Consider the following 72,089-nt stretch of genomic DNA (forward strand, 5'->3'; position numbering starts at 1 on the left):
GAAGTTTTCTGCACGCACTCAAGAAAAGGCTCAGTTTTATGCTGTGCGACCACTGTTCTACAGGTCGGTGAAAAGTTACTGTAGAAATTGCATCGTATGCTTGTGCGCAGAGACATTGGGAGTTTCAGAATCATCCTTGGTTCCTGTTTATGCAAAATCGTCACTAGGAAGTGACTGTGTGGTCAAATACCACTTTCGCTAGTTTTGCAGATTTGCCCTTGTGAGGGTGAAGCTGTGTTTTTTGCAGTGACAGAATTTCTTGCAGTATTCTGTAATGGCGTCTGATTCTCTTTCACAGATTGTCACTGAAAAGCTTGACAAGAACAACTTCCAGGCATGGAAGTTTAGAATGACGAATTTCCTTATGGGAAAAGGATATTGGGAATTTGTTGCAGGAAATGAAGAAGAACCAGTTCTTCCTGATGTTCCCAATCAACAACAAATGCAGGCATGAGAGAGCCAGGAAAGTTATGTACTGGCTGTCTATCAGCATTTCAGACTCTATGATTGTGCATATTCAGGATGCAAGTACGCCAAAGGAGGCATGGGATACTCTGTCAAAGATGTATAGCACAAATACGCAAGCCAGGAAAATGCAGCTCAAGCAAGAGTTGCACAATGTGCAAAGAGAAAATATGAGCATCAATGACTACCACATGAAGGTGAAGAAGATTGCAGATGCACTTGCTTCCATTGGGTCGCCAGTGGAAGATGATGATTTAGTTTCCGTGACCTTGAATGGTCTAGGAAAGGATTATGCACAGTTTCGAACATCCATTTCCGTTCGTGAAAGATTTCCTGACTTTGAGGAGTTAATTGCTCTTCTAATTTCTGAGGAGCAGAGAAATGGTGGTGCATCTTCTTCAGGAGGAACTTCAAAAGAAGCTGTCTTCTACTCAAATGCTGGAAGAGGTAGAGGCAGAGGTAGAGGAGGCCGATTTGGAGGCCATGGCAGAAATCAGAATATGCAGCAAACTCAAGAAAACCAGTCCTATGGAGGAGGACGTGGTAACTCTAGAGGCAGGGGGAGCCAAAGAGGTCGTGGTGGATGGCAAAGAGGCCAAAATGCAAACAGTAATGTTGAATGCTACTACTGTGGTAAAATGGGTCATATGGCTAAAGACTGCTATAAAAAGCAGAATGACATCATGAATGGAAAACTGCAACAAGGAAATTATGCATCCTCTAGTAGACAGGGTGATGACAGAAATGAGCATTTGTTCATGGTGCAGCACATGAACAATTCTATGACAAGTGCAGAAGAAAGCAATGATGTATGGTATGTTGACTCAGGTGCATCAAACCACATGACAGGTCATGCAGAATGGATGGAGGATGCAAGGAAAATGGAAAAACCAGGATTTGTGGAGACTGGTGATGATACTGCACATCCTATTGTGCAGATTGGAAAAATTCCATTGTCTATGCAGGATGGGAAAAAGAAATACCTGTCCGATGTATTTCATGTCCCGAATATCACCAAGAATCTGGTTTCTGTTGGTCAAATGGTTGAACAGGGCTTGCAGGTCAGATTTAATCCTCATGGATGCTTTGTTGAGGATATGAAAAATAAAGGTCGCTTGATAGCAAAAGGAAAGAAGAAGGGCAGAATGTTTACATTGGATGCAGACATGTCTGAATTGAGTGCAGCAATGTTTGCACATGGGACCGGTGTAGTTGCAGATATTGATATCTGGCATAAACGCATTGGTCATGTTAATGTACAGCGACTTAAATCAATGCAAGCCCAAAATATTATTGCAGGATTGCCCAAATTCAAGGTTGCAGAAATGCATAAGGTATGTGAAGCATGTCAGTTTGGAAAACAGGCAAGGAAACCATTTCCTAGACATGTTCAAGAGAGTAAGAAGCCATTGGAATTAATCCACTCTGATGTGTGGACTACTAAAGCTGCATCTCTTGGAGGCTGTCATTATTTTGTCAGTTTTATTGATGACTATAGCAGAAAAGTTTGGGTGTATTTTATGAAAAAGAAAAGTGAAGTTTTTGGGCATTTCAAAACTCTTAAAGCTATGGTTGAAAAAGAAACAGGCTTGCAGATAAAATGCCTAAGGTCAGATGGAGGGGGAGAGTACCTCTCAAATGAGTTTGCAAAGTTCTTGCAGGAGCATGGCATAAAGCAGCAATATTCATGCAGTTATACCCCACAACAAAATGGAATTGCAGAAAGGAAAAACAGGCATATTGGAGAGGTATCTCGTGCCATGCTCAATGAAAAAGACTTGCCAGATTTTTATTGGGCTGAAGCAGTTGCTACAGCAGTCTACATAATGAACAGGACGCCCACTGCAGCAATACATGGAATGACTCCAGAGGAGAGGTATACTGGTAGGAAACCAGATATTTCTCATTTGAAAATTTTTGGTTGCATTGCCTATGTACATGTGCCAGATGAGCTGAGATCCAAGTTGGATCCAAAAGCTGAGAAGTGCATCTTTATTGGTTACTCTCTGCAGCAAAAAGGGTATAGATGCTATAACCCTTCTACTCGTAAGTTTACAGTGAGCAGAGATGTTGTTTTTGATGAGATGAGTAGCTGGTATAAACCAGTAAATGTGATTGATGATGAAGATGCACAAAATGGTAATGCTACACAGAATTCTCAGCAGCAGTCACAAAATATTAGTGGACCTGGAGCGTCCTCTAGCAGTAGTTCACATTCTTCGCCATGGACAGGCAGATTGAGATCAGGAGAATATTCTCAAAGCAATGCAGATAGTGGTATGCAGGTATCACGAAAAGGAAAAGAGAAGGTTGATCAGCCCATGTTTGATGTGAATGCAGGGCACTCTTATGTGGATGGTGAATCCAGTGGCTCAGAACAGAGCATTGATGATGAGTTGGGTATTCCTTCTATTGTTACACCTGGAGTAAGGAAGACCAGGGATGTTTTGAGAGCACCTGGGAGTGAACCTACTTTGCGCAGGTCTACAAGAGCTAGGTATCCTGTGGATAGGCTGAAATATGATGGATTTACAGCCATTCACTATGCATATATGGTCAAAGTGATACAGGAACCAGAACCCACATCTTTTGAGCAAGCCATGGGAAAAGAAAAATGGGAGAAAGCCATGGATGAAGAAATGGATGCCTTGGAAGCAAATGCTACATGGGAGTTAGTACCTTTGCCTAAAGGTAAGAATGCAATTGGCTGTAAGTGGGTTTATAAGGTAAAGCACAATGCTGATGGTTCTGTGAACAGATACAAGGCAAGATTAGTAGTCAAGGGGTATGCACAAACATATGGCATTGACTATGAAGAAACATTTAGTCCGGTTGCAAGGATGGCAACCGTAAGAGCAGTCATTGCTATGGCTGCATCAAAGGGATGGTCTTTACATCAGATGGATGTAAAGAATGCCTTCTTGCATGGTGATTTACAAGAAGAGGTCTATATGGAGCAGCCACCAGGTTATGTGCATGCTTTTCATCCTGAGTATGTTTGCAGGTTGAAGAAAGCCTTGTATGGCTTGAAGCAAGCACCTAGAGCATGGTCTGACAAGATAGGACAGTATCTTGTCACTATTGGCTTTCAGATTTCCAAGGCAGATTTCTCACTTTATGTGAGAAAAACAAAGAAAGGTATTATGCTGCTTGTCATTTATGTTGATGATTTGATTATGACAGGTGACAGTGATGAAGATATCCTTCATGTGAAAATGCTATTGAAGCAGAAGTTTGAGATGAAGGATTTGGGAGAGCTGCGTTATTTCTTGGGCATTGAGGTGATTAGATCACCAAGTGGGATACAGCTCTTGCAGAGGCAGTATGGATTGGACATGCTGTCCAAATATGGGATGACAGGCTGTAAGCCTATTTCAGTTCCTTTGGAGCAAAATGTGAAGCTGAGCACAGATGCAGGTGAGCTTCTAGAAGACCCTACTATGTACAGACGCATAGTAGGAAGTTTGATTTATATGACTATTACCAGGCCAGATTTGAGCTATGCTGTTGGATTGGTAAGTCAGTTTATGCAGGCTCCAAGGAAACCACATTTGGATGCGGCTAGACGCATACTTAGGTATGTGAAGTCCACATTGCAGTATGGACTATTTTATGAGACTGGGGTTCAGATACAGTTGCATGGATACACTGATGCTGATTGGGCTGGTAGTATTTCTGATAGACGATCTACCAGTGGATATGTATTCTCTTTTGGGAGTGCTGCAGTCACTTGGAGCAGCAAGAAACAGCCTACAGTTGCCTTGTCGAGCACAGAGGCTCAGTACAGGGGTGCAGCAATGGCTGCATGTGAGGTAGCTTGGTTGCATAAGCTACTTTATGATATGCATCAGTCTACAGATAGGCCAGTTGTCATTCATTGTGACAACATGAGTAGTATACACTTGGCAAATAACCCAGTCTATCATGCTAGAACAAAGCACATTGAGGTGCATTATCACTATGTGCGAGAGAGGGTTTTACTAGGTCTTATTGATCTAGTTTATGTCAGCACAGAGGATCAGGTAGCTGACATATTCACGAAGGCATTGGGCGCAGAGAAGCTGCGCAAGTTCAGAGACCTGCTTGGTGTGCAGGAATTGGGATTGAGCTCGAGGGGGAGTGTTGAGATATCGAGCTCCACTCGTGATACGCCAGGGTGACCGTTGTATATTTATGTCACCGACTTGTCAGTTGCAGACGCGGTTGGTACACCGCCCATGAATAATAGCTACATGATAGCTATCCTTATCTATTCTAGTTCGTGGCTCAGTTAGTATGCCACCTTAGTTAGTTGAGTTTGGTTGAGACCCATATATAGGGTTCTTCTATTTCTTTGTACTTGAGTTCTTTTGGCTTACACAACTAAGAAGAGGAAAACTGTTTTCAGCCTCCACCCTTGTGTGTCTTCCCCCATTGTGCAAGCAAGAAAGCTTCAAGCGAGACTCCTTCCTTCTCTCCCACAATCTTGACACCATTTTGTCTAGTATTGTGTGATGGTTTAGATTTTAGATTCTCCTCCCTTACAATTAGACACTTAGGTCAGAATTGTCTAAGGGTGTCGTCCTTAGCTAGAACATAACCCAATCAATGATGGATCATATAACTATGACTAAAGGAAGGGTCAGATGACCCCCTCCTTAAGACAAATGGTATCCTTTGGAAATAGAAAACAATTATCTTCACAATAGGAAAAACCAATCATTAATACTCTCAAAACGACCATTCTCCAAGAGACTCTCAACTCTTAGATGGTTTGATTGAACAAGTCAAAGGCTTGTTAGGTATCGCATTAAGAAATGAACTTATATTGGACCGAACACTAAAGGAATAATGTAAGAGTAGATCATCTATCCTAGGAGGATCAATCTTAAGCAAAGATCAAATAGTAATAACAATCTTAAGGGGGGTTGAAGACTCGCACCCAAAGTGGTAACATACCAGACTCAGTTCATAGTTGAAACCTTGAATTATCTCTAAGGATAAGAGCAACCCAAGATTGTTCAAGATTGTCTTCTAGGGTAAATCAACTTTTGGAAAAAGTACTCGATGTGATTTTGATTATGCATACAATTGACGATTGATGTACCAAGAATGAATTGCTTGTGATTGTAAGGCATATTTTGACTGAATCTAATCTGAATCAAGTTAAATATAAGAAGGATGCACTAGCCCTCCCCCAAGGCTAGTTGTAGGACCCTATTCTATACGGGGGTCAAAATCACCGCTTTGAGAAGCTCAAATCGAGCCTATTGTGAGAGATTGCTTTGTGGGGAGTTTAATTAGATAAGAGTAGGTAGGTGTGCCAAGGGGGCTCTAGCTAGTAAGGTCGTTAACTCCTAGGATCTTCCTAACTCTCTAGCTGACCTAGAATGGTCTTTTTGGGGCCTTGATACTAGTTAACGGGGTAAAATCTTAAAGGATATTAGACCTTTGGGTTAATGTTGCTTCCACATGGGTGGAAGAGAAATTGTAACAAGAAACCTTCAAAGCAATAAACAAGTTGTTTGACAATGATTGTTTGATCTTGCTTTTGTGTTGGGCTCTAAGTTATGTGAATGAATCTTGTGCTATAAAAGGCTAATTAAGAAAGCTAATTTCAAGTGTCCAAATATAACTATGGTAGGTAATTAGGCAAGTAAAGTGGCCCATGGAGGAAAGTAGGAGGGCATGACCCATGACGGGTTCTTCGTCCTATGGCAAGGTGGTCCCAGTTAGTTGGGAGCTTGTTACATGAGTCATGCTAGCTAGGAAATTACATTGATCCAAAAACTACTAACTGAGAATATTGTCTTCATGTCACTTTAGGGGATTGGAGTGAGATGCCTTATGGATAGATGGGTCAATGTGTTGCTATTCCCCTCATTTCTCACTCTCTTTGGACCTGGATTTAGGTTGATCCTAGTGGGGTTTGGCCATAACATTTTTGCCACAATGTAGATTCAAGAAAATCTAAGCAATTAATCCCATATCATTCCAAGTAGTGTTGGGAGTCATTGCTCAGAATCATGTCCCTAAAAGCAGTTTCAAGTGGCATGTCACATGTGGTATCAGAGCCTAAACCAAATTAGGATTGTTTTGGAGAAATTTGTGAAGGATTGTTAACTTAAAATTGAAGTTAAAGAATTGTGTATTACCAATGATAAATGAACCTATGGCAAAGTATGGGAGCTTGGGATCTTTTCCTAGTATTCTAAGCCATGTACATGTCAACGATGCACTCCTGTGATTATGGATGAAGGAGAGAGCTGATGCACATCCTAGACCAATTGTATGATCCATCCCCATTGTACCAACAAAGAATATGGGTTTGGGATGAGTGTTACTATTACATAGATGTTGATCATTTCCATTACATCTAGACAAACTTAAAGAGAATTCAATGGATGGAGAATTTGAGGGTTGTAATTGCCTTTATATTCCCCCCATCTAGGAGAAATCCCACCTTGTACACCCACCATTAAGCAATTTGCATGGACAGTTATGTTTATGATGAAGTGGAAAGAGTGATCTGGCTAATAGAGTGTTATTATATAGGATCGATCATTCTTGCTGTCATCGTGGGTTCCATATAGAAGGTTTTCCTGACCTCCTTCATAGTATAGGCTTTTGGATATCCACCACAAACCACCACGCTATTACCCTATTGATCTAGCTTATTATCATCCTTGGGGTCTTATCAAGGAGTTGTAATTCCCTCAAGCTATAAATAAAAGAGCTTATCTTTTCTTCTTCATATAGAAATTCTCTATTCAATGTAAACCTTGGCTTATACTGCTTATAATGAAATGAGCCTCCATTTACTTTCATGATTTGTGTAATTATTGTATTGAACTTTGATTCTTAATAAAAATTTATTGAAGTTTAGTAATGTGAGCACTAAGTAAGAAGTGTAGTTCTCAGTATTATGAGCATGAAAATTAATCATGGAAATCCTTGTTTAAAACAAGGGTACCGTGTCTACCTCGAGTCTTGCAGAGGCTCAAGAGAATAAATTCCCTCCCCCCACGCAAGTCAAACCGCTTGAGTTTGATGGCAAAGAAAAGGATGTTGTAGCGGAGGTAGAGATATGGATAGAGTCCATGGAAGATTACTTCACCAGTGCTAAATTTGCTTCCTCAAATCTAGCAATGATCGCCAAGTTGAAACTAACAAGAGAAGCCCATTTGTGGTGGAAGAAGTGGTGTAAAGACTAGAGTGTCTCAAAAACAACTATCACTTAGGGGAAGATAAAGGAAGTTGTGCAAGGAAGATACCTCCCATGGGCTTACAACACTTTGAAAATGAATGAAATTTTTACCTTGAAGTAGTTAGGGATGAGCTTGGAAGCATATTATTTGAAATTTGTATTGCTTCTAAAGTATGCACCTCCCATGGACATGTCAGAATAGGTATCCAAGTTTTTCCATGGTAGAGGCAGTGCATTCGTATGATCTCCAAGTTGCCCTAATTCGAGTAAGACCAATCACCCAAGAGCTATAGTCTAAGCCCAAAAGTGACAAATTTTGAGACCATAATTACCAAAACAAAGGTGGATCATGGGGCTATGCCAAGAGAGCCCAAGGACAACACCAAATTGGCCAAAGGAAGAAGGAAGAAATTAACACAATCAAGAACTTTATACCTATGTGGGGAAACAAGGAAGCTCCTAGCTATTTCCATTGCAACAAGCCAAGCCACTTCAAGAGGCAAACAAAGGTGGATCATGGGGCTATGCCAAGAGAGCCCAAGGACAACACCAAATTGGCCAAAGGAAGAAGGAAGAAATTAACACAATCAAGAACTTTATACCTATGTGGGGAAACAAGGAAGCTCCTAGCTATTTCCATTCCAACAAGCCAAGCCACTTCAAGAGGCAGTGTTCGAAGATTAACCGAAATTTTCTCCAAGGCTAGTATCGCGGCTAGAATCAAGCAATTATGGTTGGAGGAAGAGCTAGTGGTGTGACCCTTAAAGAAATAGAAGAGGGTGAATATCCAACCTTGGAAGCAGATATATGGAGAGGCCAACAATGTATCTACCCTCCATAAGAAAGGGCCGAATTGCTAGTTTTCGGTGATTCAAATGCCAACATCCTATCAAGGTAAAACTTTTAAGATTCTAATTGATTGTGGAAGCACCCACTCATTTATCTCATTGAAGTGTGCTAGAAGGTCAGGAATAGACATTGTGCATGCATCAAAGTTGCTTGTGGAATTGGAAAATGGAAAATAAGTCATTTCTACATAGCAAACTAGCAAAGTGGAATTTAAACTAGGAGACAATATTTGCAACATGGGTTTTAGAGTAATGAACTTAGGAGGCTATGAATGCTTGCTAGGAATGGACTGGCTGATCACCAATAATGCTCAAATCCATTGTGGGAAGGGCCAAGTTACATTTCAAGATCAAAACATCAAACATGTACCTATTGAGGGGGAAGTAGGGAAGCCAAAAGTCTAGCTTGCAAAATCTTATCACATAGTGAAAGGATCGAGAAAAGGGTTACTTGTCCACTTAATCAAACTTAGTAAAATTAAATAGGGTAGTGAGACCAAGGAATAGCCATCTTGGCTAAAGGAATATGCAAACATATTTCTTAGAAGAGATAATTGAACTTCCACCTCAGAAGGAAGTTGATCATTAAGTCAAGCTTGTGCTAGGAGCCTCTCCAATTGCCAAGAGAACCTATCAAATGTCTATCCCAGAAGCTATTTAGTTGAAGGAGCAACTCAAACAGCTATTGGTTCAAGGTTATATTAGACCACGTAATTCATCGTGGGGAGCCCTAATGTGATTTCAAAAGAAGAATGATGGAACTCTCCATCTTCGCATTGACTATCATAGGTCGACGAAGTGGGTGATAGTAAAGAATAAGTACACGATTTCGAGGATAGATGAGCTACTTGAACAACTCAAGGGGCAAAGATATTCTTCAAAATCGATCTCAGATTAGATTACTATCAAATAAGGATCAAGGATGAAGACATACCAAAGACTGTGTACAACATGAGATATGGCCATTTCAAGTTCATTGTGATGTCTTTCAAATTGACCAAATGCTCCTGCCACCTTCAACAAGTTAATGCAAGTTAATGCAACAATCATGCTACATCCAATGGTATCTCGTAAGCATCACATCATCTCACGGGTGTTATTTAGTTGCACGCTTTTTTATAAAAAGAATTAACAAGCTCACTCTAAAGCTTATCATAAGCTTAAAGCTTACACAAGCTTATTTTACTCCTTTGGCCAAGTGGACATCTTCTTATCAATAGGGGGAAAATACATGAAACCTTAACAACACCCTATCACGACACAATATAAACCTCAAACCGGCCAAGAGAGGCTGCAAGTATGCTTGCTGGCTATGAAAACTTGCAAGAAAACCTTTCTTCTTCACCAAGAACACAAGATATTGAAAATTCCAAACCATCCTCACCCTCTTCCCCTTCCTCACTCTCCATTAGATTAGGCAATGAAGCACAACAGAAAGAAGCAAGAACAAGAAGGCAAGTGTTGTGCCAAAATGGAAGAGAGAGAAATGAAGTGTGAGATGAGGAGATAAAGGAAGAGAGAGGTTGTAACCACCTCAACCTCCCACCTCCTCAAATCCCATGACTGCAACCACCTCCTTTTCCTTTCTTGAATTGAAAAATTGCATACATTTTGATAATGTCTAAAAGAACCTTCATTTTGAGAATAGGACAAAGGTATTTGACCTTGCTTTTCATTTCCATATTTTAAGATGTGAGCCTAAGGACCCACATTGTTACATTGCTTCATATTTGAATTTTTTTGCCAAGAGTTACAAAAGCAAAATGCTATTTCACAGAAGATGTTCCCATGTTGAGCACATTTTGGTGCCTTTGTTTGCACTGATTTCTGGTTATCATTCCTCCCACACTTAAGTTTGAAGCGTCCCCATGAACAAACAGGAGAAGAACCACGATCAGCACTTGAAAAATCTTCATCTTTATCTTTGTCTTCAATCTTCATTTCTTTTCTTCATCGTCTTTGAATTGTAATTAGATAGGGAAGGAAAATAACAAACAAAATAGAATCACAACTAGGATGTTAAAGCCTAGGTCACAAACACTCCACAATAAAAATTCACCGAGCACACAAAAGATAGGGCTTTCAACAAACTTGCATGCAAAGATAACATCACACCCAAGATAGGTTGAAACACAACCACACCATCAAGCTCATTAAAACCCGAAAAATATATAACCATCCAGCATTCCCTCACAAAAGACATTGCAATTATGCACTCCACCCAGTTTTTCTTTTGAAGAGAAAAAGGAAAGTGGTCTTATTATGAATGAAATATTTTTTAAAAATAAAAACGAGATTTATAGGAATTTTTGTGTGTATCAAGAATGGTACTGCAAAGGAGAGAGAAAATTGGAGATAAGAAGAATAAGCACATGAACTAGCTACAAAGGATTTTATTTTTCACTTATTTTAAATGCTATGAAGATAAGGAAGAAATGGAAAACGTGTGTTGTTGCAGAAGAATGAACTGCCATTGCAGAATGACAACTTCCAATCCTTGCTCTCAGAAGATAGAATATTAAAACAAGACACCATTCACATCAAGGCAAGAGACGATTTGCAAACTAGGCGATCACGTTTCCCGGGGAGTAATACTCGCAAACATCACGGGTGTCGCCACTGGCAGGGCAAGTGATTATGCACTCTTGCAGGATCTTAATGGTCTCAATGGCAACCCACTTTGTAGGGACGATGGGGATTTGACAAAAGAATTAGGGAGGATTATCGTAGAGGGAGCACCCATGTTAGATGAATGAGGCACGTCAAATAGTTGATGTTCTGCACTTCAAAAATGGCTTTCCAAATGAATATTCCATGCCATTAACTAGTTTGAACTTGTTATGAGAGCATGACTACCAATTATTTTGGATTTTTGAAGGTGCAAGCCACCTAAGCGGGATGAAATTGTGATGGTTTATGTCGCCTCCACAGAGAAAAATAGGTTGAAAGGTTTAGGAATAACGGCAATCGAGGGCAACGTGATGCTTGATACGGTGTGCATATATAGACGCACAGAGACTGGGGGGTGTAGGGAAGGTAGGCTTGGCAGAGAATGGTACACACAATGGTAGCAAAAAAAAGCATAGAATTATCGCTAGATTTAGGGGATTCGGCATGGTACACAAAATGGGCACATTGTGTTTTGGAAGAAGTCAATCATCGTGCGCTTCATCATCTTCTTCCCTTTCTTCCAAAAATAAGAGAAATTTTTGAAATCTTTGATGGCCAACCTCAAAAACCTTGTTTTCTTGCAAGCTCCATAGCCACCTCTTTTCTCGGCTAGTGTACCAAATGAACAACACCTTGCACGGCACAATATAAACCTCAAACTAGCCAAGAGAGGTTGCAAGTATGCTTGCTGGCTATGAAAACCAGTAAGAAAACCTTTCTTCTTCACCAAGAACCATTGCTCCAAAACACACAAGAAAGAGAAACACAAGAGATTGAAAATTCCAAACCATCCTCACCCTCTTCCTCTTCCTCACTCTCCACTAGATTAGGCAATGAATCATAAGAGAAAGAAGCAAGAACAAGAAGGCAAGTGTTGTGCCAAAATGGGAGAGAGAGAAATGAAGCGTAAGATGAGAAGATAAAGGAAGAGAGAGGTTGTAACCACCTCAACCTCCCACCTCCTCAAATCCCACGACTGCAACCACCTCCTTTTCCTTTCTTGAATTGAAAAATTGCATACATTTTGATAATGTCTAAAAGAACCTTCATTTTGAGAATAGGACAAAGGTATTTGACCTTGCTTTTCATTTCCATATTTTAAGATGTGAGCCTAAGGACCCACATTGTTACATTGCTTCATATTTGAATTTTTTTGCCAAGAGTTACAAAAGCAAAATGCTATTTCGCAAAAGATATTCCCATGTTGAGCACATTTTGGTGCCTTTGTTTGCACTGATTTCCTGGTTATCAAAACCCCATTTTCCATTTAACCCTTTTATGATTACTCTTGTTACCTCATAAAGATAGTTCACATGTAAAGATTATGTAAGAGTTCTTGATCTATTCCACAAGAATTCTACACAAGTCTATTCATATGCACAAGAATATGACATTTTCCAATGGTGACCCTTTCCTTACACAGAGTTTTTATATTAGATCTCATGGAAGAATTGGTCCCATCATCATCTATGTCAAAAGATTTCAATGCTCCACCCCCACCACTTACCATCGATGAGGAGAGACTTGATCTTGTAGCTATTCATTTAGAAGAAAAACACAATGACCATATCCTCTTAAAAGCACAACTTACCACACTTAAGAAAGTCTTTTTTTTTTTGGAAAACATTTTTGATAAGTTATTTTTGTGCATGTAGGACAAATAATGAGGACTTTATGTTTCTTAATTATTATTTGGATTCTTTTCTATGGATGCAGTTATTACCAAAATTGCACAACTTAGTACTCCAAGGTGGTTTCTTTCAAAGTCTTTATCACTTACACCCATGGCCACAAACTAAATATCTTTTCATCTATGGCATAGTGGCCACAAATTTATTATCTCATCATCTAAGTCATCTATGTAGATTTATGCAAAGAAGAAACCTTTTCTAATGACCACCACACCCACTTTCAACTCAACATCTATTATCATATCTTCCAAGGTATATTTGAGGAGCATTGCTATTCACAAATAGCATCTAAGCTATGTCCTTCAGTTCAAACTATTTACTATCTTGCAGGACAACCATTTCCTTCTCGATTGTGTTGACAACTATTTATGTTGGGTAACTTTTTTTAAAAAATGAGGATTTCCTATTGGTGCTCTTTTCAAGTATTTTCCCAATCCATTGACAACCTTCGTAGATTCACTGCATGAGGCAACACGTTTGATTTGTGGTGCAAATTCATCGCATTGAGGCAGCACCAATGTATGGTTGATTACCCACATTTATTGTGGAACTAAAATTTTTTAGAGACTCAATTTTATCAAGCAAGGCTACCAATGATATCCTGAGTTATCAGAATATGACCCATATTCCATACTCTAGTGGTTATCATTGTGTTATTTTGGGCACTTGTGTATTATTGTTGTACTCATGGACACTAGATTATCATGGATGTATTATTTTTTGAGAGTTGGGCTGACTCCCTTGCATATTGTATTTATCACCCCCAGTTGTATTTGTCACATTTACAACTATTGCATGGGTTATGCACATGTATTTGTCATAGTATTAGCATAAGCTTGGTCTATTTAGACTAAAGGACAAGCATGCTATGATAATTGATTGGCCTAGATCATGCAAAGGAGGTAGAACACTTGAAAGAGGCAAACCTTAATTCACAGTGGTAGAAACCCTAAAACACAAAAGGGACACAAACCCTAAAATGCAAAGTGGAGCACAAACCTTAATCCTAAAACAATGTGTTGTCCTAGAGAGGTGAACTAACCCTAACCCTAATCCATGTCTATATAAGGGTGGGAGGTCTTAGTTGTATTTACCCTTTTGGTGCATCCATGGTGTGGAAGCTCTATCAGTGCAATGATTGAGGCTTTCTATTGTCTTCTTCTATTCTATCATCTTGCCTCCATTGTTGAGAGTGAATGAGAGAGAGTGAGTGAGAGGTATGTTGACTGAGAGACAGAGAGAAGGTGAAGATCTTCATCTTCTTCTTTCTTTTCTCTTCTTCTCTACTATCTTCTTGAGCTGTTGGTGTGCTTGGTGTTGGATGTGAAGGAGCGACGACATTAGATCGTGTTGATTGTGGTTGTGCGAGTCTTCAAGATTTTGGACTACAAGGTGGGAAGGTAAGTTGGTGAGTTCACTATACCTCAAAGCTAGTCTTGTATTCTTGATTTATTGGGATAGAGAGGAGGACTCTTGGTTAGTGTAGAGTGAGTGTCAAGAGACAAGGTGAGAGATTGTTGCCGAAGTGAGTTGCAGCTTCTAAAACAATAGAAGTCTGCATCCAAAGTCCTGAGTATTGGTGCATTTGGCTCAAAATTTTGGTTTTGTTTGGTTGAGATGAAGGAGAGTGTAACCACCGAGGTTCTCACACCCGTAGCATGTGGTGGAATAGGAGGCTTTTGCATAGGCATGGAATAATGAAATAGTATGGACAAATAGTTGTAGATGTGATAATGAAATGGTATGGACAAATAGCTGTAGATGTTATTTTCCTAAAGAAGCAGCAAAACTTGATAGGAAATCAATGTGCTAAAGAGGGCGGTCCATCAATATTTAATTGTAAGTGGTGTAGTGGTCAGCACTTTCTAAGAAACTGCCCTAATGTCAAATGTGACATATTTGGGAAGTCCGGCCACCTAGCTAGTACTTACTAGAGTAAGATCAGTTCTCTTCAACCATAGGAAGTAGGCAACCAGGTCCAATTAATCATTAAGCACAAGGGAATAACCTTCAGTAGGATGAGGGACCAAAGCAAATATTGTAGAGAGGAAAACCTATCTTAGAAGAGCTGCCTAATGGTAGTGGTGTCAGCCTTATCAAAGTTGTGCATGTCAACACCGGTGAGGCTTCCAATTTATGAGCCATTACAAGAGGATAGAAGGTTAAGGAAGGTGATAGGGATAATGTAAATCCTGTTGATGCAAACTCTAAACAGGATGATAAGGGGACACAAGTCCTTAACCCTAATGTGGAAGCTTGTCCTTTAAATGTTACTAATGGCAAAGTTGACTCTAATAAGAAGCTGCCAAAGAAGAAGATAAAAGCTAAGAAAGAGGCACCTAAGCCTATTTAGTGACCAAGAGAAAGAATGGTCTAGGGGGAGAAGAGAACCATTGCTAATTATCATGAAATTGACTCAGCCAAATCTTTTTGCAAGGTAAACCCTGATATGAACCTATTAGCTGATGTTTAGCCTAGATTTGGGAGAAGAAGTGGTACCATCCAATTGCATTTGCCAATCACAAATTGGGGGTGTCTAAGATTAATTATACCTACATGGAGAAACCATGCCTTGGGATAGTCTTTTCAATGAAGAAATTCAAGCACTACATCTTTTATGAAAATGTAGTATTTTATACAAAGACAGAGGGGCTAAGGAAGCTATTGTTGAATAAGTTGTAGCCACCAGACCGTCTAGCAAAGTGGTTGATCAATTTGCATGAGTTGGACTATGAAGTTAAGAGTAAACTACTGAAGTTGTAGGGCAACATTGAATGTCTTGTGGATTTTGGGGAGTCGAAGGAAGTCTTGGCTATAGGTAGTGACCTCGAGGGTCCAATCAAAATTGATGCAACCTCCATTCCATCCTGATATGCTGCCATAATGCATTATCTATCCATAGGAGAGGCTAACGCCGCTTTGTCGAAGGCTAAAAAGAGAAAAATTAGGTAGTAAGCCTTGAAATTTGACTTGATTGCAGGAACACTATATCGACAAGAGGTCGATGATGTTTATCGTCGATGTGTCATCCTTCCTCTACGAGGTTCCGTTTATCTTGGAAGAGAGTCATGACTCTACTTGTGGAGGGCACTTTGTTGTGATTGCACATAAAGATTTGAGAACCGGAAACTGGTGGCCATCCATTTTTAGAATGCATTTGCATATGTTAAGAGATGTGATACATATTAGAGACATGACAATAGGGAGAATAGGAAGTGCCCACCACTAACTCCTATCATGGCTATAGTATCATTTGAGAAGTGTGACATTGATTTTGTTGGACCTATACATCCTTCATCAATTACATGAAAGCATCATATCTTTTAGTGATAAAATATATCATGAAGTCATCATCTCAAGCATGTAGTATGATGAAGGATAATATCAAGGAAACAACTAATTTTATTTTGGAATACATTATTTGCTATTTTGGTCCACATAAGGAGATTGTATTTGATCGTGGGACACATTTTTTGAATAAAATCATTGAGGCTTTGATGGAAGCTCTAAAGATTAAACATAATAAGACCATGCCTTACATCTCCAAGCTAATGGCAAGTAGAGAGTACCAATATGTACCTTGTGGGGATTTTATCTAAGACAGCATTTGAAGGTAAGCGTGATTGGGATAAGAAGTTGTATGTGGCTATGTGGGCTTATAACATGACATGCAAAAGAACTACATGCCACACCCCTTTTAGATTAGTACATGAGGAAGAGTGTGTTTTACCTTCGAAGAGTGAGTTGCCTATAGTAAAGTTTTCTCTAAACCATTCTTTGGGTAAAGAGGAAGCATTGCAAGAAAAACTCACTCCCCTTGCATATCTTGATGAGATTTGGTTACAAGCATTGCTACATCAGGAAGTAGGGAAGAAGCGGATGAAAATGCTTCATGACCTTTGTGCTAAGAAGTATACATTTGTTAAGGATCAATTGGTCCTATATTATGATGTCTGTCATGAGCTCTTCCTTAGAAAGTTGGAACCCAAATGGGATGGTCCTTATAAGATTGTTTGTATGGAAATAATGGCTCTACAGCCCTTTTATCAAATTTGCAAGGGATAGAGTTTAAAATTAAAGTAAACTTCAATAAACTAAAGCCCTATAACGTGTAGGACTGGGAAAATCATTTCTTATCTTGAGCATCCATATTTAGAGCAGTGTTATCACCAAGGCAAAGTGATCTAGTGGAGTAAGGGCTATCACATTATTGAGTAGCAAGACGGCTCTTTCATGTGGGATATTTGAGTCTATTGCCATCATTGTCATAGGGTTCTTACTAGCATCCCTATTGAGTTTAGTGAGGAAAGAGGGATTGTACTTGTCTTACACCCTCTCTCTTGATTAGACTTTGATTATCATAAGTATGAGTAGGTTGATTGCCATGGCATGTTATATTAATGAAGCCTTGGTTTATACATTATATTTTGATGGAGCTTCTTGAGGACTTGCTAAGCATGCGAGTGTTGGGGTTGTCATTAAATAACCTCGTCACATCGAGTGGTTTTACAAATGGAAGTGTATTTAGACATTGCTTTTACTAATAAGACAGTGGAATACAAGGCCTTGCTATCAGGACCTAAAACGAGCCCCACATTGGCTATAGGCACTAACCGGGCCTCTCTAATACTCACAAGACAACCCTACACGGCCTCGCAGCTAGGAGCATCCAAGGGACCTAAAATGGCCTGGACACTAGCTATAGGCACTAACCAGGCCTCTCTAATACTCACAACACAACCTACCAAGCCTCTGCAAGGAGATAATCAACTACTTATAGAAACTTTCTTGTTTTTCCTTTTCCTTTTCTTATTGAGGGGTTAGAACCTCTTTTTACACACCTCTATAATTTTTATTTTTAGATATATTTAGAACTTGCTCTTTTTTAATATTTTGGCAAGCTTCTCTATTAGCCTCACACTAGCAGGGACTCCTAGGACAGCTGCCTAGCAAGGAGGAAGGACATGGTCACAAGGACTACCCTTTATCACAGGTCTTTATCACTTGACAATGTCCTAATAGGAGGTAGAAAACTTACTCAAATCTCCCCAGATATACCTAATCCAACCCTAAAACTTCATGCCTGGTTTGCCAGTCCCCAACAAACGAAAAGAAATTAACCCTTACATATACATATAACATTATCCGCTTAAGGGAAAAACTCCAAAAGGGGACGATACCACCTGGAATGGCCATAAGAAGCTCCTTTGTAGCAAAGGCTCCCTCCAGTGACTTCATCAACTTGTGTGATGCAATCACTAAAATAGAAAACCATTTAATGTACCTGCACAAAACAAACATATGGCCCGCTTGACCTAAGGAAATATAACATTTCACACCCAACAAAACTAGCCCTCTTGACCTTATGAAATAAAGCACTTAAACTCGACAAAACCGGCCCTCTTGGCCTTAAGAAATAAAGCATTTTACTACCATTCGGCATAGCATATTGTTAAAGCAATCCCTTGGTCCTAACGTTACTCTACTAAAGCACAAAACCCCGACCAATGATGAGGCCTCATGGGCCATACACTAATAAGTACATAGGTTATTAGCTAACTCCTTGCATAAATAGCAAGGGGTGTTCGATGAATATGATGATACACAATCATGTGCGTCCATGACAGAGTAGGAAGGTGCTCACTTGCTACCTGACTCATGACCCAAACTAACCATTGACATCCAAAATATGATGTGTCAGCAAGAAGACCCCAAAGTAGTCCAGAGCTGATGTTAGGAGATAATTGCAAGGGCTCCCTTGGACCACAATTGAAAAATACATCCTCCGCAAAAGCATAGTTAGCCAAGGAATCCACAAAGCGATTCCATTGTCGAGGAACTAATTGACAAGTCACCGTCTCAAAGATATGCAACATATCCAAGGCTACACGACGGTACATCTGTAAGATGGGATCCTGCACACTATAGGTCCCATTTATCTGATTGATTACTAACTAAGAGTCACCTTTAACCAATAACCAACGGATACCACCACATCAGGCTATGTTCAGCCCCATGATCAAGGCCTTGTATTCTACTATATTATTAGTAAAATAGGGTCTTAAATAGACTCCCATCTTCATAACAACCCTATGTCAGGGATCTTTAATGACCACACCAATGCTTGCATATTTAGCGGGTCCTCTGAAAGCTCCCATCAAAATACAAAGTATAAATCCAGGCTTCATTGATAGGCCACACCATACTAATCAGCTCACTTGTACTTATGATAATCAAAGTCAAACCGAGAGAGAGGGTGTATAACATGAACAATTCCTCCTTCCGCGCTGAACTCAATAGGAATACTAGTCAAAATTTGTTGACAATGGTGGCAATAGACCTTAACTTCCTAGGTAAAACTAATCGAGAGGCCATATAGAGCCTAAAGCACATCATAGACCTATCACTAGACTGAAATCTAGAGCAAGTAGTTCAAAACTCGGCTATGAATGGTCCTTCAAATCGCACATGGCATTTACTATAAGGGCCCTACGGGCCGGGGGGGACTGCCCCCCTAGACCCCTGCAAAGGGGGCTCTGCCCCCTCCGCACCTCCCCCAAGTAGGTTGGAGAGAAAATGCATGCCATGAGAGGTTCTCCAAATTAGACCCTAGTGTAGTAATGGCTCTACGGAAGTATGAATTCTCACTTGCAAAGGAGCAACCAAAAGCCCATACCCAAACAAAGTCAAACAGAGACCCTAGAACCTCAATGGGCCAATCTAACCAACAAGGGAAAAAAGGCCACATTGCAAAAACACGTAGGTGTTGCATTCGGACTGCATCTAGTCAAAGCGGAAGGCACCAACACCAAGCTACAACTGCAAGGATGACTAGATATGATAGACTTGATGATAGATGCACCTTGAATAGCACTGCACAGATGATCCAAGACATCAATGGAGAATCCACATCTGGTCGTGCAGTTGGGGACTTAAGGGCATTCGTCAGAAGACTTGAATTTATGCGTGCTTGACAAGTAGATATCAGATGTAATCGTTGAGGATATGCAAAAGCCACTAGTGCCCAAGGAGCCTTTGATTTCCCAAGAGGATAACAAGCATCATAGGCACAACATTTCTCATGGCAAGGCTAAATGTTCAACAAGGCAAAGGGCAGAATTATCTAATAGCCACGAGAAAATCTTCTAGCCAGTGTCAAGCCCACCTAAGAGTCCCAGATCTCCTACACCCTCTTTCCCTAAACAGACACAGGAAGCACAACATTAGTCGTCAAGTGCAGCTGCTCAATCCCAATCTCTATTTCCAACTAAGCTTCCAAATGCCCAAGAGGTGGAACATGACACCACCCATGGCTCTCAACCCAAGGATATGCCTGTGCAATCCACCATGGCTAGCCCAACTGATGCTCAATCTACACAAGTGAATTCTCAAAGGGCAACAAAAGACATGATCACTTCCGATCGGCCTAAGGACTTGACACCGCAACCCACCAATCATAGCCAGTCTACTGAACTAGCTACTACTACTTCCAATTAGGGATCACAACAGTCATAGCCCTTAGCCATGACAATGCCCCTTGCGGAACATGTCCTTAGCAGTTCACCTGTGGAGGAGGTGCCGCAACCAGCATCCTTGACAACTCCAACACTTCCAAAGCACCTAAAGCCTAGGCTTGAGGAGAAACCTCTCAAAGATGTGGCCAAGGAGATGGCGCATCCAACCAATCAACCTAGCAAAGCTATTTAGCAAGTCGCAGTTAAGTCCCATGAGAGCACACCAGAGAAAGAGGGTGCTAAGGCCCAACCAAGCACATCAATGATTGACCTAGTTGAGGGTCCTGAGTCCTTAAGGGAAACACTGCAATTGTCCAAGAAAAAGAGGACAAAACAACGGAAACAACGACAGTTGCAAGTGGTGGTAGACCCCAAGAAGATTGAGACCAAGAATGCCGAAGAGCTAAGGAATAAAGCATCGAGTCCATCCACCAATGAACCCATTGATGTCTCTCCCAATAGCAGTGAAACCTTAGACACATTCATGTGTTCAAAAAAATCAAAGCAACCGTAACCATCAACGGTTGCTTGCAATACTCAATCCAGTGACAACAGAACTCGCATTGACCAATCAAGAGTGGATACAACACTGTCACAATAGGGTGACAAATTTATACCAGTCACATCTAAGGAGAACCTTGACGCAATAACAAAGCCTCAAGAGAAACATGGAAACCCCAAGAGCATAAGCAATCCTAGCATTGACCAATCTTGCTCATCTAGGCCTGAGCCCCCAGTTATGCTAAAGCCTAGGGAAACTCCTAGAACCTTGCATGAGATAGCAACCGAGCAAGCCCTCATTGAGCATAGAAGTGTTGAAGAATGCTTAACTGAGTTAGATGCTAAACTCAAAGTATTCGCACATGTCTACATCCTTGTAGACATGGGCACATTCCCTAGGGAGCAACTTGAAGAATACTTGTCATTTCCCTTATCCTGAGAAGAGCAAGAACATCTTGACAAGCACTATGACACGCTCCTACATGAATGCATGTGAGTCACCTCTAATGAGGAAGCCGACGAACTACGCTTAACTATAGCATTCAACGATATGCTCTGCCAACCAAATCTCTTAGAGATAGAGAAACTAAAGCGACAATCAGAGGGTCGAAGTCAATTTGAAAAATGTTGGTTTGGAAATCGTGTTGCAATGGCTGAACTAGGAGCCCAGATTATGACAGTCTCAGAGGAGCAACTGGCCAAATGGCAATCTCAAAGAGACCCAACCTATGAGGCAACAACTTCCTTTCGAGTGCTGATTGCCATTTGGGGTACGGACTTAGCCGGAACTAGCCAAGACAACTCTCTAGCTGATAAGGTACTCATTGAGGAGGAGTTACATGTTGCCAGTAGACTCGGACAAGGTACCATGCTACTCGATGTTGCAAAATATATATTGTTATTGAGTAAGCTGCCACAAGTACTAGATGTGTGTGCCACACTCCAGTAGAATCATGAGTTCTACAATTGGTTTTTATCCTCGTGAAGTGACATGGACTCATAAATATGTACATAAATATACAATGAATTTTGCGACCCTGTATAGATAAGTGTATAGATAATATCAACACCCACAAGCAATGATAGTCAAGCGTAGGGAGAAGAGTTGGTTCGACAGGTTGAGCTCCTCAAGTCCTCCTCTCACCACACATTTAGAAGTCGTGTGACCATTCCTGCCTCCAGGTGGAGGGCATGCAACCCTCATTACCACCATAGGAATCCCTGACCAACATCTCTGATGGCGTAGATAGGGCACCGTCCCTTTCTCTACACCTTTCCCCTTTCTGGTCTATCCTTCTAGGGATGAGCCCTGCTCCAATCCACAACAACTAGTCCACGCAGCTTAGCATAAGCCAAGATCTGTTATAGCTGGGATACGCTCCGCCGTCGAAGTAGGACGAATATCTTCCCCACCCAGCCTCACATGAGCCCCTCACCAGCAGACCCTCAGTCGCCCGACCACGTGGACTCGCCCCGCCTCGTACAAATAGAGTAGCCCCCTACCTAGCCATGACTTTTTGTCTAAAATGATTAAGTGATGACAGATTCTCCAATTGTACAAACTTTTCATATCTACATTTAATATATTTCATTGCTTTAGCAGAAGAATAAGACAATCAAGCACAGGTGATAAGTATCTAAATCAACACCATGGAATTCAGATAAGTGATGTCTCCTTGAGTTGCATTGGTTTATTATAGTTGCGGCATATGTCGTGCATGTACTCTCATAAAGTGACAAGTGGATGCAGGATGATGCAGGTCTTTGTGCGAAAGTGTTCAATGCCGAAGTCACCGCAAGACCATCAACCTCACAAAGAGTCGTGACAAAGTCACGCTGCCGAAAGTGAAAATCACCCTTGCCGATCGCCCACATCGCATGGCCCAAGCATGATCATAACCACTTTCTCTTTTTGGGTTACACTCTACACCGGGCACTTAAGGTAGCTGTTACCTCAATTGTACCAACATCACACGTCCCATTTCAATAACTGCTTCTCTAACAACGAGGCTAGGGCACAATCATCACTGTAATATTCGTTTCCTGAGCCTTCGAAGCTCAACATTTCCTAACCTATTGAAAGGCTGATAGCCTCAACATATTGCAATGGTTGTACTCATACAAGTTTTTAAAAAAAAGAAAAGAAAAGAAAAGAAACGAGAAGCTAAGAAGCACCCACGATCACAACATAACTCCTAGGGGGTCTCAAACTAGGTACGTCCAGTGACCTTGGTCGACTGGCTCTGCCCTAGTCCCCTAGTCCTCTAGCATCACCCACAATTGTTCAGGGCACATCAAGGGCAGGACATACCTAGGGAGCTTATCTTGCCTATGGTTAGATCTGTCACCCTGACCCATTCACATGATTCTCTCTTGCACTCTGCCTTAATACCATTGCAATCAATCATGGTAAGTATCGCACTAATGGCTATGAAAAGTACATTGTCCTCATCAAGTAAGTCTAATAGCTACCAACTACCGAAAGTGTGGTGTCTCTATGTTCAATTATGCTACATCGTGCAGTCACAATGCAAAGGATGTCTCATAGACCTTCATGTGTACTTCTTCTCAACATAGATAACTTTGCTTTATCCACACGACGTTACAAGAAACCAGCATGCGGTCTTCTAACTACGTAATATCTAAGTATGCACGAGCACTCACATAATATCTACACCGAAATATATACACAGTTTGGGTCCTCAAGTGCAGGAGAATACTCTAAGCTTGCTTCGAGTTTGACCTATCTCCCAAACTAATTGAACTACATCTTTTGCACGATAAAGAAGACTAGCACTACTTCGAGGGAGAGACCATATATGAGAGGTTTTCAATTGCAGGTATTGAAGACTCCAACGAAAGTGTCATTCGCTCTTCATCGATACTCAACTCTAAATTCTTATCCTTTATCATCCTACAAGCCCTCCAAGAATCGTCATGTGCAGAATCCCCAAAAACCAATACTTGTGCCAGCTCAGCGCAATTCCCAATGGCGAACAACCCTACCCCCAACTCCTACCACCCTACCACCAGCACCCCATGCCAACAATGTGGCCCCAATAACCTTCATCTGCCCACTATCAGAAATCCTCCAAGGCAACCACAGACATTCTTTCCAACCATGTCTTCAATGCTTGCTAAAGCCTGCTACCTACGATGGTGAGTGCCATGGGACTGGCACTCGTCTAGGAGGGGGGTAATGTTAGCTGTCAGACGAACAAGGTGGAAAATCTAAAGAAGAAGACAAAGGCCAAGGCAAAAGTGAAACGGAAGACCAAGGCACACCATGAAAAAATATGGAAGCACAAGAAGTGCAGAAAAGTCCTAAATAAAGGAAAAATGCACACAAGAAAAAGGGCAAGTCAATACTTTTGTAAAAAGAGCGCAAGCGCATCATGGTTTGATTTAAAGAGCGTCGGGCCCTCACCGGAAATTTGTAAAGGTAGATGGGTGGTAGGAAGGAAGCTAGGAAGACATAAGGACAATGGGAAAAAGGGCCTAGGCCACGGTCGGCCATGTAAAAAAGGGGATAAGGGAGTGACCGCCCAAAAGGGATTTAGGGTTTTGTATGTAAAGTTGAAAAGTGAATGAGAAGCTCATTCTTGTGTGTGGCCAAACGTGGCTCTCTTCTCCTTCTCCTTCTTCTTGTTCTTGCTTGCTTGAGCTTGTGCTTGAGAGAGGAAGTGTGAGAGTGTAAGGGAGTGAGTGTGTGAGGGTGAGGGATCGGGGAGGAGAAGCTCTCCATCTTCTCCTCTCTTCTTCTCTTCTCTTCTTTTCTTTTCTTTTGCTTGTGGTGGCAATGGAGCTTGGAGCATGGAGCTTGAGGATGGAGCTTGCTTGAAGCTTGCACTTGGATCGTGGAGCTACCGGAGTGCGCGAGAGATGAGGTAACTCAATCGGCATGGAGGTAAGCTCACTATACCCATAGAGATGGATGGCACGTCAGCTATGTGAGAGATAGCCATTAGTGCTCGGCTTGGAATGCTTGAAACAATAAGCGGTCCGTGGGTCTTGGCGGTTGAGCAAAAGCTCCCACAACGGGGTAGTCTTGTTGTGCCTAATCTTCAGAGCTTCAGTCAGAGCCAGTATAACCTTGTTCAAGAAGTGTGTCCCTCGATCAGACAATCTCCTTCAGTGGGCCAAAACGGCAAACAATTTTTTCCATAATGAAACTGGCCATCTCCTTAACATTGTCCTTCATTGTCGCTTGAGCTTCAGACCACTTTGTAAAGTAGTCCATTACTACAATAATATACCACTTTTGTGTAGTTGATGAAGGGTATATTGGTCCCACAAAATCAATATCCCATTTTTCAAAGGGTAAAACCAAAATAGGATTTAGAGGTTGCCTATGATTTTCTCTTGCATCATGTCTTTGATAGACATCACAATGCTTCACATAACCAAAAGCATCTTGGAAAATCGATGGCCACCAATATCCATCATGAAGAGCTTTTTGGGCAATAATCGGGTTAGAAAAATGTCACCCACATGCTGAATCATGGCACTCCTCAAGAATAAAAGTCATCTCATCATGTACTACACAACGTCGATAGATGTCATCTACTCCTCTCCGATACAAGACATCCACTATGATCTAAAAGCGTAATGCTTGTTGCCTAATTTTTTCTTTTTAGACTTCGATAACATAGCCCCAAATCCTCCTGTAGATAAATAATGTGTTATCGCCACATACCAAGAAGGGATGGAAGCTGTATCGATTCTAAACAAACCCTTAAGATCACTTCCCTCAGCCATGATTTCTTTTGGCTCAACGATTAGGTTGCTACAACTTATTAGTCCTTCCGCCTTCGTAAAGAATACTACCTTCTCATAGGGACTATAATGCTTGAATTTTTTCACCACAAAGACCATCCCAAGGCACAATTTCTCCATGTACGTGTAGTTAACTTCAGATATCCCCAATTTCCTACTAGCGAAGGCAATTGGATGGTACCATTTCTCCTCCCAAATTTGGACTGAATAGCAGCTGATGCTGTGCATTGTGGCTACTAAAAATATGTAGAAAACTTCACCTCTTCTGGGTTCTTCTAGGATTGGTGCTTTTATTAATTCTTGCTTCACATCCTCAAAGGATACTTGACAGGCTTTATTCACTCAAATAGATAGTTAAAAGATGGGAGGTTTATCAGTGGCAATGCACTTTTTGCCAGTCCATTGATAAATCTTTGATAATATTCCACTGATGATAGAAAGTTGTGCACCTCTTTTGGAGTACACGGCACGCTCATAGAGACTATGACCTTTATCTTTTCGGGGTCAGTCACAATACCAACTGAACTAACCACATGGTCGAGTAACAACCCATAGGGCATTCCAAATGCACACTTTCTAGGGTTAAAAGCAATGTAAAATTGTCTACAACTCTCAAAACACTTTCTAAGAATAATTAATTATCACTTCCTTATGGTGGTTGCTCCCAAATCATCAATAAAGACTTTTAACTCCTCTAGGGAGATATCACCAAAGGTCTTATCGGATGTTCATTGCCAAGATCTAGGCGCATTGCATAGACCAAAGGCTATCACATGATACGCGAAGATGCGGAAGACAATAATGAATGTCATTTTTAATTTGTCTTCCTCCGCAATGGCCATCTGATTATATCTAGCAAAGAAATCCATAAACAAATAGATTTTCCTACTCACTAACTGGTCCAAAATCTGATTAATGAAATGCAACGAGTAGTAGTCCTTAACTGTCTATTTGTTAAGCTCTCTAAATTGTACACAAAGATGGATTTGATTATTTTTCTTCTTCCTGATAACAATAGGTGAACACCATTCAGTGTGCTGAACAGGGAAGATTAAACCAACTTTTCCCAATTTCTATAACTCCTTGAACATCCCATCCCTCAGTTCGAAAGGCATATGCCTTACTTTTTGACGCATAGGACGGCTACCTTCCTTTATGGTATGGACATCAGGCTGGGAGGAATATCTCTCAGCTCATCATAACTCCAAGCGAAAATATCATGGAATTCTTGAATCATGGACACATAGTCCTTTCTTTCTTGTGAATTGAGCATGGACCCTAATTTGATTGGCCGTGAATCATTCATTGCACCAAGGTCGAGCTTGATTACATTTGCATCCCTTATTCTCTCTTGAGCCTCTATTGGATCATTCAAAGTCACTTGGTAGATATCCTCAATAGTGGACCCCTCATTGGATTTGTCACTTGATGACATCTCACTAGTAGATGGAGCATCTAGTGTATCAATCTTTGTCGAAGACAAAGGAACTCTCTCACTCTAAGTAGATTCACGATAGGCATCTACTACTGCATGTCTAGCACCTCGACCAAAGATCAATTGATCAGTAGGTATATCAACCTCATAGTTAGCTTGTAGGATCCATGGCCTACCTAGCAACACTTGACAGCTAGGACACCCTACAAACCTCATGACCCTAAAGTCCAAAATTCATTCTACATTGGCAACGGTCACATGGACTTTAGTGATGCAACCTTTGAATTGTCTTAAACTGTTATCAGCCATTTGGAGGATTGTGGAGGCATCTTTTTTTTGTTTCTAATCCTAGTCTCTCCATCAATTCCGAACTCATCATGTTAACAGAAGATCATGTGTCCATAATAGCATGGTCCACTAATATTCCATCAACATATGCAGCTACCCTTGGGCAATGTTTTTTAGCATGCTCAAACCAATCATCTCCTACTCCCGCTATTCCCAAGGGCTCAAGGATATACCCAGTGTGTAGGATCTTCTTAAATTCCTTGTGCACTCATGGAGACAATTTAATTAACTATAGAAGATTTACATCTGGCTTAACTTCACAAAGAGAACTCACTAAATCGAATTCATGATAACTAGCAAGAGCTCGCTTTTATCACTAGACCATTCTATCTTTTGGTCTTTGAGCTAGCTTTCGTGCTTCTCTCTTGGCTTTTTCCTTCTTCTTTGGCGACTCCCTATTGTGCTTGGGGTTGGCTTTACCATCCACTGGTTTGAGAGGTCCACCTTCCATGTTGGGATTAAGGACTTGCGTCCCCTTATCATCTTGCTTAGGGTCTCCCTCAACAAGTTTTGCCTTAGCTTTGTCGACTTCTTTACCCCTTTGACCTCTTGTAACAACTGGTAGATTAGCAGCTTCAGTGCCATTGACGCAAACCGCTTCTATAAGGCTAACTCCTCTGCTACTAGGTAGCACTTCTATGATAGCCTTCCCTCGTTGTAATATTTGCTTCGGTCCTTTATCTTGCTGGAGATTATTCCCTTGCGCTCAATGATTAACTGGACCTAGTTGTTTACTTCTAGCTAGAGAGAGCTAATCTTACTCCAACAGGTATTGACTAAATGGCCAGGCTTCCCACATATGTTGCATTTGACATTTGGACAATTCCTAGGGAAATATTGACCACCACACCACTTATAGCTGAATCTTGAGGGGCCACCCTCTTTAGGGGGTCGACTCCCTATCAAGTTCTATTGCTTCTTAAGGAAATTAACATTGACGGCTATTTGTCCATATTGTTTGCTAATCATATCAGTATAGTGCTTCATCATATCATTAACTTTGCCAAGGACATTCGAGGCGCTTGACTCATAGTTGCAATCGTCTACCTCTCGTTCCATTGGCCTAACCACTTGATTAGGGATTGACTATTGATTCCTTGAAACAACGATAGGATTTATCGTTGGACTTCCAACAATCGGTGGAACCATTTGACTCATCATCTATAAAGAAGCTAATTCCCACAAGAAGCCATTAAACTAAAAATACAAGAAATAGACATAAAATGCCAAGAAACCATAGCCAAGGTGGTTAGGCATGAAATGATATTACCAATGTTGGTTGAGAACCGAATGATGAGTGGTTGCAGCATGGTATACATCCCAAGCTATGGTGGCCAAGAGTATTCACCCTCTTAGATGGTGGGAGATTGAGACCTCAAACATGTAATGTTGTAAAATGGCAAAAAGATACTTCACAAGTTACATCTCCACCTTTTATACTTAACCCTAGCCTACCCTAGATTAAGGCATTTATGCTTTATTATAAGCCATCCTGACCTAAAAACACTTTGTTCTCAAAGCTATAATTGGGACAATTTACAAGGAAAGATTACAAGGATAACTTTATAAGTATGCTAAAATGGAACTCCAAGTTGAAGAAGATATCATATGTCAATGAAGTATAGGTATGAAATCTAAGTATACTTCTCGAAACTGTCCAAAACAGGGTGTTGCACAAGAATGGCCATAACTTGAAGAAAAAGTGTCCAATCACCATGTATGAGCTCTAGAAATGTAGAGGACAATTCCTAGTATCCAAGCATGCGATAAAAATCCAATTTGGATGACCATAGAGCAATTATTTTTATGATAGAATTTTAATACAGCAAGCTATCATGTTCAACTTTACTCTGTTTCCTACAAAAGCCATGGAAAAGAATCAAGGTATGATGATGGTTTCCAGGTAGACTCCTCCATGGGAAAACCTCGCCATTTAATAAGGTATTCTAGTAGTGAACGGTTCCTTAAAACCTTTTCTCTTTTGCCAATAATCTTTTCAAGCTCATAAATGATGAGACCATCTTCATCTATGGTAGATAACTCCTCTAAAACCTTTATGGCTGGACCCACATATTTCCTAAGTTGGAAAACACGGAAGGTAGAATGAATCCTTGTTGAAGAAGGCAAATCAAGCTTGTATGCAAGCTCACCAACTCATTTGAGGATTTGATAAGGCCCATAGTAATGATGAGCTAACTTATTATGATCACCTTTGAGAGAAGTATACCTAGATTTAGGCACCTTGAGAAATACCCAATCTCCTTCTTCAAACTCCAAAGGCCTCCTCTTTTCATCAGCATAAGCCTTCATGACATCTTGTGACTTTCTAATGTTTTCTTTGCATTGATGTAAAAGAGCTTCCATTTTCTCAACTTTAGCCTTGGCTTGTGGATTCACATCTTCATGAAAGAGAGCTGAAGGTATTTGCACTTTGTATCCATAAAGCACTTCAAATGGTGACATGCCAATGCTCATATGATGAGTGTTATTATAATAAAATTTAGCAAGATGTAGCCTATGATCCCATGAAGCTTGAGTATCAAGGCAAAAATGTCGAGGATAGACTTCCAACCACTTATTGACACACTCCATTTGGTGATGATATGCTGTGCTAGGAGTCAAAATTGTTCCCATAGAAGTGACCAAACTCCTCCAAAAACTTCTCATGAACTTAGTATCACGATCGAATATGATCTCCAATGGCATACTGTGAAGCTTGAAAATATATTCCATAAATTGTTTAGCAACTTGCTTTGCTGTAAATTGAGCCTTGGTAGGGATGAAATGAGCTAATTTAGTTAACCGGTCTACCACCACATAAATGATATTCCACCCATGCTTTGTTGTAGGTAATCCCACAATAAAATCCATCGTAATATCAATCCACTTTCCTTATGGAATAGGGAGTGGTTGAAGTAAGCCGTCGGGTAGAAGAGAGGAGTCCTTATTTTGTTTGACATAGAAGATATTGCATAACATAATCCTTGACATCCCTCCAAATGCCCTTCCAATAGAAACTCTTATGGATATTGCAATTGGTCCATGCATCATGTGAGATGGTACACAAGGAAGCATGAGAATCATGAGTGCCACCTGGATCAAATGGAAATCTATCCATGGGATCATAGAATTGTTTGTTGGTGATATGCTCTTCTTCATGAATCTCTTCAACCATTGGGTATGCATCAACATGCAATAAATTTTCCTCTTCATATTTTTCTTCTTCAACTTCCACATCTTGAGTGATCACCATGTTGATTTTTGAGTTCTTAGCTTTACACTTCAGCTTATGATCTTGTGACACTTCTCCCCACATTTGGAGCATAATCCTTTTGCATGCATTTCTCTAAGTTTATCATGAGGAAGAAATTGCTGTTATAACTATTTTGGGACAGTTTAGGAGCATTTTAAGCTCTTGAAAAAGTGCCTCTTGTCTCAACCACATTTCTAAAAATTTGCACCTATTTCTTGCATAATTTTCACCATGTTTAGAGGCATAAATAGTGGAAAATGTTGGCACTTTGCTGTTATAACTATTTTGATTGTTATAACCCTCGTTTTCTTACTTAAAAGAGTCTATTGATTGGTTGAAAACTTGCCCATATTTTGTAGGTTGATTGAAAATATTATTGCCCATACTCCTTTGTTGGAAATTTCCTATAGCTCTCTTTACTTCGAGTATCTTTTAGCCGATTGTATTGCCTCATGTAATGTTTTTGGTTGTTGAGCTTCTACCTCCGATGATAGGGCAAGGTTAAGACCAAAAATATATGTGTTCACCTTAGCAAAATCTGAAATTCCTTCAACATATATGGAAAGATTCAAGTAGGAGTTCAAGCAAGCAATGATTGACGTCTTTCTTTTTCCAAAGGAGAAACAAAGACGACAATCATTGCTTACTTGAACTCCTCCCAACTGTCAAAGTTTTTTCCAATCTTGTGTATGTAATGCCACCAAGTATGGGCATAACCTTTAAGATGAAGAGTTGCAAAATAATCTTGGCTTCTTCAATTCTAGGATAAAGGGTGAAGTACAATTCAAGCTTATTAATCCACTCCTCCCATTCTAAAGCTGAAGCATTATCCCCTTTGAAATTAGTGATATTGATATTTTCCTTATATTATTTTTCATTGTAAGATGGCTGCCCATAAGAATGTTGCCTCCATGAATCTTTGTTCCATGAGTTTTACCTAAAAGTAGGTGGTCCAAAACCATGAGACGAAGGTTGACCATTTGAAACATGCTCTTGGTTTGGGATGTCATGGGCTGATCTTCACTCATCATACCTTCCACCTTCATGAACTTGATTGTTGAGTGCATTTCCTTCTTGTGCATTTGAGGGATAATGATTAAAAGTCTTGTAGAAGGGGTCACATCCATGATAATCATTATCCCATCGAGTGTTGTATTGTTCCCCTTCATGTCTATGATTATCTTTTGGGTTGCTAAACTAAGGCCTTGGGGTATGAATGCCATGGATTTGTGAAGGATGATGGTTGCCCCTCACTCTAGATGGTTCTCCCATTTTAAAAGTGTGCATAAGTGGTTGAAAATTATCTTTGTTTGGATGGGAAGGATTACCAACAAAGGGAATTTCATGGGAGTCTTCAATAGTTTGAGGTTCCCTTTGTGGCTTGCTCCCATTTCCTTTATGGCTGAGATGAGTTCTTGGAATAAAGATTTGTTGCCTTGCTGCAAATTAGAGATTCCCTTGTTTACTTGTGCCATCCCTTGCAACAAACCTTGATTCATATGTGTTAAGCCTTCATTCAAAGTCTTCAAATCCTTAGAAAGGCCTTCATTGACATATCCCAACTCTTTTGATAGTAAAAGATAATCATTCCTTGCATGCACTTCATGTATGTCATGTTGTCCTTGATGTGTGCTATAAGCAATCCCAATGCTTAAATCTTCATCTATTTGTTCAACATTATAGGTTTCATTTGTGTAATTTTGATCCTCTTGAAATTCCCTGACACCATCATTCAATGCTTCAGTAATGGGATCTTTCTTCTTGTTCTTGGCTATTAGGAGGCAGTGATGTTGTAGTAGACAGTTTGTTAATTAATCCCCTGTTTCTCTCAAAATATAGCACCAATCCCAATGCTTAATAGCTCTATGGGAAGCTTATTATATGGAGATATAGTAGATTACAAAAGATATAGAGTTGGGTTGGATACTTTGGGTGGAACAATCGCAAATAGAGTCCCCATGTATGTGTCTGGGTGATGACTCAATATACCTAGTGTTAGAAAATCAGCAATAACTTGAGCTCCTGATATCGGATCGCCAAATTTTTTAATTCAAATTGAAGCTTAGGATCCCTCTTCAAATGAGCTATCAAGTTCTCAATTCTTATGAAGAAAAAATTTTCTGTAATTGAAGCTTCAAGTCTGAATAGGAATTTCCTACACCTGGTCCACCACCTGTAAGTACCTTGTTTGACCCTATAGGAATACCCTATGTGGAAGAAACCCTTGTAAACCGTTGTAGCAACTAAAAAAGGATTATGGGGCACCTATAGGGCTCAAGGATAATCTGTAGATTGGTATATACCTATCGTTTGACCTGTAAAAACTCTATCCAACACCTATAGGTATCCTAAAAATAGGAGATGCCCTACACCTCTTCCAATCTTGTTCAATGGAACCTTCAACCACATATGGTACCCTTAATAGGGCTTATCACTTCTGTAATACTACCAAAATCTGATAATGGAGAATGTACATGCACCTAAATTTGAAAATTGCATGGGCTCTGAGACAAGAGAGGTATGCAAAGCTTCACCTCAAGTCGGGTTGTGCACCCCTTCAGGGTCTTAATCGAGAAGGGAGAGTCACCTCTCTTTTGTCTTTCCAAATCGCCTAGCATCCACTTTTTCCTCGTGAGAACCAACATGAAAAGTACATTCTAATGGCTAATCAAACAAGGATGCTATGCATTGACTGAAAAAGCCTTTAAATTGTTCAATGAAATGCAAGTGGGTATTGGGAAATGATAGAATTGAAAGGGCTATGGATAGGGCATTACCCTTTTGCAATGACTCCCTACTTTTACAATATTTTCACTCACCATTTTTATCATTGTTTCAATCTTATAGCATCAATATTCAATCATCCAACAAAAATCCAAGTTAAGTAGGTAGTGAGTAGCTTTTATGCAATCAATTCAGCATCAACATTTGAATGGGCAGGAAAGAAATTCATCAAGCAATCATAATCAGTCCTAGGCTGAATTCTACATGCCCATCAATGGGAATTAAGAGGTTCTATTACACTCAAATTCTCTTATGAACAATGGGACTGGTTCAACAATTGGATGAAAAGAAAGATTAAGCTAAAAGCAATAGAAATACCTCTTTAATGTTGATGAAGAGTAGTAGATGAATCTAACCAATTAACATTCAGCATAAATCACCATCAATGGACCAATATTGAAGATCATAAGACCAACTTCAAGAAAGCTTTGTCCAATATGATTGCTCCCATGTAATCTTCAGCTCCTGATCAATAAGATTTCTCCAATGCAATCAAGAGAAGCCAATGATTCAATAGAAGTCTACAATAGCTTGTTGGAGAATATCCTTTGAGCTTTGAAGAGTGTAAATTCTTATTAGAATCAAGGATTCCATGAATTTTCAGACATTACCATGTTTAAGAGGCTAAAAATGCCTTCAATCTCAAAGAAATTCTTCAATGTAAGCCCAATCTTTATAAAATACTTTCAATTGAACCTTCTCGGGGTTGTAGACAACAAAAGCCCCATGAATTGAAGCCTCAATGAAGCAAAGTTTGATGAAATTTGATGGCTTCTCTGTTTTTCCCCAATTTGAGATGAGGGAAATGCTTCAATCTTTCTTGGAAGCTCCAATGTTTGCCCAATGTCGGTTGTAGATGCTTGATTTCCACTTCTTGAAGCTAAAAGAAACCAAGATTGACTCAAAACTTCAAGAAAATACTAAGATCTTCATGCTATCCACTTTCAACCATAGCTAGGGTTATGAAGGAATCTTCAAGACTGAAGGAAGGTGAAATATCAAGTAAGAGATGACTAATACATCGTGTTAGGGCTACATTTGATCATGAAAGAGAGGGCATAGCTTTAGGATGATGGAGTGAGCTAATTCAAGAGGTCAACAGCATATGGAATACTGGCACAAAATGTCCAAGAGCTTCTCCTGCATCATGTGATGATAATCTTGATGAAGATCTATCAAATAGTAGTCCATATGTTGCCTAGGGTATTAGGAATCATCTCCAATAGGTGGCTTGAAGAGAAATGATCATGGCAAAGAGAAATGAGTAGAGATCTCCATGGTAGTTTTAAGCAAGAAACTTTGAAAGAGGAAAGAGAAGCTTGCTCTAAAAAGTAACCATGGTTAAACCTCTCTAAACCCTGTTTAGGTTTCAATTAAGTCCATGATCCTTCAAAATGGCCCTAATTAGACCATAAACCACCAAAATGACCATGAATCCACCATTATTTCTTCAGACATTCTTCAAGACCATAAAATTTAGTCATGGCTTACTGTAGAGACCTTAACTAGATACAGTTTTAATTGAATCAAATCCTGTGGACTGATTCTTGTCCTCCAGTTACTCTGTGCCTAAACTGTAACTAGATTCACCATGAAAATGACCTTCCCATTGGATAAAAAATGTGCTCTGATACCAATTTAAGAAGCTAATTCCCACAGGAAGCCATTAAACTAAAAATACAAGAAATGGACATAAAATGCCAAGAAACCATAGCCAAGGTGGCTAAGCATGAAATGATATTACCAATGTTGGCTAAGAATCAATGATGAGTGGTTGAAGCATGGTATGCACCCCAAGCTATAGTGGCCAAGAGTATTCACCCTCTTAGATGGTGGGAGGTTGAGACCTCAAACATGTAATATTGTAAAATGGCAAAAAGATCATTCACAAGTTACATCTCCACCTTTTATACTTAACCCTAGCCTACCCTAGACTGAGGCATTTATGCTTTATTACATCATTGACATGGTCACACTAGGAGGAGCTGGCAACATATGGGCACATTCAGGATTATGTTTCCTCTCCCATTAGGAGGACTCATGGGCATCCCTTGACCTATGTTTGTCAGCGCTAAAGCATTTCCAAACCCTAAACTTGAATTCCAATTTGACCTAGAGGCATAAGCCGCTTGTAATAGTGATTCTACCTCTTCCACTCATGTTATGGCCGTATCAATGTCAGCAAGAGCAACACTACTCAATTGCACTTTAATGTTAAAGTCTAACCCATATAGAAAGTATTGCAACAACTGAGCAATAGGTTGAATAGGGATATAGGTTTGTAAATTTCTAAAAACCTCCTTCGGTTTCTTGGCATACCCATGGACATTCTCGTGAGGTTCTTGATGTGTAACTTTAAGGACACGTAGCCAATACTAACCTCCCCTTTCAGGTGCAAACTCCCTTCGAAAGGCCGGATGGCAAACTCTTTGGCTCTTCTTGCAATGTCAAGCTCTTGTGTGTTTGATTTTTTATATGTGCATTGTGTCTCCTAAATTTCTAGGATTTTTCAATTCAACATCCGTCTCCTTAGTTAGTCTTCCTCTTGACTTTGCCCTAAGTGTAGTCATCCTTGGCTTTTCCTTGATGTGTCTTTGGCTATAGATGTAAAAACTTCATGAGACCTTATCTCTTGCAATTCAAATTAAATTGCAAAATTGAATGTGTATGGTTACAAATCTTGGAGCAAAGTAAGTAGTCTTCTAATCAGAATGGGTGAATGAGCAACCTAAGTTATTGCTCAATGGTGATCAAGTAGCAATGTCTAGAGGCAAACCTATTTGCAAGTCTTGGTCAATGAATTAAGTGCAACTCACTTTACTTCATCTCAAAAACATAATGCGATATCAATTGGTTATAGATTTGAATTTATAATATAATGTTGAGGTCTTAAGATTTGTTGATGTTGAAATTATCAATTCAACAATTGGCTTCTCCTCTTAGTCCCTTGATCTTGATTCACTCTTTGAATGTGACTTGGAATACTTTGAATCTAATGTTGTTCTCTTGGCCCTTGTAATGATAAGAATTCCAACAATTGGCTTCTCCTCTTAGTCCCTTGATCTTGATCCACTCTTTGAATGTGACTTGGAATACTTTGAATCTAATGTTGTGCTCTTGGCCCTTGTAATGATAAGAATTCCAACAATTGGCTTCTCCTCTTAGTCCCTTGATCTTCATCCACTCTTTGAATGTGACTTGGAATACTTTGAATCTAATGTTGTGTACTTGGCCCTTGTAATGATAAGAATTCCAATAGTTGGTGGCATATTAGGTGATTTTCTCTCATTGGAGTGCAATGCACCCTATGCTTAAATGCCTAAGTAACTCCTATGTGGTATGAGTCATGGTCCGGAGCTATCTATACCTAGGTGGGATGCACCTAAGTGTGTATCACGCAGGTGATAAATGAGTGAGTTCTTGATTATCTAACATAAGGATGTGGTACCTAGATTTGAGAGGAGCTAGGATCTAAGTGACCCTAAGCATGAAACGCCCAAGCCTAGTATGGCAACTTGCAATTTTGCTAAAAGTTGGCTAAAGCTACATGTACTTGCACATTTTGGCAAGAAATGTCAACTAAGGGGGGTGGGAGTGCAAACTATCCTAGGGTTAATTGAGTGTGATTGTGGTGCACTAATGTGAGAGAAAGTCCTAAGGAAATGAGGTGCTAGTTGCCTAAGTGCTAATGTGTGCAAGGAACTACCCAATGTGGTGTGAATAAGTAATCCAACATTTGTGCACCTAAGATGATGAAATTGCAAACTAGGGTGCTAGAAGATTCGTAGGGAGAGATGCAAAGTACCTAAAAAGCGGATATCATGGGCCGATGTCGTGTGAATGGGGAATCCAACCTATGTGCACCTAACATGATATGAGCGCAAACTATGGTGCTTTACAAATTCCTAGGGAGTGATGCAAAGCATCCAAAAAGTGGATGTCCTAAAAGTAATATAGTAGATGGTAGTGTTCAGTTGCACCCTTCTATGTAGGACTTGTAGAAAATGGGAGAATATGAACACAAATCTGGATGGAATGTCTAGGAGAGGTGATGTGGGTACATAGGGATGAGCTATATGCTTAGCAAATGGTGTGGGTAATGGCACCTATGCATATATGGGATTAAGGTTGATGGGTTGTGCCTAGATCTTATTTGTAACATGCCAAGCCAAAATAATAAATAAAGGACCTTAATATCCAACCAAAGCAAGCTCCAAAGTATAAAGCTTGGGCATTATTTTGATCATGATGAGTCATGGAGTATGCAAAAGTGTGGAGCATAGCACATGCATGAACTACAACTTTGGAGTAAAGGGTCAAAATAACTAAGTCATAAGTTTAATAGTTTTATTAAACCACTTTATCAAAAGATTTTCTAACTATTTGTTCTCTTCTCCTATCCATCATCAATCATCAATAGGGAAATAGGCTGCCTACACACATGCATTGAATGAGACACCATGAATTTGATATTAAAATGCCATAGAGAAGAAGGACAAGAAAGAAGCTACCATGAGGGAGAGAGAGTCCAAGATTAGTCCAAGTAAAGGAAAAGGGAGAGAAAGGATTTATCCATTCTACCTAAAATAGGGTCCATATGCATGGCCTAGGTCATAATCCCTATTTTATTCCACATTAGATTTAGAAAATCCAATAACTTACCATCTAAATTCGTAATCTATTCATACCATCTACCGAATTCTGTTTACCTAGTCAAAACTCTCCTTATCTTGTTAAACCTCACTTTGAAGATTGTACATGTATAAGAGTGCTACAAGGATCGAGAAAGGAGCCAAACGAGGAGCGCACATGGGACAATTCATGAGTGGAATAGTTTGTGACTTCATGATAGCCTCCAAGAGAAGGAGTGCTAGAGTCATTCACTCAAATGAGTGAGGTTCCACTTGCACCAACTCAAACCTAGGGTCCCCTATTTGTATTTAGGTCACATGTTCTTCATTATAAATACTTATTGAAGTGGTGATTGTTAATGAGAGGATTAAATAATGTAGGCTAGCTACTTGATTCAAAAATCCTAGTGGTGGGTACCTAGGATTCGTTTAAATGGACAACTAATCAGTTACTTAGGAGGGAATTTTCACAAATAGCATTTCTTCCATAAAGGAATCTAGTTCCTATGTTGAAATACAAGTCAAATTGATTGGAATTTAAATGTGAAGCATAGGAATGATTATGAATTGTCTATAAGAAAATGCATTGTTTTAGAGTTATAATTAAAAGAGGGAATTAGAAATTAATATCCAAAATTTTCTTAAAGGAGGATAGTATAACAATTAGTATGCTATGAACTCTTATGTGATCACTCTATGCCAAAAGGGAGAGTTAGGTCTAATAAGGCTAAGCTAATCTTAACATTATTTTGATACTTAAATGTGAAGAAGCCTTCATTAAGAACGTTAACCGACAGGATATTGACTTTTGACTAGGAGAGTATCCTTGTTTTGATTAGCAAGGTATTATCATGTTATAAGGCCTAAGATGGAATGATGATGTCAAGCTTGCACACTTGGTTGACTTCTTCTAAGATTCCATCTCAAAGAAAGACTTTTCAAGATCTTACATAGATAATTTAAATGAATCCTAGAAGTCTAAATTATATTTTAAAGTTGAGAAAGGCCCTAAGATCTTGATAAGATAAAAAAATTAGGAATGAATTAAATCCTAATGAATATTTAGCATAAGTCAAATGGAACCTCATACAAGAGGACAAAACACCTAAATGGATTCCTATGCATAAATTGTATTGCCACATTTGCTTGATGCATTCAAAAATTATTTTTTGACTAACTGTGTATTCTAAAGCTATATTTCATCAACATATGTTGACTTTGGAGATGCATGCTACACTAGCCATTGATCTTTTCAGTAAGGTGGTGTGTTCACATGCCAGTGACGGGTCCTAAAAACACATGTATTATTTCAAGGTTTTGACTCATGAAGTCATGTCCACCTCTCACCTAGCCTATTCACATGCATAAAACTCAAGGAACTAACCTACCCGATCGATTTGAGGCAGTTTTAATGATTGCCAACACTTATCATATTCTAATCATGACACATTGACAAGTATCAATCCAGAATCCTATGTATGCCTACTTGCTTGTGACCACCTTTGTGTCGTATTATTTATGAATCTTTGAATTCGATCTCAAAATTTCAAAATTTGTTTATTTAACTTATGTGGTTGCTTATTTACGATTCAATGTAATTAAAGAAAGAAGCTTGGAATGTTAGAAAAGCACATATGATGAGTATTTTGCTTCATAAATTGTAACTTCCTAGAATTGACTTAAATTTACTATTAGAGAATGCTAGAATATATTAGAATTATGATTTGATTTTTAGAAAAGAATATGGAAATTGATGGGATTTTAAATTAAAAGGGCAGTACCCGGCTGCGTGTGAACAACTGATAAGGACTGCGTGTGATTGCTGGCTGCAGCACACCATCGCACGGACAAGGCGAAAGCGTGTCCTCGTGTGTGAACGGCTAGTAAAACAAAGCACGAACACAATCATGAATACGCAGAAATGGTGTGGCAGGCCCACATGCGAACAGCCACCACGTGCACAACCCTGCGAGTGACAGGGGGCCTAGAAGGGGGTGCGGGTGTTTGTGTTGTTTTGTTTAAATTAATGGCGTGTGTTCTGCGCGGTGGACTCTGCGATTCGTGGTCTTGAGGTGTCAGAGGACAAGGCCTTGTGATTGACACAGGAGTAGGGCCCGTGTCAGTTGGGATTTTGGGGATCCACAGCAAGGCATTCCCCTCATAGTAGCCTTGTGCACGCAGCAGGATTTTAGGGACCCATATTTGTGTAACCACGCGGCACTTGTGATGATGGCATTTTGGTCTTCTAGGTTTAGTGACGGCATAGAAGGCTTTAAGAGCTAGATATTGGTGGCCATTGTTACGCGAGCGGTGATCGAGAGCAAGCCTCACTCACAATCCAGTAACGAGATGCCAAGGAGTGTCGATTGGGATAATTGACTTTGTTGGATGCACAATACAACTTGAAAAATTCAAATATTCGACAATACACCACGAACCACACATGAAAACAAGATAATACACAATGACTCTTATAGCTCAAAAATTTTTAAAACCCGTATGCAGGTAGAGCATTACACAACCACACAATGGAAATACCAATAATTCGAAAACAAACCAAGAGAAATATATTCCTTAGTGTGTTTCTTCATCTTGGCATCTATTATTTTTGCTTCCTTCTTACTCTTTTTCTTAGCAACACAAGCTAATACTTGCCCCTGGGGTGTTTCTATCATTAGAGCCTAAGGTAGATGAACTCTCCTCACTCTCCTCTCTGTACTCCTCTTTTTCCCTTGTTAGCTACTATGTTCTTTATTAAAAATTTAACTTCTTCTTTCTTGCTCTTCCTGCTCTCACTGTGCCTTCTCTCAACAAGTCCTAGGGCCAATGGTACATAAGGAAAGAGTCTTAGTCCCACACATTGATTACACCTAGTGAGTATGCTTACAAAGCCTCTGGACATTCCATTGGGCTTAGATGAGATTTGTTTAATGAGTATGCCTTCCATGAGGTGTTTTGGAATCCTTGTTTTTTTATATCAATGAACATGTGGTCATCAATTGAAGCCATTGTGCAAACTCTTCCTTTTTGCAATGGCACACTTTGGAGACATATTCATTATACAAGCTTCACACTTTGGAGACATTTTCTTGTATATGTTTTTCCTCTTTTTGCTATAGGTTCATGAGCCATATGATGAGGTTGTTCCCATATCTAGCTTCAATGAACCACATGATGAATAGGCCCTTGAGGTTGGAAGAGCTCACTTTTTCATTCTCATCTAGTCTTGTGGACCATATATTCTAGCCTTGTCACTCAAACAGAGGCCAAAGACCTATGCCTTCTTATCATCAATAGTGAGGTTGTGTGCTTCACATACCTACTCAAATTGCTTTATGGGGCTGTATGGGTCATGGCTTGCTCTATAATTATCTATTTGCTTGGTGACTAATGGGTTTTTTATTGGTCCTTTGACCTTAGCATAGCAATTACTTGGCCATGTGAGGCTAGTGTTGCCGATGGAGTAGGAAGTTGTCATGGATAAGGCTTATCAAGGTGTCTCCGATGTCATTTTTTGGTAGATGTAACAATCCATAAGATCCAACAAGTCTGATTATGGTGGCTACTATGCATGGAGATATAGGAGTTCTACAAATGTGATTCTTGTTATGCAATTAGGGAAACCTCCACCTTGGGATAGGCTAATGCTCCACCCGATTCTTCCATTGGAATAATTTCAAAAAGTGAAGCCTTGATTTCATTGGCCCTGATCAAGGAGCAGGAACCCACACCAAGAATAAGTACCATCTTGTCTTTTTAAAGTAGGTGGAGGCATGCGTGTTAAAAGATAATTTTGTCAAATTAGTACCATCTTGTCTTTTTAAAAACATACTTGCTCAGTATGGCTCTCTAATTGAGCTAGTGAGTGATCGGGGAGATTACTTCATTAATATGGTGATCAACGGCCTTCTTTCTAGTGATTCATAAGAGGTGCTGTTTGGGCAAAAATTTTGGGTGAATACCATCTTAGTTGTATGTCAGAGGAGCAAAAGGCTAAGCACAAATGTACTGAAGTTCTTTTTGGAGGCCATGTACTTGTAGGTGAAGACCTTCAATGTGTCCAAGAGGGTGGCCTCCATGTTCTTCCTTGTCGATGATCATTCTCGCATCAATTGGACCAAGGTTTTGCAAGAGTGGATGATCCATGAGCAGAAGCACATGGTTGTTCTTACAACCAGTGTTAAATCCATGCTAGTGATGTGTGGGTAGCACTTTGCCTTTTTGTCCCTTCTCCTAGTGCCAAGGAGCCATAGAACAAATTGAAGTGAATATTTCCAAAGGCTCCAATGTCATTGAGATTCATTGGCTACTGGGAAGGTGCCAAACTAACTAATGCTATTGTGGTAGAGGAATAGTCCCAGTCGCATCCTCAAGGGACTATTGGGATGGCAGCAAGGGCTATTTGACTATGGTTCTCGTAATGTGGTTCAAAAGACTAGGTCAATTTGATATGTTATGTCAATTTGTTTTTATATTTTGAAGTTTCTTTTTTTTGTCTTGCCTTTGCAGTATATGCTTGGTCCTTGTGCATTGGGTTCCCTTAATCCTCAGGGGTTTACTTAGATTTATTTATTTTGGTCTCACAAAGGTCATGTTCAACTTCAATCAATAGCTTGGTCCTTGTGCATTGGGTTCCCTTAATCCTCATGGGTTGACTTAGATTTATTTATTTTGGTCTCACAAAGGTCATGTTCAACTTCAATCAATAGCTTGAACCCCTAGTTGTGCCTTGTGCTCAACCAAGCTTTCATACTTTTCATGAGAAATTTGACTTGTGAAACACAAGTTTTTCAATGAGTACTTATGTTCAATCAAGTTGTTTGCTTTCCTTTCCAAAGTAAGTGTGATTTGAAGAAAAGCAATGAATGTTATAGTTCACTTTCACCCACACTATCAACTATTGCAAATGGATTCCTCTCACAACTTTTAAGATAATGTAGTTTCCCACCCCATGTAGACCTTTCTCAAATGCACATGGACTGATAGGGAAATTCAAGAGCTAGATGACTTATTTTTGTCCCCCTACAATATTAGGATGATATTCCTTGAGTATTGGTTTCGCACAAGTAATGTGTGTTTAGGCTTAGACTCGATTGGCAAGTCAGGTGTATGGAAAATTGTCAAGCTATAAGGTCAACAAGTGGCTCATGTCCTAGCAAGTAGGAAATTGGGTTATATGGTACAGTTATAAGACTTGCCCAATTGATGAGGTGATAAGATATGTGCTTCGATATCAATGAATTCTTGCTATGAGGACTTGATAAGTTGCTATTTTGATGAATAGGCCAATCTCGTATAGATGATTAGCTAAGTTTGGGTGTTGACACTTGATGGCTTTAAGTACCAATGGATTGAGGCATTGACACTTAACATATTGACCATAGATGCATGACAAATTGACAATGGATGGCACCCATAGTTTTACTTGTCAAGTTGACAAGTTGAATATTTTCTTTGTTGAGAGGTTAACACTAATCTTGCTGATTGACAAGTTTTTTATGAATTGGCAATCAATAGATGAACTTCAAGTGGATGAGTGTGTGTCTCGAGTTGACAATGTTGTGTTTTAGTAAGTCAATATGTCATTTATCTTCCTTGGTGACAAGTTTGTTGGTAGATTGACAGGTTGACAAGCTAATAGATTCAAAAGTTGATGAATTGGTGGTTGCTTGTGCTAATGAGTTGCCAAGATTACTTTGATGAGGTTTTCCTTGAAGATATTAAATTTCATTGATAGGTTCAATTTATGTGATGGTGAGTTGAGTAGTTTGTGTTGATGGATTGACAAGTCCGAGCATTGCCAAGCTGATGTGTTTCTCAATAGGTTGACCAACTTCCCAACAAGTTGATAAATTTTCCACTGATGAGTTGACAAGTTAGGTTTGGTAGGTTAAGTTTAACATGATGGGGTAGACAAGTCTGAATTGATAGTTCTAGCTTGATAATTTGGATCAACAAGTTTTGGGTCGAGAGGTTTAAGTTGATAGGTTTACGTTGACAAGTTCACATTGATGGGTTTACATTGATAATTTGTGGTTGAAAGTTTTAGGTTGATAGTTTTGGATTGACATGTTGGGATTGAGAGGTTGAGATTGATGAGCTTGGGATTGATAGGTTCACATTGATGGACTTTCATTGATGAGTTTGATCAACAAGTTTTAGGATAACAAGTTGGGGTTGACAAGTTTTCCTTGCCAAGTTGAGGTTGATAGGTTGGGGACGACAAGTTTTCGGTTCGACAATTTTTGATTGACGAGTTAGCATCAGTAGGTTTTGGTTTGACATTCTCAGTTTGATGGGTTTTAGTCCTTATTTTGACAAGTTTGGATTCACAAGTTTTGGGTTGAGAGGATGGTTTGACAATTGTCATCAATAAGTTGAGATTGACAAGTTGAGATCAATAAGTTGAGATCAACAAGTTGAGATTGACAGTTGAGATCAACACTTGAGTATGCTGCATTGGTTGAAAATGACCATTGGCTGCAAATGGGGTTACAAAGTGAAATGAAAAGCAAATGGATCTTTGGAGAGATACAAAGCACTGGCGATTAGTAAAAGTTATCTACAGCAATATGGCCTTGGTTATGAGGAAACTTTTAGCCCACTTGCAATAATGGAAAACAATAAAATTTTCATTTCTTTGGCAACATCTGGGGGATGAAAATTTTGGCAAATGGATGTCAAAAATGCATTTTCAAATGGAGATCTGATTGAGGAAGTGTATATGGAACAAACAAAGGGTTATGTACATCTTGATTATCCTAATCATGTGTGTAGGTTGAAAAATACACTTTATGGTTTCTATTCAATATTGAGCATTCATTTGTGTTAATGTCCTTCATAGTTTGTGGATATGAAGAATAAGTTGTGATAAATCCATAGGAGGCATTGTTTATGATGCTACCTAGAGAATCCATGTTCCAGTGTTCTTTTTCTTCATGTGGTTTCCTAAAAGCATGAAGAACAAGCTTGTTGGTGTGACCAGATAGATTTTTTTGTAGCATTTTTCCCATTTCTTTGGTATTCACTAGAGAGCTCCATGTTTGATGCACAACCGGGGAAGATTGCCATCAACAAGCACCTATAGAAGGCTAGAAATGAAGGAAACAATGTTGTTGAAGAGAAAAAGAAGCACAAAAGATTGTAAATTTCAAAGTAATACAAAAGAATTGGTACAATTCATGGAAAAATACACTTTCTTCAAGAGACTCATTCCCCAATGTCAAGAGCACAATGCTACCTTGATACACCTTGTGTGATGAACTATTCCCCCTACCTACAAAGCAATAGAGACATACATTTTTGTGTCATCTATTTGGAAGAAAACTGAAGAAGCAAAAATAGAGAGAATGAACATCAATGGAAGGTTTGGCTTTCATTGAAGAGTTTCCAAATATTTTTGAGTGGGAGATTGTGAACTAAAAGTCATGATCAATGGATATCCACAAGAATAAGAAGAAAAAGAGCTGGGATTTGTTTGTGGCTGCACAATAGCAAGTCACATGGGATGCCTAGTGCACTAACAACCTTCTACTTTTCTGATTGGCAACCCATGAGAAGCTAGTAGATAGATTATTTTTCACAACTTATGCCATTGAAACCCTCTGAAGTTGATACTACCAAAACGATGGCAATATGGCAATTCTCAAAAGAATGAATTTTGATACCTTCTCCTCCGCAGCAATGGCATAAAAGCAAAATTCAGAGATTGTGAAAATAAAGAAGTGGAAGAAATATTGGCAAGAGAGTCTTCCAAAGACTAAATTCACTCTGTTTCCCCTCTGTGGAGCATAGCCAAATTGGAAGGAGCCAACTCTTTGATGAATGACATGATAAAGAGACAAACACTAAAATGAATCCAAAGGTAGGTGAGAAGAGAGAAGGATAAAATCAAAGCTGAGGACAAGCTAGCAAAAGAAGCCTCCTTTGATGCCCTTTATGGAACTCTTCATAAAAGTCCCAATGGTGAATCAAGGTTCCCTTCCCAACTAGATCTATCCTAGAAATATTAATGGTAAGCTAGCGAATACAATGAAGACCCCAATCTTCATGTAGCCAAGTACATGATAACCTCTGTGGTCAACAATGCCAGAACCCCGATGCATTGGTTGAAGATATTTCCTGCCACTTTCAAAGGTGCAATGTTGATGTGGTATGAGAGACAAGTAGCCAAAACTTTCGACACATGCAATCGAGAACTAAAGGTGGCCTTTCTCACCAAATTTAAGTGTGAAAATTTCTAATAGTGGATATGGGAGGAGTTCATGAATTTGAGCTAGTCCTCGAGAGAATAGGTAGAAGCATATGTCTCTAGAATGGAATCCATGCTAAAAAGATGGACCAACCATAACTTGGACAAAGGCATCCAGAAGGGAGTTTTTCTAAGAAATCTATAACAAGAGATTCGAAAGTTCATGGAATTTGAGAAGAGCAACTAATTTGCAAACTATAGTGAAACATGCAAGACTATATGATGAAGTTGAAGCAAGATTGTCTATGAACTCCAAAAGAGAAGTCCTACCTCCTCCAATGCTGGGAATGGCATATCCACCAAATGCAATTCCAAGGATTGTTCTCTACCCCTACCCTTTGATGCATGTAGTGCCACAATATGGTGCAATGAATCCATAGTGGTCGTAGACAGTACCTCAAATGATGGTTCCACCACCAAAGTAATGGCCTCAAAGAGTTCCCCCAATGGAAAATCAATAACAATAGTGGAACCCTACCAACTGGAATGAATAGCTAACAATCCAAATAGGAGCTTTAAATTAGAACTAAAACAAAGGCTCATGTACATTAGCCCCGCAACGGAACTTATCCGACCGTTCCCACTAGGATCGACCTGAAGTCCGGGTTCCTAGCAGTCGAGTCTTCCTAACAGCCTTCTAGCGTCGGTCTACAGCCGCTCCACTTTGCGTAGATATAATTGGACCCAAGCAGACTCATACCGCACTTGGTTCAAAGAGAATGGGAAATGAGAGGGATGAATCGCTCGACCTCTCTACCCGTAGAGCATAGTCCCATTCCGGTCCCCTAAAATGGTATGAATCAGGATTCTAACCAACATTGTCTAAGGTCATCGTCCGTCCTTCCCTAACATTCCTCTTTAACATTTCCTTTTGAGGAAATCTCTCGGCTGACCGAGACCACCCTTTGGTAGGATAGACCCATTGGTCACATCCGTCATGCTTCGCTCAGGGTTGTTTTAGTTATCTAATTACCTACCACATTATGTTTGACACATAAAAGTAGCTTTCTTAATTAACCCGTTAGACATAGGTTCCTTTACGTAATTTAGGACACTGACACGAAGACAGGATAAGATAAGATCAAACACTTCCTTAACTTATCTTAAGACTAATGTTTGCCTCTTGCCCATACAGGAGAATTAAGTGTTCCTTTCTGCCTCTGCAGAAAAATCCTTCCGTCTCCCGGCAATAAAACCTGAAGGTTTATCCACCCAATATTCCACCTTGTAACTAGTATCAACGCCTCGAGATCCCATCTTGAGTCACGTAGAACACTTGTATAGGGCCTGGAGGCATTGGGATTTATGGCCAGAGCCCCCACTGGCACCCAAGTGTCCTCCTACACCAAGTAATTTCCACGGAGAGACCTCTCGCGGCGAGTTCGGTCCACATTCCCGGCGCAGAATCACAACCCCCTTGGTTAGGGTTTGGCGGTTCGCAGGGGGGGTTAGCTAGTGCCATCTTTCCTTAATTATTCCTTTAAGGAATCAATCACAGCTGAAGCACCCATCTTACAAACAATTACTAAGGAAAACATCCCTTTCATTTCCAATCAAGAAAATATCATTTTCTACATCAAGCAATCACTTTGCTAATAACCACTTGTCCTTAGTAGGATCCCCTCTTACCAAGACAACCCGTCAATTCACTTAGAAATATCCTTTTCAAAAAAACCAAGCATAAGCCTTGATCAACATTCCATTTAGAGTCAGCTTACTAGCCTAGCTTAAACCTGGAGGATATCCACTTCCAATAATCTAAGACAATATCCTTAAAAATAACTCACAAGCATGTGTGTTTAATCACTCAACTTCTTTTGAATCCTTCTTTCCCTTGGGTTTTACCCTAGGGTTCCAAGCTGTGAATCCTCAATTCTTTGCATGCCTTTTAACATACTTGGTAATCTTTAAAACACAATATATTGCAAGACTTGTCATACATTCTTTCCATCCTCTCTTACTGCGATGCTATGCAGAATTTTGCCATCAAACTCATCTTCTGTGCACAAGGGTCGTTTAATAAATTGACACAATCTACGATCCTTAACTCCCTTCACATTTAGTTGATGACTTTTTTAATCTTACTATGCATGTATTTGTGTGGCTTAACTACATGAAAGCCTAAATTTTCCATGCAACTGTGCATTTGCATGCTAAGAACGGGAGTTATCATTTCATGTGTTTATTGAAATCACGGCGCGATCCATGAATCCTAGATAATTGTTCATGAATTGGATTGGGTGAAAGGCTATTATTTTATGTGAAATATTTTAAAAAAACTATCATTTCATGTGTGTAAACCTGGCCTTGATTCGTGTGTGCTGCGTTGGTCGTTTTGCTCGTCCCTCCAGCATTACCAGTGGCTTGGACGCCTACGTTTCCCGCGACTTTCTTCTTAGGAGCCATTCGCCTCGCGGAGATTAGGCAGTCCAGACCTTGACAGGGTTCGGGTTAATAGGTTTGATTGGGTAAGACCGCTGGACAGGGTTCGTTGGGTGACTTTTGGCGGTTACTTTCTTTCTCTCCCTTCTTCTTTTTTTTCTCCTCTCCTTCTTTCTTTCTCTCTCTCTTCTTCTTCTACCCTCCTTCTTTACTTCTCTTCTTCTCGCCACTTATTCTCCTACTTTCTCTCTTTCTCTCTCCCTCTCTTCATCTCCTCTTACGAACTCCTCTCCTTCTTCTTCTTCTTCTCTTGCTCCTCTTCTATCCCTCTTCTCTCTCTTCCCTCTTCTTCCCCTTCCTCTTATTCTCCTTCCCTCTTCTCTCTCTTCTCTCCCTCTTCTCTCTTTTCTCTCTCTCCCTTCCTCTTCCCTTCTCTTCCTTCTCTTCTCCTCCTCTCCTCTCTCTTCTCTCTCACCCTTCTCCTTCTCCTTCTCTCCTTCTCCTTCTCTCCTACCCTTCTCTCTCCCTCTTCTTCCCCTTATTTCTCTCCCTTCTTCTCTTCTTCTCTCTCTCTCTCTTCTTCCTCTCCTTACTCTTTTCCTCTTCTTCTCCTTTTCTTCTCACGGCCAGTTGCCTAGCGGAATGGGTGGGGGGGGGGGGGGGGGGGGGGGGGGGGGGGGGGGGTTTCGAATGACTGTCTAAGGGGGGGTTTCCCTGCCCAGACTTCCATGGGCACAGACGTTGCTACTGCTACGGGGCGTTCTATCGTAGTGCAGTAGGGAGGGAAAACGCTTCGCAACAAAGGGGGGGGACACTACTACATCAGTCAGAGGAGGCCAAGACTTGCAACGGAGGGGGGGAGGTTTATAGGTGGAGGGGGGAGGTGGCACGGCGGTGCCACCCGCCACCTGGGGGGCTGCATGCTCCCCCATCTTCCACACATCACACACACACACTCTCTCTCTCTCTCTCCCCGCCATGCACACGGCAGGGGGAGAGAGAGGGAGAGATAAAAAAATTTGTCAAATTTTAAAAAGGGGGGGAAGAGAAATGTCACAATTCACTATTTTATTCTCCCTTAAAGATTCAAACAAAATTAAGATAAGTTACTCTCAAAGGAATGGAGGAGTCATTCTACATCATTCTAGTCTATGACCGCTAGGTCAAAAAATAGCATGCCTAGATAGCAATTCATTTTAATTTACCCATTTCATGCAAGGTGAATCGAAGTTCATAACCCAATCCCACTTAGACTTTTACTCCACAAGGATCTCTAAACTTTAGTTCATTGTTATAATTATATGATCTTTAGTGCAAAGCACACACATGAGTGACAACGGGGGTTTTTTCTATAACAATTTAATGTGTCTTTAGTAGTGCATTTGTGCATGCATATGTGACAATGATGGTTTATTTTTTATTTACAAAATTAGATGGAGTTTTAGTGCACTATGCTCATGCAATGATGGGGGTTTCTTTTACAAATTAATGGTCAAGTTGAATCTAATTAAAAAGTATGGGGTGTCTTGTATTCATTCTGTGGTGCATGTCGGGTTGATTTTATTTACAATTTAATTGTCTTTGAGGGTGCACATGGAGAAGGGGGGAAAAAAGAACTTAGCAATGTATGGGGCATCTGCAAGCTCTAATTGGACAATGGTGGAAGGGATGTGATTCCTCGAATCTCATGACATCCAAAAAAATCCATGAAAAAATAAACAAATATGTGACTAACAACTAGTTAACCTCTTGTAAAATAATTAATAAATAACCTCAACTAATCATAATCATTCAAAATAGAAAATAATATAAACGCATACATTAATGTGTGGGTGAATTTTTATTTTTTGGTTAATTTTATTTGATTTTGATTTTTAATATTTTTATGAGAATTTTGGTAGGGTTTTTTCAATTGTGTTATTAAATGAAAAAATAAACAAATATATGAAAAGATATTTTAGATTTTTTGAAATTTTAAGGATTTTTTTAGATTTTAATCAAATTCTTAATGATTATATTAAATATTTCAAAAAAATATTTTTTTAATTTTTATCATTTTTTAATTTTGGAAAATTTTTATTCATATCATGAGTCTATTTGTTTGCATTTTTTAAATTAAGATATTTTTTGTATTTTTAAATATTTTTTAACTTTGAAATTTGCATTTTTTTACAAATTTGGCCTTAATAAAGGTGTCTACTTAGACTAGTTGCATGTGAGTAGTAGCTCCACAGCACAAACAACATGAGACGTGTGTCCTCGTGTGTGAACGGTAACAAGAAAGCCCCATGGATGTGGAGCATGAAAATCCAATGCCCGCACATGAATAGGAGCAAACATACAAATAAGGCATAGCATGCACAGGTCTGCATGGAAACATAGTCCGCAATATGTGTGTCTACAGGGTTCAATTGATTTGTTTTGTTGTCTATGTGTTATTTCTGGTGGTGAGAGGGTTTAAGTGCAAGAAAGGGGGCCTAACAAGGAGTTGGGGAAGGGGCACTTAGAAGGGAGGTTGGGAAAAGGGCTTAGGTTGCAAGAAAGCTGCCATCTCATACAAGAAAATACACAAGATCTAACATCTAATGCTGACAATAATAGGAAATGCTACTGCCATAGCCAAGATCCATGTTCCATATGAGATGTACAAATGGGGAAATAGATGGTATGTTGAGAATCAAGTGATGATAAGCTGCTGTAGAATACTCACCTTCTACAATGGTGGACAAGGATACTCACCTCCAAGTAGGGTGGACATGGATATGCACCTCCATGAATGGTGGGAGGATGTGACCCCAAGAGCTCCACAAGGAGTTGTATTTCAAAATGATCAAAAAGGTTCCCACATTTGGCCATACTCCACTATTTATAGCTAACCCTAATTAATGTGTCTAGCTCCTAAGCCTAGGTTAAATTTGCTTTATTACAAGCCATCCCGGCCTAAAGAAGCTTTGTCCTCAAAGCTTGAGAAAATGGGAAAGAATACAATGGATGAAATAGTAGATCAAAGCATATGTGGCTGAAAAGATCCCATGATCGATGAAGCTCCACAAGAAATCTATAGTGAATTTCCTGCATGCTGGCATAACCGGGTTGCCATAGTAAAATAGGCATAACTTTCGGTAGACACATCCAAATTGGACAAATGATATGTCATATCAAAGTATATGATGTAGACTACCCTCTCCAAGCAAAAATCCATGATTTTGACAAAGATAAATCATTTAATTCCATGACAGGGATTTAATACAACAAGTTGTATTTTGCAGAAAAATCCATCTTCTTCAGCCTTTCTCCCATATAAACCATGAAGAAACCATGAGAACAAAATATCATTAAGTTTTGTATGCAGGATGCCTTGCTGCAAATGACTTTCTCTTAGTATAAGACCACCTGGGTCATATGGAATACTGAGATAATAACCATCAAGAGAAGTAAGATTATCATGAACAATAAATGTCAAACCACCCGAGTCAAAAGGAAAGAGAGAATCATCTCCATCATGACTACCCGAATCATAGGGAAAATATATCTCATCATCATCATAAGGCATGTCTTCATTGATACTCTCATCAAAAGTATATGCATCCCAAACATTTTTCTCATGTACATCTCCATATGCATTCCAATCAACATCTTCTAATATTGACTGTAACATACCAAAGTTGTCAATGGGCTGATAGAACCCATCACATATTTCCTCAATATCTTCATGTGATGCCTCAATATCTTCATGACATATATGATCAACATAATCCTCTTCAACATCATCATGAAATATATGTAAACCTTGAGTTTGCTCTTCTTGTTGTACACTAATGTACTCTTGATCAACTTTGTCATGTGTATCCTCTTGCTCTTCATCTTCATCTTCATCTTCATCTTCAGCTTTGTCTTCAACTTCATCTTCATCTTCATGCAGTGAATGACCTTGCTATCCATGTTCTCTTGAGATAGGAAATTTAGGACTGCCTCTACTCCATGAATTAGCACATGGCTGAGTGGTTTCATTGACTCTAGAAGGACCACCATGTTCATAAGTCGATGGTATATGTTGATGAGCTGTAGTAGATCTCACATTCCCCTGAATAAGTGGCACTTCTTCAACATGGGGTGGTGGTTTACTTTGGAATCTATCTCCCAAATTACTGAATATAGTGATCAACTGATCAAACTTGGTATCCAATCTAATACTTTGTTGCTCCATATGAAAAATCATCTTGTTAAATTTATCATCCATGGAGTGGGTAAGCTAAAGTAAACCATCATTCATGTTGCCAAGTTGCTTAGACATTTGTTGGAAGTCGTTAGAATCACATGAGATGTTTACTTCATTCCCCTGATCTATGACATGAGGGTTCTTTGGCCATTGCACTTTGTCATTGGTCGTACTAACTCCCATATTTTTCTCATTTGCATAAGGTTGATGTTGCCCATCAGTCTCATGAAAATAACCATGATTATGATCATATGAATGTTGCCCCATATGGTAATTCCCTGCATACTCTTGCTGACCATAAGGAGAATACCTATGAGATCTATCATCATAAGAACAATGCCCTTCATACACTTGATGTCTATAGGAATGCTGATGATTGGGTTGTTGCCTTTGATTGAGCATAGGTCTCACACTTACATGTCTGTACCCCCTGTTATACATGCTGTCCATAGTGACCTGCTGGTACAAAATCAGCCCTATCTTGAAAAATATAAGTCCAAATAAGGTGTATGATAGCTTGACTCGAAGCTTAAGATGTCTAGTATCATGTAGAAATCCTGGTTTGAATTTATGAGTAGCAATACCCCTCTCTATTTAAGAATTTCCAGAACGGTCCACAGTGAGCTGCCGGTACTAAATAGGCTCTAGCTTGAGAAATATGTGTCCAAATGAAGCATTTGATAGCTCCACTCGAAGCTTGTGATGTCTAGTATCAATTCCAATTGTTCCTTTGTCGGTAGAATGATGCTACTAATTTTTGTAGCAACTTTCCCAAATCTGTCCCTATTTGGACTGCACCCTGTTTAGCACTATAATGACCCTATTTTGCCTCATAATCATTACCTTTCATCTAGGGAAAGTTGTAAGGCACTTAAGATCAGTAAGAACACTGATTAGACATGCACAAACCCTACAAATACATCCTTGATACATCCAAGAATTGCTCTACAAATAGCCCAACTGATCCTTACTACATACTCTCAACCACTTGATCAAGCAAAAACCATAAGCATTGGGAACTCCAATAGGTTGCTTCAAGATTGAGCTAACCAAGAAACAAACTCCAATATAGCTTGAATTGGTTGCAAGCTTCAAAGTACCCAATGAATTGAATCATACCAAGTAGATTCAAAGGTAAGAAGATACCCAATTACTTGAGCTTGCTTGATGAACTCCTCAAAGCCAATCTTGTAGTAAAATGCTAAAGAAACATTTATCTTTGCAAAATTCTTGTGATTGCTGACATTGAAGAGCTCAAATGCATGCAAATAATTCAAGATTTGAAGAAGAAATTCCAAGCTTAATATGTATAGTCAACCTTACTATCAATAGTTGACTAAGAGAAGAAGAGTACTACAAATCCCAACAAATCCTTGCATCTTCCAAAGAGATTGAACATAGAGGCATCATTGATTTACCTTGAACCAAAATAGTAGTATATCCCAGCATCATACTCTACTCAATAATGCTCCAATGGTTCTCCATGAGCCATAGCTTGTTGAAGAAGAACCAAGAGAAGTGTTGATGAGCCTTCCAAGAGCATAAATGGATCCAGGATTTGAAGAAGAAACCCAAATAATTTAAGCTCTAGGCAATATCTATGGTGTCCAAGACTTCCAACCTTCAAGAAATGGTCTAATACCTTCAATGTTGATGAAGATCCTTCAAATATTGGTGACTCTTTCAACACATCTGTTTCCTACTTGCATTTCACTATCAAACTGGCAAATTCTCTCAAGGACTAGAGGCTTTCCCCAAGAAGGCTTCACACAACTTCTTTCCCACAAGACCTTCGTCCAAGACAGAGCTCTCCCGTCCCTGGTCTATGAAAAGATTGCCAAGACAGTTCTTGCAAAGCCACAAATTGGGACTTTTGCAGAAGGATTGCAAACTTCTCGACCTTTGACAGGAAAGAACCCCATTAGCTACAATGCTTCTGCATTTCAAGACTGCAATATCGTACAAAGGTGGAAACCACAGAGCATGTTGCATCGCCAAGAACCTGGGGCATCTTTTCGATGGCTGCTGAAGAAAAATAAGTGTGAAATTAAGATATGATTCGTCTTCTAATCTGTAGATTGTTCCATACTTGACCTAATGAATGAATTCAGTGAATAAGACTTTGCTTCAATGTCACTCTCTGGTCATCCAGACTGAGTATTCAATTAATGCATCAAGGTTCACACACCTCACTGTCCACAGGCTCAGACTTTGCTTCAATGTTACTCTCTGGTACCCATAATTCTCTGAAACATCTTCTTCGTGCATAACATGCTCAGCTTTTCCTGATGTAATCAATGCTTGTGCAGGCACAATTCATGATCTGTTCCCAATCTCCAAGAGAGGGTAGGTGATGGCGATCATGATGAATCTCATTGGGGTTAGAGTTGACTGGAGCGGTGGATGGCTGCTCGTCCATGGGAGACTGCTTATCTGAATGGGGATGAAGAAAATCAACATGACAACATGAGGAAAGATGTCAGCCTATCACTCAGATGCTAAGACTCTTGAGCTAGGGAAAGAGAATTCTCGCCAGCATCCTCATGTGCCACAAGTTGAGGTCCCTTCATAGGATCCTGGTTCTGTGAACCAGCAAGCCCATGGGTTGCCACCTGCTCTGCTGAATCTCTTCAGTGGACTAGTGGTGCCATGTCCCCAAGTCCACAAGCAGAGAAATCGCTTTTGTTTCAACCACCTGTTATGACTCCACCTCCCCAGTCCCTAGTAAAAGTGCAAGTCTCTTCAGCACCTGTTCAATCTAAGTCTAGCTCTTCAAGAGGAAGTGCCACTCACAATGTGTAGCTGAAGCTAATGGCGATTCTGCTTTTCATCATAGGATTATGAAAAATGATGGCCAACTATACGCGCTCAGGGCCTCACTTGCAGCTCTGTTGTTTGACCAAAATGGAAGCCCTACCGAGTGAGAAACGCATCCAAACAAGGAATCTTTGAGGGGCTTCAAAGTACTAGATGTCCTCATAGATCACTCGCCATTGCTTGCCGCAACTCCCTCAACAACCCTGGCCTCTCCAAGTCATAAGTCGAGCTTGCGAGACCAGATCTTTTCCCCTTCTGACAAAGAAAACTTGTCCCCCGCCTAGCTATGGGGCTTGCTTTCACCAAGCTCTTTCAATAGCAGCTCTCTCTCATGCCTCTGCAGCTACTCATGGCGTCTGTGTTGGGATTACATGGTTTACTAATAGGGGTCACATTGCTCGTGCAGTCTTGGAGAGCATGTGCTTTCAGGCAAAGGAGAGGTGCTTAAAGCCATGCATTCAGATGCAAACAATTCCTCTGAACCTGATGATTTTCTACTGAGGGTTGATGGAGGAGCTACGGTCAACAACCTCCTCATGCAACTACAGGCTGATCTGCTAGGGTCACCAATGATGAGGCCTGCAAACATTGAGACGACGGCTTTGGGGGCGGCATATGCTGTCGGTTTGGCTGTAAAAGTCTGGACGGAGGAGGAAATATTTCATATTGTAGTGCAGGAACAAGCAGCAGTGGTGGAGACTGTATTCCACCCTGCCATCGACCATCAAGAAAGGCAGCGCCGATATCATTCTTGGTGCCTGGTTGTGATTCTCTCAACAGCAACTAGCCGATCTTTCCCTGGCTTCTGCTACTGCTTTGATGGTCTGCAAGTCCACGGGAGGCAAGGCCCCCCTGCAAGCCACCAAGGCTGCCTGGAAATCTGCCCCTTCCATGCTTTGATCTTTAATGCCTTACTTTGAGGATCCCCCACCTGCGATCTTGCAAAATGGTGCTCCCTTTGCTCGTTGAGATGCAAGAAATGATGCTTTGTAGGTCATAGAGAGAGATTAGGTCACGAAGAGAAGATCATGTCAAAGAAAAACTCCATGGAAGCTTCAGCAATAAGGAGAAAGGAAAGTGAAAGACCCTGAGTCTCAGAAAAAATAACTAATGTCGTTGTCTCGAACTCTAATCCCCTTCTCTTTTGACAAGAAAGGCTCCAAACATGGCTTTACTTTGATGTTGACTTGTTTAAAATAGCAAGAAGACCACCATTCTTTTGCCAAGAACCTCCATAATGTCTTCAACTACAGCTATTGATAACTGTGGACGTCTTGCAATTAGACTTGACACAGCAACCAAGATCAATGTAACCAGATCTTCCATGAAAATGACCTTTCCCATGGATCAGAAATCCATGCTCTGATACCAATGTAATAAAGCTGCCATCTCATACAAGAAAATACACAAGATCTAACATCTAATGCTGACAATAACAAGAAACGCTACTGCCATAGCCAAGATCCATGTTCCATATGAGATGTACAAATGGGGAAAAAGATGGTATGCTGAGAATCAAGTGATGATAAGCTGTTGTCGAATACTCGCCTTCTACAATGGTGGACAAGGATACTCACTTCCAAGTAGGGTGGACATGGATATGCACCTCCATGAATGGTGGGAGGATGTTACCTCAAGAGCTCCACAATGAGTTATATTTCAAAATGATCAAAAAGATTCCCACATTTGGCCATACTCCACTATTTATAGCTAACCCTAATTAATGTGTCTAGCTCCTAAGCCTAGGTTAAATTTGCTTTATTACATAGATGGGGGTAGGTTAGGGGATAGGTGTGGGGATGGAATGAAGCAATTTAAAAAAGGAAAAAATACAACAAAATGGGCTCCTCCCTGCATCATGCGGCCCAAGTAGGGATAGGTGCAGGGAAAGGGATCAAAATATGAGGATGAAAGGAATGTTTGAGGCACGTGTCAAACCACACAAGCTGTAATATTTCCACACAATTAAAAATTAGTTGGTTAGTTCGAAAGTTGTTAGTAACATTAATCATTAAGGATTTTAAATTTAATTAAAAACATATGTTGAAAATATCAAGAGTCGTAAATTTGATATTTTTCTCGGATTGACAAGGACCATAGCTACCCTTCACGGAAGTTACAACGTGAACGAGACTTATGAGCTATATTAATCACTAGTATTAATGTGTATAGTTTGGATGGTCCAAAAATATTAGATTTTAGGTAAAACTAGCATCTTCTAAATATTTTAGATATTATCCTAAAAAGATATGGAGATTTCTAGAACTGGATGTCATTTAAAAGAAAAGACAAGTGATGTTTTAGTTAGTTTTGGAGATTTTATAAAAAGAAAAAATAAAGAGAGGGATTTGCAAAATCGTGTGTGCTACAATTGCAGTCTACAGACACAAAATGCACATCAAATAGAGAAAAGAAGGAGGAGTGAACTGAGAGCTTTCTAAGCAAGTGTCTTGAGGTTTTACCCTCCTTTCGGAGCCAATGGAACCATCAGATTTATGATCTAAGCATCAGATCAACCCCCCTCCACAAAGAGCTCCTCTTCTCAGCCACAAGCCTCTTCTCTAATTCACTATAGATATGAGGCATGGGGAAGCATAAGCAGCATAAGAAGACCTCGAGAGGCTGCAAGAGAGAGATAGAGAGAAGGATACCCCTCCAAGAGATTACGAGAAGGAGCTAGAGAGAGAGAGAGAGAGAGAGAGGTAGGTTATCCCAAGAGGCTGCAAGGGAGACAGTTAGTTCAATTTTTCCCTATCTCGATCTTCAACTAAGCCATGTTCTCTTACGCTCTCCTATCTCGAATCTATTTTGCCTTCTTTATTTCTCGAATCTACTTGCGGACAATGGCCCCCAAGCGAAGAGTGTTGCGTGCTGATGGCAATCCCATAACCAACAATGAAGCTTTGGACGAAGGCATCACTGTCAATCCAACTGCAGTACTGGTCGTAAGTAATGTAATTCCAAATTGATAGATGCTTGTTTTGATTCTCGTATGAGATACGTTAGGCCCCATACTATGATGCATGAGTATAGGTCATCAAAAGGGATAAATTTCATCTCACATATTCAAAAGATCGAGCTTGCAAAGTGCATGTATCAAGGGAAGTTAATTACACCTAGTTGCATATTGCTTATTCGTTGATAGAGCAATTACAAAGAAGAATTAGTTAGGGGTTATGAATGACATAATCATGACATTAAAAATTGTGCATACAAGTGTTAAGTAAATTTTTCATAGAATCACTCTTTGATCCCAAGGGGGAGAGCAGATATGGGATGGAAATGTCATCGCGGCTATTCTTGCATTGTTTGGAAAGAATACAATTGGTTTTTTGTTGGTTGATTGAACAACATCCTAAATGCTTTTACATTCCACTAGTTGTTAGTTTGTTGTTTGGATGATTGTTCCAAGTGCTTGTGATTTATGGTAAATGCATGGCAAGGGTCTGTGATGACAAGTTGCCATGGGGATAAAGGAATGTTTTCTTGGAAAATGATATTAGGGCTGAATGCCTTGTTGTGCTGGATTCCTAAAGGATTTAATTAAGAAAGGATATATTGCACGGGTGGATCACCTCCATGATCGCATCGCGGATCAACCCAAAGAGGGCACTACTCGATACATGGGCCGAAGGTCGAGTGGTGAAAAGGCCAACCATGGGAATGATGTTTCGCTCCTAGACAACTTGCGGGTCAGGTGGAGCTCTGGATACCCCTTGCTAGGTCTAGAATGGAGTTGAAGACCTCCATGGCTCCCAACATCTGGGCATTGTTGGGATATCCTATTCTAGATAAAGGATAGAATTGTGGTGCCATGTGATTTGGACAAGTTACTTCTGTTGGACAGAAGTGGTACATAATTTCTCTTGTATGGGCAGGAGACAAAGATTAACGTGAAGATAAGTTAATGAATTTTTTTGAACTTGTTTTGCTTGCTCTATTTTCGTGCCTGTGATGTAAGTTATGTGAACAAACCCTGTTCTTTAAAAGGCTTAATTAATGAAGTTGACTTTAAGTGTCACACATAAATGTGGTAGGACCTAATTAGAAAACTAAAGCTATTGAGGGAAATGAGTGGGCGGAACCCCCGATGGGTCTGTCAACAGAGAACTGGGAGGCTTCTCACAAGGTTTTACCATCTTTGACCTTAGAAATTGTTAGGATAGAATCCCGATTCATTCCGTTTTAGGGGACCAGAATGGGACTATTCCCTATGGGCAGAGAGGTCGAGCAATGCACCCCTCTCGTTTCCCATTCTCTTTGAACCAAGTGCGACATGAGTCTACTTTGGCTTGGGTATCTCTGCATAAAGTAGGATGTCCAAGATCCGACGCTAGAATGTTGTTAGGAAACCTTGGCCACTAGGAGCCCAAATTTCAAGTTGATCCTAGTGGGTTTGACTGTAACGTTCCGTTGTGAGGCGGATTTGGGAAACTCTAGGCGACAAAACCAGGAATATTCCATGGGAGTGCTGGGCAGCTACGCTTAGATTCGTTTCTTGATAGATAGCTAAAAGCGTGACTGGACAGTGCGATGGGTGGGCACCTTACACAAGCGTGCGATGGAATGCATCACAAGATGATAAAGATCATTAAAAAATGTGTAAATCCTTCAAAAATTAATAAGAAATGAATCATAACCCAGAATAGGGGGTTGTAAAAGGAAAAACTAATTGGTTCAAAGTGATGAATAGACTCGTGATATCTTATTCCAATTTTGGTGAAGCAAGGATGCGTTCACATGGAAGGATTGAATAATAAAAAACCATTGAAATAAGAAAGGGGACATCCTAGAGGTAGGGTGCAATAGGATGGGTGGGTAGGGAAAGGACCCCAATAGGGCACAAAAAATAAATAACGGCCATCAAAGATCCATAAAAAGCATTGGTATGAGTTTAAACAAAATAGACGTGCAGGGACACATCCCCACACTTAAAACCTTAACATACTGGTTTAGTAAAAGGTGAGAAGGATCGAAGCTTGCTTGGAAGAGCTATGGGCGGGAGAGCAAAAGCAAGAAAGAGAGAGACACAAAATGGGAACTTCAATAGTCACAATGTGTAACTGGGCCTTCCTTTATTCAAACTATCACTAAAAGAATAAATAATAAAGTGACGGTGACGGGCGCCCACCACCTATAGTGTGCAGTGGCAGGTACTATTAGTGTAGTAATACACGGGTGGCTAGACAAAGGTGCCTTTACCCCCAACAACCTCCCACTTAAAGGTGAATTTGCCCTAGTGAGGAGTGAAAAGAAAAAAGAAAAGACAGTACAATGTACACATGTACAACATGATGAGGAAAAACGTCATCTCATCCAACACCCATCAATCTCCTGAGGAAGGCAAAGGCAAAGCACTCAGTAGCGAGGCTTTTGTGAGCAGATCTGCAAGATTTTTGTCAGTTGAAATCTTGACAAGGTCAACAGACTTGTCCTCCATGACCCCATGTATGAAGTGATACCTCACCTCAATGTGTTTCATCTTCGCATGGAAAACCGAATTCTTGGCTAGCTAAATAGCACTCATAGAATCCGAATGCAACATAGGTATAGTATCAATCCCAAGGTCATGAACCAAACGGCCCAAGCATATAGCCTCCTTGCAAGCCTCAGTGGCTACAACATACTTGGCCTTAATGGTAAAGAGAGCCGTATACTTTTGAACCCTGGACATCCGAGAGACATCACCTCCAACATAGGTGAATATATAGCTAGAAGTGGACTTCCTACTATTTGCATGTCCTGCATTATCGGAGTCTGAGTATCCCACAACTCCTGTATCCTAGGTGCCATAGAAAATACACATATCTACTATGCCTTTCACTTATCTCATGATACCCTTCACGGCATCCCAATGTTTCTTGCCAAGTGTAGCCATATAGCCTGCCACAACACCAACTACAAAGGCAATATCTGGACAAGTGGCTATCATGGCATACATCAAACTGCCCACGACTGATGCATAAGGGATCTTGGCCATCTTGGTCCTCTTCTCATCTATCTACAGACAATCGGCCTGTGAGACCTTCACAGAAGGTAATGGACAACCAATAGGCTTCATGTCCTACATGCAGAAACACTCAAGGACTTTATAAATGTACTCCCTCTATGAGAGGTAGAGTAGTCCCTGATGCATGTCGCGCTTAATGCGCATACCAAGAATGTGAGAGGCTTGTCCCAAATCCTTCATCTCAAAGCTCTTCTTTAGTTGAGATTTAAGAGCATCCAGCTCATCATGAGCTTTTCCTGCTATCAACATATCATCCACATAAAGTATTAAAATAAGCAATGAGCCATCATGGGCTTACTTCGAGTAAAGGCACGGATCCATAGCACTCCTATTGTAGCCTTGTGATTGCATAAATGCATCAAACTTATGATACCACTCCCTAGGTGCCTACTTCAAGCCATAAAGACTTTTCTTCAACTTGCACACTAGGTGCTCTCTGCCAGGTTTTGCAAAGCCCTTAGGCTACTCCATGTAAATCTCATCATACAAATCCACATGCAAGAATGCAGTCTTGACATCCATCTGATACATGTCCAAGTCAAGTTGCGTGACTAAGGCCAAAACCAAGTGTAGGGTGGTCATCTTGACCATAGAAGAAACGACTTCATCAAAGTCAACTCCATGCTCCTGTTTAAAACCCTTAGCAACAAGTCTTGCCTTATAAGCCTGCTTGGGGTGCCCAGGGATACTTTTCAGCTTGTACAACCATATGCATCGCAAAGCCTTCTTGCCATTAGGCAATGAAACCAAATCCCAAGTCATATTCTTATGCAGGGAGTCCATCTCAGACTGCATAGCCCTCTCCCAGGAGTGATTGTCACCCCTATTCATAGCCTCATCATAGGTGATAAGCTCTCATGCATCTATAACCAAGACATAATGCATCAGGGTCTCAAATCTATCAGGCAGACATCTATCTCTAGTAGGCCATCTCACTGCATGCTCTACTGCATGTCCAACATCCTGTCTATGGGTACTACTGCTATAAGTTGTCCAACTAGCTGCGCAGGCTATACTGGAGCACGTGGCTTCTCTCGGAATATAACCATGTGTATCTCTACCACCTTCTTATGTTGCCTATGCATCTTGTCTTCATGGAAGACTACATCATGGCTATGGCATGGATCCCAGAGGCGATAACCCATCTTGCATGCATCTCCATAGCCAAGGAAAATGCATTTGACACTCTTAGGATTCAACTTAGTGTGCTTGTCCTTGGGCACATGGCAAAATGCCTCATATCCAAAGACACGTAAATGCACATAAGACGAAGGTTTCCCAATCCATACCTCCTCTACAACCTAGAATTCCAAACCACTGGAAGGTGATCTATTTATGATATGCACAGCTGTACTGACTGCCTCAGTCCAAAAGCTCTATGGAAGACCTGCATGGCTAAGCATACTATGTACACGCTTCTAGATGGTTCTATTCATCTGCTCGGTCAAACCATTCTGGGGTGGGGTATAGGGGGCGGTCAACTGATGCTTAATACACCTCTCATCACATAGCTGCTCAAAGGCATGTGACACATATTCTCCCCCATTATCAGTCCTAAGACATTTCAACCTATGTCCAGTCTGGTTCTCAACAACTGGTTCTCAACCAATACAAGCCATCTTTGAAACGCAACCAAGACATTTGACTTAAGCTTAATGGGATAAGCCTAGACTTTACGAAAAAAATCGTCAATAAACATCACAAAATACTTTGCACCACCCATAGACTAACAGGGCATGGGCCCATAGACATCCGAATGTACCAATGCCAAGGGCTCACTCATGTGTGCCCTACCAGACTTCTTATGCGTATTCCTAGTCTATATGTCATAAAGACAATGCTCACATGAATCAAAACATGCATAGTCAAGGGGCGGTAAGTACTGCAAACCAGAAAGCATTTTCATTCCCTTCAAGGACATAGGACTCAAATGTGCATGTCAAGCAAATACATGTGGGATGGAACCTACTGACAAAACATGGTCAACAGAGGACCCATCAACTACAAGAGGATAGAGGCTACCAACGTTGGCACCGCTAGCAAGCAAAGTCTGCCACGTGTGATCTTCTAGGCAGAATCCCCAAAAGAGACATAAAGCCTAGCATCATCAAGATGCCATGTAGACATAAGACTACGTGTAAGCGCAGGTACATGATGTACATAATAGAAATGTACTGCCAGTAGAGAACTGCAACCGTACATCCCCAATGCCAACAATAGGAAGTGACCTATCATCACCCAAGCAAACTGAACTAGAGATAATGTGGTAGGAATGGAACCACTCACAACATGGTGTAACATGAAATGAAGCACTAGAATGTAAAGCTAGCACTGTGCATACATAGAGTGAACCTAGTCAACAACATAGCATCACAAGAACTAGCTGCAAGTATGTACTCCCCATCGAAGTCCTCAGTTTGCATGACATTTATCTCCTCTATTTTCACACTAGATTTCACAGGCACCATGCTGCAATTTGAGGAATTTTCATGTACTTTATCTTTCCCCTTCTCTTTGCACTTCTCATTGCGCAACTCATGACAGTGTGGGCATATATGGGCCTTCTTACCGCAATGATGACATGTCACATTAGCATTTCTTCCACGAGACTTGTTGCGTGACTTACCACGTGACTTAGACCTAGACTTCTGGGAGTCTCTGCCACGTCCATTCCCACGGCTATTCTTTCCAGTATCATCTCTGCCTCTAACAATCAAAGCATACGACACACCAGAGGCATCCAAGTTCTTATGGTTGATCTCTTCCTATAGAAGAGCACTCTCTACATCATGCAAGTTCAAAGTAGTAGCAAGAGTACATAAGGCAATGCGGAATACATCCCATGACTCACTTAGAGTCCCAAGCAAAAACAATGGAGTAACCTCATCATTGAAGGTAATGCCATGTGAAGTCAAGTTCTTGAGAATAGCATGGAACTGGCTCAAATGAGCAAACATTGTCATATTCTCCTTCATGCGCAGGTCCATAAGTTGCTTCAGCCAATACATCTGACTTGCTAGACTTTTCTTGTCATAGAGGTTCTTGATCTAATCCCAAAGCTACCAAGCACTCTGTGCTTCCTCAACCACATTGTAATGTACTTCTTCAGTGAGAGACAAGATGAGGGTGGACTTGCATAACTCATCAAGCTCCATCCATTCGTCATCAATCGTAGTTTCAGGCTACACGCCACCCATCCTTAGTGGCTTTATCTACGAATTCTGCACCAATACCTGCCAACTTTGCTCTTCTAAAAGGAGTAATTTGTACCATCAAGCTTAGTGATGTTGTTGTCAGTAGAAGAAGATGCCATACTACACTCCAAAACGGTGCAGACAATTCAAAATTGCTTGCTATTTTTTTATGTGTAGATAACCAAATTACCACCAAAACCAAGGCAAAATGACCATGAACTGATAGCTAATGATGCTGCCTACCAAATACGATCAAAAGTATAAAAAGCCAGGATGATTCAACATGAAAAATACATCATAGTCTATGCATAATTTCTTGCTATAATAAATTACAGCCAGGTACAATGAGAGCAAACTGTAGGCAAAATGAATGCACCAAGTCAACCGCTAAATGTCAAAGCATAACCGACATCAAGTGGGCATAAATCAACAAGTGACAATCATACAGACATCGAGCAAACACCCAAGCATGTCAAATGAATCTTTCAGTAAGCCGGCACACCCCTTGTGTAAGAGGGCAAAGCGTACACAACACTGATAATACCTAATACAAATAGGTGTATGCTCAAGGAGTGCAAAGCCCAAATCAACCCAAATAGATCTATGAGGACCATGCCATATCAACCATGCAACATCAAAGTGAAGATCCCAATCTCAAGTGTTTGAATGCTCAAGTAGCATAACCCACTTGCTCTATGTCTGTCAAGCGTATCAAGATACTCCCACTGGCACAAAAGCTGTAAATGTCAAGCAAGAAAGCTCGAATAAAGCATGTAAGAGTGCACTAGTGACAAGTGTCCAAGATCAAGCATCAATGAGACATCCCGAGTATATAGAATCCATAGCATCCATACATAGCACTTATAGACATCAAGTATATCCAAACTATAACTCTGGCAAGCCAAGAAATAGCCAAGCCTAGGCGATCAAATGTCAAGCCCAAGTAAGCCGTAGTAGCAATCAATTCCAAGACAATGTAACTAGCATGTATAGAGATGGCATAAGCCAAGCATGTCAAGACCGATCAGACATAAGTGAGGTACATGCCAAAGTACATCCAAAGATGAAGATTTAAGTGCTACAAAGAGGAGCTCAAGCTTAGCCAATGATCCAAAGCAATATCAAGCTCACAGTGGATCCCCCATGATCAATACATCAAAGTACATCTCCCAAGGATGTCCTAATTGCAAGAGGCAGAGGCAAACATGAAGTAACAGGCTTTGGCCCACTATTGTATAACTGTGATTTACTATTGAAAACTGTGATTTCTCAGCCCAAAAATCAGTCCAAGATCATGGCAAAACATATGCCTTGCATCCCCCAACAATCGGTCATCAATAGGCATCAAACTGCTTAACTAAGAAGCTCCAAACAAGCATAGGCATTAACTGCTAGTGTAGCATTGACATTTAGTGTCTGTAAGCTGGTTCAAAACTGTGCTACAGGGCCTCACATCAATATTCAAGGCTTGAGAGGCTTCAAAGCATGTCAAGCATCATTGCCAAGGTTGCCACAATGATTAGGAAGTATACCAAGATCATCAACAAGTTGAAGATGTGCTATCCACACGGGCTACCAACAATCGATGCAAATTCATGCTGCCTGGCTGGAGGATTTGCTACTTCAACTAATCTGATTCAGGGTGCTCCAGGCTTTACCACGTGTCAAGGGAGGCACACAAATAGCCTCACGTAGCCACAAGAGGTCTATGATGAGATATGAAGCACATGAGCTTCAATGTTGATGCCCCCTTTCTCTTCTCAGACTTGTAGACCTGTGAACTCAATGAAACGACGAAACAAATGAAAAAGTACCTCTAATGCAATGCCTTAAGGGTGCCCAAAGGGGCCGGGTAGGTGCTTGAGAAGCCAAGGCGTGACAGGAGCTTGAGCAATCACAATGTGTGATCGGGCCTTTATTCAAATTGTCACTAAAAGAATAAAGAATAAAGTAACGATGACATGTGTCCACCACCTCCAGTGTGCAATGGCGGGTACTGTCAGTGTAGTAATACATGGGCGGCTAGATGGAGGTGTCTTTATCCCCAACAGTTAGGACGATCAACAAGAGGCTGCATACTAATACACGATCTAACCCTTGCATCTCCACACTTATGACATGACATACATACATACAACCACAAGGAGAGTTAGAAACACTTGGCCCATTCAGCAATTTGTCGTGGTTGAAAGTCATTAATGTACTAGATGTTGGAGTTGCTCATTGTCGCTTGAGGGGTCGATGTCAACTGTAGGGCGCACCACAACTCATCACAACATACATCAGCACGATCAAGACCATGTAGCAACACCTAGGAAGGTACCCGTATAGGTGAATACCGCCAAGTTATTATCTACGAAGCATGTAACTCTCAATCTCACGAATCACTCAAGTTAAGGATGATAGAACACTCACCCATATACAAACATCACTCAAAGAGAGATGTTAGGAACCCATAACTCACACCCAGATTAGAAATCATCAAGATTGAGGGCGTAAAGAGAGAGTATACTAGCATGCACAATTGATGGTGCATCAATGTACCCCACTCGATTTGGCATAGGCGTAAAAAGAATGGCCATGAAGCCTTGTAATGCCGTGCGTAGAAGAGAGTGACATGTCATGTTATGGTTGCAGAGGCCCATCTCATGTGTGCAAAGGGAAACAAGAACGTATACGATTGGCAATTTTCATAATGTCCCTCATACCTCACCTCTCAGTTTGTTGAATTAGAAGATTTTTTCCAATTAGCCTCTCCCTCTGTCTTACACTCTATTGATAAATATAGGAGGAAAGCCCAAATCTTGACATCCATTGATGTAATCCTCATTGTTACTTATGTGAAGATTATATGCCTTTGCACAATTGATGGTGCAATTGTGCATTTCGCCGTGTACTGGCATATTGTGCAAAAAGGCAAGAGCCTTATAGTATCGTGCATAGAACAAATCATGCTTTGTGCATTTAGAGGCCCAACCCATGCATGTAACACTCCATTCACATAGCCCACCTCTCCATTAAATCAAAGAGAAATGGACCGGTCACTCATCCCACCCTTTGTCTCATGCTATGTTGATGAATATAGAGGGCAACCCATACTCACATCCCTATCCTCTTAGGATGAAAGCTCGTATCACCCTCAATGGTCGTCAATGAAGATCAGCTTCAGTTTACTGACGACATTGAGTATCTATTGATGAGGAGGCATACCCAAGGAGGTAGCCGATAAATTAGAAACGTGGACTCGATAAAGATCTTCTCTCTATTGTACAAGTCAAATGGTCTCTAAAAGCACAGGGACACGATGCACCAAGGGAGGGTGCTTCAGAACTATACCCTAGAAGGACCAACAAAAGGTTCAATTGATTTGGACTATGGGGTGTCACCACCTTTTCCACAACTAGCTTTCTATCCAAGGGTGTTTGCAAACTTCTCTTGGAGTGAGGCCTATTATAGAAGGAAATTTCTTAACATGTGTGTAGATGCTTAACCACAAGGACAACACATAAATCAAAAGGTAAATTGTAGTAAAGGACAAGAAGTAAATGATAGACTTGCGGCGAGCAACTCAAAGGATTGAGGGTCATGAACCCTAAAAAGGGTCATAAATCTTTAAAATAACAAAAACACGAGTACACACTTGGAAATACACACAACACAAGACTCAACAAAGAGCAAAAGATAGCTCGAAGGTCTTTAAAAAACAAAGACCCCAAAGCATATAACAAAAATTCAACCTTGTAGGAGAAGATAAAGAGATCTATTCAACCATTGAGAGCCTAACAGTGATGCACTTATGTGCAACCAATGGGACTTGTCATATATAGCTCTTTTGAGATGGTTTTGGCCGACCCACTTCTGTACCCATAGAGTTCTTGATAAAACACTAGCAAAAAAAAAACCTAGGTCCTAACAAACCCCCCACTTGACCCTAAGGCTGCCCAAGGGAGTGATACTAGATCAAGGTTTAGAGATCATGCATATTGAATGCCCTTGTCCATCTAAGGATCCACTGTGACCAACATATGTTATAGGACATTCAAATCATCCTCCAAATCATTACAACCTACACTAGGCCAAGTCACAACTCTGAAAAAGTCAATCAAGGTGCTTTGTCGTGAATTGCTTACATACCTTTATTGGGACTAAAAGAGGTGATGTTTAAGTAAATGTAGGTACAAAATGAAGACCTTGAATAATGGTTTGAATCTCTCTCGAAATAGACACGGTGGAAGCACCCTCTAATCTCATAGCACACTGGGCACGCGTATATGTAGTGCTCCTCGGTCTTTGACTCTAGTTGGTAGATCCGGTCCTAGAAGGGAAGGGAATATGCTCCATAGTGACTTGTCTCTATCTGTAATTGATGTGAGGATGTGTGGATTTGACCAATGGTGAACTATACCCTATGATACATGTTTATATGCTTTTGGTAGAAAGCCATCTTTGTTCCCAGATCCTAGGTAGGTGCCAAACAAGTTGTGGTTATATGTTATTGAATATTGTCCATTCTAATCTTCTTGTTGAGTTGCCCTCAATTGAGATCTAAGAAAGGGGAATCCAAGCTATGTTGTAGAGGTGGAAGGTGATTCATATGTAGCCCATGTGGTTGCAAGCATGTGTTTTTTTTAAAGCATACTATCACATAGTCTTGGTACAATTGATCGATAATGGGACACTAGATGGAATCTTGTTCTTTATGTGTAGATGGGTGATGATTCATGCCACAATTTTACACATTGAAAAAGTTTCCTTGTTCTTACTTGATGGTCGACAAATAGACTATTATATGTATTATATGTGCCATCCATAATTGATGCCAGGAGGCATATTCCACGGTGGATTCCGTGAGGTTTTACGGTGGATTTCGTAAACTTTGATGACCGAGGCTCATACACAAAGTGGATTCTTTGTGCGAGAAGTTGATGGGGACGCCTGTCCTTTTCGGGCATTTCATTAATTTAGTGTGTACATGGGTGATTCCATAGCGGGTGATTCCGCAAAATGCATATTAAATTAATGAACGTTTACGCACTCATAATAAATTAAGGTTAGGATTTATTTCTAACCAGTTGATTTATTTATGTAGCTGAAGACTGCTAGGTATTCACTTTTGTCGGTTTAATTGTATTATTTTACTAACGATTGTGAATGCTTCAGTTGATGTGTAGAGATAGCAGCAGTGGCGGAGGAAAGCATTGGAGTCTAGCGAGTATTCGACTTATGGATTATATTTTGATAGGCGCCACGCTTATATTTTGTTATGTCTATTGAGGCATCGAGTATTTATTATTATTTTGTATACACCTATGCGCACAGATATGTTATCTCTATTTGGACATTGTGTTGGGCGTGCCAGATTCTATGGGCACCGTCCATTAGCTTTATTTCCTATTTTTGTAAAAGCAAACTCAAAAGCTAAAAGCTTGTCATATTTTTGTAAATTGGGCTATTATTGAGCATGAAGATGGAAATATACATAAAATACATGCTTTGTGAAGCGCTCACACAAGGCATGGGCGGAGATTGAACCCAATTGGTCTCTTGCTCTTGTTGTTCATGTTTTTTACATTGTTTTTTGTGCAAAAAGGTAGAGTTCATTGTTCTTGGGGACCTTCCGAGATTCACTACGTGAGCATACAGCGACCGATCTACGCACCAGTGGTATCAGAGCGGAGCTGAGATCAAGAGCTTCCAATCGCTACCCATCTCGTGCGAAGGTGGAGCTCCTAGAACAATCGGGCTCTACGGTCAAACTCGTCGCGAACCGTCGATACAGGCAAACTTCTGGCGATCAAGAACCCCTGTTTCTACTCTCAGATCGCGAAGGACCAGGCTGTACAGGCGGAGGACCACGCAATCATCTCCTTCACCAAAGTCGTGGATATACTGTGAGAAAACTTCATATCTCTTCTCTCTCCAAAGTTTAAGCTTGACTTAAGCTTTAGAAGAAGCTTAATTACTTCAGAAACTCATCGCATGGTATAAGAGAACCTTCCGAAAATTTTGCGCCGTGCAGAAAACGCCCTCCCCCCCCCCCCACGAAATTCAACGATTAAGCCCAAGGCTTAATCCACTAAAGCTAAGCTTACTTACCTAAGTCAGACAAGACAAATCTCCACTCTGCAAGTCAGCAACTCCAGGTCCTGCACTCCAGAAATCAAGTCCTGCAAATCAACTGTGATCAAGTTCTGCAAGTTCACTAAGTCGGCTAAGTCTGCAGCTTTGCAAGTCGGCTAAGTCTGCAATTCTGCAAGTCAGACTAGTCAACTAGAGTCAGAACTGACTAGTGCTCAAAACTCCTAGAAGGGTTGTTCCTGCGCAGAAACTCTGAACTACAAAGTTGTTCGTGGCAAGGTATTCTACCCATATGCAGGTCCGCTGAAGTATTTTCAGCATACAAAGAAGGAAATATTGCAGATTTTCTGAAAATTGAGAAAGAAATGCCCAAAAACACATAGCCTTGTAACCTCGAATTTGAGCTACGCTCATCCCGCTAACCTGATTTTGAGTGAGAAAGGTCTTTTGAGTTTTACAGGATGACGGAACCACATATGGATGATCCTATGGCTGAAGATGACTTACCTGAGCCTACCATGGAACAAAAGCTGGATCTAATCATGATGCAATTGGAAGAAGAACGAAGGGCTAGGCAAGCATTGCAAGAGCAATTGACAAAATTACAAAGAGCATCTACCGACAAAGAAGAACCTCAAGCTGAAGATTTGATTCGACGTACCATAGACGCCACTCTTGAAGCTCAAACCATTCGCAAGGAATCAAAGATAAGTAAATGAAGTTTGAAATTTCGCACTTTCAATGGCATACAAGAAGGAAAGACTGTTTTATCATTCATTAGCCAGTTTGATGACTATTTCCATGAGGAAACCTATCCAGAAAAAGATAAAATCAAGTGTGTTACTAATCATTTGGTAGACAGAGCATCACTTTGGTGGACTGTAGTACGCAAGAGCATAGAATGTCCTGCTCCTTGGGAAGATTTCAAGAAGAAGTTCATGCAGAATTTCTTACCACCGCAATTTCATGAGAAGGCTATCAAGCAATGGGATCTACTCCAACAACGGGATCGTGAGCCTATACCACAGTATACAGA

Source organism: Lygodium microphyllum, chromosome 14, assembly GCF_053477565.2.
Source record: "Lygodium microphyllum isolate KBCC chromosome 14, Lygodium_microphyllum_v1.1.10, whole genome shotgun sequence".
In the NCBI taxonomy this organism is placed as follows: domain Eukaryota; kingdom Viridiplantae; phylum Streptophyta; class Polypodiopsida; order Schizaeales; family Lygodiaceae; genus Lygodium; species Lygodium microphyllum.